We start from the raw sequence: 72,089 nt of genomic DNA on the forward strand, positions 1-72,089 counted from the left end.
TGGAGAACAGTGACTCAGACAATGGGACATATCGGACGGAGGTCGCATCATGGTAGGGCCGGATGGCACCCTACTAACGGAGAGGGAGGTGATCCCAACGCAGAATCAGTTTTCCCCATTGTGTCTTGTGCAGGAGACGCAGTCGGAGCAGGGGGATGCCGCCAGCCCAGCAGATGAGGAGTCATGAGACCTTGGCAGGCCAGCCAACAGACTGAAATGTGGGGGTACATGGTCATCGAAACTGTAAGTACGGGACTTGGCCCGGATGGGTCTGAACTTGGCCATGAGCTCCTTCTTAATGGGTTCCGAGTCCCAGGGACGATGGATTGGGCCAGAGGAGTTCTGGAAGGGAAGGGCACCATTCCACCACTCTACAGACTTAGACACTCCGACTGTGGTGCGCTGGGGCGGCCTCACTAGACCATTGGTCGGACGGGGAGGTGCAGTGCCAGACAGTTTGGTTATATATCTGTGAGTGGGAGGGTTACTTTTCTAGTGCAAGTTTTTTCCTTTTTTACTGGAACGTGTTAGTTGATTTGAGTTGGGGGGTGAGGTAAAGGGAGGGTGACAGCGATGGGGCGGAGTCCTGGGTTACTCAGACCACGGTTGGGTTCTGAGAATGCAGTGCTACTGCCTGAGGGAAGGGGGTGGAGGGGTTGGGAGTTTACATTGTAATGTTTCACAGTTTCATGCTGGGACTATGCTCTGTCATATCAATGCTTGGTCTCTGGGGTTACAGCACACAGGGTCTCACTTTGTTACAGACGGGATCCTCCTTACAAAAGACATGGGCCACCCTACCACCAGATACCACATTTATGCTAAGCGATAATCAGAAATATAAATTCATAACGTGGAATGTAAGTGGGCTTAATAACATGGTCAAATGGGTGAGAGTGGCGACCTATCTAAGAAGATACGGGATAAGTATAGCCTTTCTGCAGGAGACACACCTGTGGGGGGAGTGCCTTAAATATGTCCAACGCAGATGGGGAGGCCAGTTTTTTGCAACTTCCTATTCAGGGTTCGCTAGAGGAGAACTTATATGGATAGCGCCTGGAGTCCCTTTCAAGGCAGTGAACACCAGACTAGACCATGATGGGAGGTTTGTGGTGCTGACTGGGAGACTAGATGGATGACACATAAGCTTGGTGAATATCTATGCCACAAATAGTGATGATGGGGAGTTTCTTGGATGGTTCCTGGATCAGTTAGATCTAGATCCAGATGTAGACCTGATTATCGCAGGTGACTTTAATTTTGCCCTGGATAGAGAGCTGGACAGACACCCCCCAGACCAGACACCAAACCAAAAGCGAGAGAGACCATACACCAGATGCTTCACAGCTACCGCCTGTTAGACGTCTGGTGCTACCGTAATCCCCGGGGGCGCGTATACTCGTGCCACACACCTGCAGCCAACACATATAGTAAACTTGATTATTTTTGTATTCCGGAGACATCCGCTCCCCGGGTAGAGGAGACGCAGTATCTGGCACGCTATTTGTCTGACCACTCCCCTCTGATGATATCGTACACCCTAGGCCGGCCACGATCTAAAGTGCCGCTGTGGAGACTAAACACCGAAGCCTTGACGGACCTGACATAAAAAGATGCGATAGCGAAGGGGTTAGACGACTATTTTGATCTGAATTGGGGTACGATTGCCACTAGAGCGCTTAAATGGGATGCGATGAAGGTGGTGTTATGGGGGGTGTGTATGTCCACGGAGGTGGGGGTGAGGAGAGTGCTTGAATGGGATTTACGCCAACAAGAAGAGAGCTTGGCGGTTCTAGAAAGAGAGCTTCCCGCGGCTGAGGAAGGGCCGGCCTGGTAGGCGGAGCAACGACAGAATATTGGGGACATCTGGGATTCTCTGGGTAAATACAACAGAACTACAAGTAGACGTCGCTGGTACACAGAGGGGGATAATGCGGGACGCCTTTTGGTGCGCCTGATTAGAAGGGAGACACAGCCTCTCCCGATTTTATCGATCAAAACGGAGCAGGGCCAATTAGTATATACTTAGCACAAGATCAACAGGGTATTCGCCACCCATTTACAAAAGATATACTCAGAACCCAGGTCCCCCACAGCCCCCCAGGGGTATGCAGACAAAATATCGAAATTTTAATATCGATATACACTAATATCGAAGTTTTAATATCGAATGGACAAAATATAGAAGGTAAGTAATATCGATATATTTAATATCGATATTAGTAATATCGAAGTTAAAAATATCGATGTAAGTAATATCGATGTTTATAATTTCGATGTTACTAATATCGATTTTTTAAATATATTTTTGTATATTATAATGTATTTAATATGTTTTTAATCTAATTTTATGTAATTTAGTTACATTTTGTATTTTAGTGCTGTAGCGGGTTGTCGGTTTATAGGGGAATAGGGTGGGAAGTAATTTAATTATGTTAAATTAATTATTAACTAGTAGGAATAATAAAATAATATTTATTAATTGGTAATTAATTTTAATTAATTGGTAATTAATTTTAATTAATTGATTAATTGATAATTATGTTCTGTAGTGGGTTGTGGGTTTATAGGGGAATAGGGTGGGAAGTAATTTAAATGTAATTAAGTAATGTTCTTTAATTAATTGTTTTGTTAATTATCTAATTGTTAATTAATTAGTAATTGTTAATTAAATATTATTGAATGGTATTTTTATTAATTATTTTAATTACATATATTTTGCTCATCATGTTTTTAATAATTATGTATTGGTTTTTGTAAATGGTTTATATCTATTTAATTGATAATATTTTTATTATTTTAAATAAAACATTTATTCATAAGTATGTTATTTTTACTCCTACGCTATCCAACATTTTCCCTACTGTTGCACTCTCTGGAGTGGGAATAGTAATTTATACCCCTTCGCTATCCAACACTTTCCCTACTGTTGAACTCTCTGGAGTTCGGAATAGTAATTGTTACCCCTACGCTATTCAACACTTTCCCTACTGTTGCACTCTCTGGAGTGGGAATAGTAATTTTTACCCCTACGCTATCCAACACTTTCCCTACTGCTGCACTCTCTGGAGTGGGAATAGTAATTGTTACTTCTACGCTATCCAACACTTTCCCTACTGTTGCACTCTCTGGAGTGGGAATAGTAATTTTTACCCCTACGCTATCAAACACCTTCCCTACTGTTGCGCTCTTTGGAGTTGGAATAGTAATTATTACCCCTACGCTATCCAACACTTTCCCTACTGTTGCACTCTCTGGAGTGGGAATAGTAATTTATACCCCTACGCTATCCAACAGTTTCCCTACTGTTGCACTCTCTGGAGTTGGAATAGTAATTTATATCCCTACGCTATCCAACACTTTCCCTACTGTTGCACTCTATGGAGTGGAAATAGTAATTTATACACCTACGCTATCCAACACTTTCCCTACTTTTGCGCTCTCTGGAGTTGGAATAGTAATTGTTACCCCTACGCTATCAACACTTTCCCTACTGTTGCGCTCTCTGGAGTGGGAATAGTAATTTTTGCCCCTACGCTATCCAACACTTTCCCTACTGTTGCACTTTCTGGAGTTGGAATAGTAATTTATATCCCTACGCTATCCAACACTTTCCCTACTGTTGCACTCTATGGAGTGGGAATAGTAATTTATACCCCTACGCTATCCAACACTTTCCCTACTGTTGCACTCTCTGGAGTTGGAATAGTAATTGTTACCCCTACGCTATCCAACACTTTCCCTACTGTTGCGCTCTCTGGAGTGGGAATAGTAATTTTTACCCCTACGCTATCCAACACTTTCCCTACTGTTGCACTCTCTGGAGTGGGAATAGTAATTGTTACCCCTACGCTATCCAACACTTTCCCTACTGTTGCCCTCTCTGGAGTGGGAATAGTAATTATTACCCCTACGCTATCCAACACTTTCCCTACTGTTACACTCTCTGGAGTGGGAATAGTAATTGTTATCCCTACGCTATCCAACACTTTCCCTACTGTTGCACTCTCTGGAGTGGGAATAGTCCTTTTTACCTGTACGCTATCCAAAATGTAATAATTTCTTTTATTAGTTTTACATTGTTATTAATGGTTATTTATATTATTATTTTATGTATATAAATGTATTTGTAATTTATTATATTTTCATTTATTTATAATTTATTTAAATAATTATTTTAGAGTTAATATTAATTAAGTATATAATATGTATTATATTGTTATTATTCATATTATTTATTATAATTTTTATTAATTTGAAATATTAGAATATATTTTTAACTATGTTTATTATATTTATAAGTATTATTTTGTTAATATTACATTTTTTATTAATAAAAAAAATGATATTTTCTAAAAAAACGATATTTTTGACATCGATATATATTTTTCGATATTTTAGTACTTACCTAGTAAGAGATAGGATCCCGATATTATTGTCATCGATATTTTTGTTGCGATATTTTTGTACCTCGATATTTTTGTAGTCGATATTTTGTCATAGATTCCCCCCCAGGTGGTGGAGACCTACCTGGCCGAGCTGGAACTACCATGTCTTGACCCAGAGAGTAAGGAATCCCTGGGGGCCCCCTTTAGAGGTGAGGAGATTAGAGCGGCAATCGCCCACTTGTAGACTGCAAAGTCCCCTGGGATGGATGACCTGGTGGCTGAGCTCTCTAAAGAATATGGAGGAATCTTTATCCCTAAACTCCTAGAACTCACAGTGGAAGCAGGCGAGATTGGCTTGCTCCCAGACTCTATGCGCGAAGCACTGATTGTTATGATGCCCAAACCAAGGAAGGACCCCATGCTCCCCAGTTCGTATCGGCCAATATCGATGTTGAACGTGGATCTTAAAATTCTTAGCCATGTGCTGGCTAGCAGGCACCTTCCGTATCTTAGGCAGCTGGTTCACAATGACCAGTCTGGTTTTATGCCTGGCAGGAATGTGTTGAGGAACATCCGTCGTCTCGCTCACCTTATGCAGTCGATTGAGGGGATTGCCCATCAGCACACCCTAGTATTCCTTGACATCGAACAAGTGTTCGACTCGATCCGTTGGGAATACTTGTGGCAGGTACTTCTAAAGATGGCGTTGGGAGAGGGCTTTGTGAATTAGGTGAAATTACTATATGCTCCTCCGCTGGCGAGGGTCCGTACGGGTGGGTATGTGTCAGATACAACCACAATAGAAAGGGGGATGCGACAGGGGTGCCCGCTCTCCCCCTTGTTGTTTGCCCTGGCAATGGAGCCACTGGCTTGTCATCTCAATGGGGTAATTCTGGGGCAGGGCATCCGAGCGGGCGGAACGGAACATATTGTCTCATTGTACGCCGACGACACACTGGTGTACCTGCACCAACCGACCCAGTCTATGTCGCTGCTATTTGCAGTTTTGGAGCAATTTGCGTGGGCCTCCGGACTTCATATTAATAAATTGAAATTACAGCTATATGCGATCGGGCCGCCGGGCAAGAGAGAGGACGCCAAGCCCCCTGAGATGGGGCTCCCCTGGGTACCGGATACACTTCGATACCTCGGGATATGGATAGCAAGAGACAGAGCTGTCTTCTATCACCATAACATGGGGCAGATTATAGGGGGCCTTCGGGGCTGTATTACCTTCTGGAATACACTCAAGCTCACGCTGATGGGGAAGATTGCCTTGATAAAAATGGTGGTTTTGCCTAGATGCCTCTTTACAATGCAGGGGTCCTTCTTTGAACTTCCCCATTGGGTATTTAAGGAAATAGACGCACTACTTATACAGTTGCTATGGAATGGGAAATGGTGCCGGGTCACTCTGGAGGTCATGAAACGCAAGTGGGCAAAGATGGTTTAGAAATTCAAGACTTGGAACTTTACTATTTTGCATCGCAATTGCAGCATGCTATAGCATGGCTGGACACCGAATCTTCCTGGGAAACGGCCCTACTGGTGGGTACGTATGGTGGACGACAGTTGGGGGCACTCCTATGGCGGGCAGGCGGGTCTCAGGAGTCGTGTTCTTCACTAATTTGACTATTAGCACCGTTCTGGAATTGTGTGCATAGGAGACTTGTCAGAGAATGGCCGTTCGCCCCGGAGGCCGATCTCTGGCAGCTGCCGCCCTTTGCTCAAATTGAGCGGGTAATGTCGACTGACAAATGGAACGATGGGGGATGCCTAATGTTGTCTGACCTATACCCAGAAAATAGGTTCATTACATATCAGGAGGCTGTGACTAACTTTGACTTGGGACCCGGGCAATTTCTGCAGTATGCAAAGATTGCTGCCGCAGCACAGCAGCTAAGGCCCTCATTCCCCGAGGCCCCTGAGCCCACCCATATACTGGCTACGATGATAGCAATGCGGGAGAGAGGAAATTCGTCACCCATCTATACAGAGCGCTGTGGGAGGATAAAAAACTTGGACCCTTAAAAGTGGAAGAACAGTGGCAGCAGGTGTGTCCGCAGGAACTAACGCCCCGGGACTGGGAGAAAATCCATGAGAGCATACGCAAGGTATCGGTCTCTAACATATTCAAACAAATACAGTATAATATTGTACATATGGCCTACCTCTCGCCCAGGCGGCTCCATACCATCGATAGCTCTAGGGATCCAGCATTTCCCAGATGTCACCCTGTTCAGGCAGACTTTCCACATATGGTATGGACCTGCCCAATAATTCAGACTTACTGGACGGAGGTCCTAGGGGACCTGTAAAGAATAACTGGCTGGACGATTGACATGGAGGTGAGCTCATGTCTCCTTGGACTAATTCCCCGGGACCCTAAACGAAAGACGAGTAGACGGTTCCTAGTGCTGGGGCTTTTAGTAGCTAGGTGGTGGATAGCAATACACTGGCTGGCGCAGCAGCGGCCACAGCTAGCAAGCTGGAGAACGGACCTGAGAGAATGGGCACTGGCGGAGGAGGGGCATATGCGTGCCACCAGACGAGATGGCAAACTACCTGAGGTACTGATCGCGTGGGGAATGATGATACAGCAGATAGAGGGGCAGGCCTCGCAGTCCACACAGGTATCGCAGGATGGGACGCACACCACTTGGACAGAGACCCACAGTCAGGAGGGGAGCTAGATGGAGACCCTAGACGGCGCTTAAGATAATCGGATCCGAGGTGCATAGAACCGGCAAGGGGGGGTGTTGGGGGTGACGGGGGGAATTTGGGGAGGTTTAGTTAAAGTTTGTTTACTACACACCAAATCCTTGTCTAAAGTGCCACACAGTTCTCGAGGAGCGTACACGGATGTAATCCTGAGTACACAATTGGAATGTTCATGGTATCATTTGTCATGTGGGCGGAATGTATTCTATATGAACATGGTCTGTACCTTCCGAAGAATAAAATTAATAAAGAAATAAAAAATAAAAAACCGTCAATGATCAGTATTGATAGCCAGCATCTGGCAACATATTACATTCATATGTTTGAGGTACAAAGAAAATATGGCTTTCATATGTTTTCGATGTTCAATTCATGCTGCTACATACTGCTACGTTTGATTATTACAAACCGTACTTTTACGCAAACTAGTGCCCCAATCATTCTAGAGCCAAGGATCTCGGTGATGTGTGCGTATGCTAACAATACTGTATAACGTATTTATGTATAGTAGTGAGTGCAGACTAGTACTACATTTGCCGAATAGTTCCAAGTGAATTAACTGTGCTTATACGACCCTTGTTGGTAACAGTGGGTTATGCTATGAAGGTGGACTAGTGCCTGAGAGTCCTTTTTATTCCTGACCATAAAAAGAAACCTGATGGCCATTACGCATCATTTTGTGATTTCTGAATGACAGCTTGATGTAAGGGTTATCTTAACGCCAAGTGGCAATACAATCTAGCAAGTACTCTCATCTATACAAAAGTGACAACGAAACAAAACGACAAGATATATAACTTAATGTGATGGAGTGTACTTAAAAAATCTCTTATCTTATTGAAAGTGCAGATGTCGGTCCTGATGAAGGAAATGGTAGGGAAACTGTGATGTGCCTTGAAAAGTGATGGGTCCCTTCCTTTCCTCCAGTGAGAAAAACAAGACAAGAGAATTAATTAAAACCCTTTAAGCATGGGCGTAAAATCCGCTCCGCTCGCGGATTTTTCGGATTTTCGGCAAATCCGCAATCCGCGAACGCTCGCGAATTTGTCGAAAATCCGTGAATCCGCTCGCGGCGGATTTTTTGCTTGGTTGCGGCGCGCGGCGTGGTGCACGGCGTTCACTTTCCGTCATTTTAGCGTTTGCCGAGTTGTTTTTCTTTGCGAGTGACGCGCCATTTTAGATCTTGCTGCGTGTTCCCGCGGGAGTTTGTCGCCCGCGAATACGTACTCGCGGCTTGCCACCTTGCACAGCACACCTCGCGAGAGTTCGCAATTGCGAACATGTAGTTGCGGCGGAAAGGAACAATCTCGCACTTGCGAAATAGAGATTTTGCAATTTCGCACAAGAAAATCACCAGCAAACAGGATAAACCTTCAGAAAATTATGATTTTTATCAGAATCACTCCTCAGGTTGACATTTGCATGGCCTTTTTTTTTGCAAGGAGTCCATTTTGGGGGGGGGGGGGAGGAAGGAAGTGCCCCACAGTCTCCAACTTCCTGTTCCTGTCCAGCAGGCTCCTCCCAGTGCTTTGTCCATCTCCTGGTCACTTTCATTTGGATCTGGAGCTGGAAGGATTACTTTTTGTGGGTGCTGCTGGATATTTGGATTTGAGGCCTTTTTGACTGTCTTTGGATCACTTTTGGATTAGAAATCAACTTTCACAAGTAAGTTTGTTTGGGGCATTACAGTTGCTGCAAGTACAATTTTGGAACTTTTTCAGAAAATTAAATAAATTATATTGTGGGTAGCCACAGTATCCAGTAGGACCAGGGTTGGTTATGGGTGCATGATACAACTGTTTTGTTGAATTTAAACACCATTGAGGCCATGGATGGGCTGGGATTGTGCAGATTTTATTGTTTTTTGTCGTTTTTTTGGGCCTGCTGGTGTGGCCCTTTGCCCAGGGGTGGTGAGTGTTGCATGGGCCTAGTCTTTCTGTGGGGTGTCTTCTTGAATTTAAACATAATTGAGGCCATGGATGGGCTGGGATTGTGCTTATTTTATTGTTTTTTGTCGTTTTTGGGGGGCTGCTGGTGTGGCCTTTTGCTTGCCCAGGGGTGGTGGTGGTGCATGGACTGAGTGTGCCTGTGGTGTTGTCTCACTCTCTTTGATGTAAACATCATGGATGGCATTGGATTGTGGTGATTTCTGGCTGTTTTTCTGTTTTTTGGGGGTGTACTGTTGATGTGGTCTGGCCATGTGGGTGGTGGTGGTGGCCATCTTGAGTGCTGGCTGGTACAGGCAACATGTGCTTGGGGTGTAAGGGGGCCATTTTGAGGAGAGGCAGTGTCTGAGGCCTGCACTTATTTTGCCTACTTTTCATCCCTTATGCCCAGGGGTAGTGAGTGTTGCATGGGCCTAGTGTTTCTGTGGGGTGTCTTCTTGAATTTAAACATAATTGAGGCCATGGATGGGCTGGGATTGTGCTTATTTTATTGTTTTTTGTCGTTTTTGGGGGGCTGCTGGTGTGGCCTTTTGCTTGCCCAGGGGTGGTGGTGGTGCATGGACTGAGTGTGCCTGTGGTGTTGTCTCACTCTCTTTGATGTAAACATCATGGATGGCATTGGATTGTGGTGATTTCTGGCTGTTTTTCTGTTTTTTGGGGGTGTACTGTTGATGTGGTCTGGCCATGTGGGTGGTGGTGGTGGCCATCTTGAGTGCTGGCTGGTACAGGCAACATGTGCTTGGGGTGTAAGGGGGCCATTTTGAGGAGAGGCAGTGTCTGAGGCCTGCACTTATTTTGCCTACTTTTCATCCCTTATGCCCAGGGGTAGTGAGTGTTGCATGGGCCTAGTGTTTCTGAGGGGTGTCTTCTTGAATTTAAACACCATTGAGGCCATGGATGGGCTGGGATTGTGCAGATTTTATTGTTTTTTGTCGTTTTTTTGGGCCTGCTGGTGTGGCCCTTTGCCCAGGGGTGGTGAGTGTTGCATGGGCCTAGTCTTTCTGTGGGGTGTCTTCTTGAATTTAAACACCATTGAGGCCATGGATGGGCTGGGATTGTGCAGATTTTATTGTTTTTTGTCGTTTTTTTGGGCCTGCTGGTGTGGCCCTTTGCCCAGGGGTGGTGAGTGTTGCATGGGCCTAGTCTTTCTGTGGGGTGTCTTCTTGAATTTAAACACCATTGAGGCCATGGATGGGCTGGGATTGTGCAGATTTTATTGTTTTTTGTTGTTTTCTTGGGCCTGCTGGTGTGGCCCTTTGCCCAGGGGTGGTGAGTGTTGCATGGACTGAGTGTGCCTGTGGTGTTGTCTCACTCTTTTTGATGTAAACATCATGGATGGCATTGGATTGTGGTGATTTCTGGCTGTTTTTCTGTTTTTTGGGGGTGTACTGTTGATGTGGACTGGCCATGTGGGTGGTGGTGGTGGCCATCTTGAGTGCTGGCTGGTACAGGCAACATGTGCTTGGGGTGTAAGGGGGCCATTTTGAGGAGAGGCAGTGTCTGAGGCCTGCACTTATTTTGCCTACTTTTCATCCCTTATGCCCAGGGGTAGTGAGTGTTGCATGGGCCTAGTGTTTCTGAGGGGTGTCTTCTTGAATTTAAACACCATTGAGGTCATGGATGGACTGGGAATGTGCAAATTTTATTGGTTTTTGTCGTTTTTTTGGGCCTGCTGGTGTGGCCCTTTGCCCAGGGGTGGTGAGTGTTGCATGGGCCTAGTCTTTCTGTGGGGTGTCTTCTTGAATTTAAACACCATTGAGGCCATGGATGGGCTGGGATTGTGCAGATTTTATTGTTTTTTGTCGTTTTTTTGGGCCTGCTGGTGTGGCCCTTTGCCCAGGGGTGGTGAGTGTTGCATGGGCCTAGTCTTTCTGTGGGGTGTCTTCTTGAATTTAAACATAATTGAGGCCATGGATGGGCTGGGATTGTGCTTATTTTATTGTTTTTTGTCGTTTTTGGGGGGCTGCTGGTGTGGCCTTTTGCTTGCCCAGGGGTGGTGGTGGTGCATGGACTGAGTGTGCCTGTGGTGTTGTCTCACTCTCTTTGATGTAAACATCATGGATGGCATTGGATTGTGGTGATTTCTGGCTGTTTTTCTGTTTTTTGGGGGTGTACTGTTGATGTGGACGGGCCATGTGGGTGGTGGTGGTGGCCATCTTGAGTGCTGGCTGGTACAGGCAGCAACATGTGCTTGGGGTGTAAGGGGGCCATTTTGAGGAGAGGCAGTGTCTGAGGCCTGCACTTATTTTGCCTACTTTTCATCCCTTATGCCCAGGGGTAGTGAGTGTTGCATGGGCCTAGTGTTTCTGAGGGGTGTCTTCTTGAATTTAAACACCATTGAGGTCATGGATGGACTGGGAATGTGCAGATTTTATTGGTTTTTGTCGTTTTTTTGGGCCTGCTGGTGTGGCCCTTTGCCCAGGGGTGGTGAGTGTTGCATGGGCCTAGTCTTTCTGTGGGGTGTCTTCTTGAATTTAAACACCATTGAGGCCATGGATGGGCTGGGATTGTGCAGATTTTATTGTTTTTTGTCGTTTTTTTGGGCCTGCTGGTGTGGCCCTTTGCCCAGGGGTGGTGAGTGTTGCATGGGCCTAGTCTTTCTGTGGGGTGTCTTCTTGAATTTAAACATAATTGAGGCCATGGATGGGCTGGGATTGTGCTTATTTTATTGTTTTTTGTCGTTTTTGGGGGGCTGCTGGTGTGGCCTTTTGCTTGCCCAGGGGTGGTGGTGGTGCATGGACTGAGTGTGCCTGTGGTGTTGTCTCACTCTCTTTGATGTAAACATCATGGATGGCATTGGATTGTGGTGATTTCTGGCTGTTTTTCTGTTTTTTGGGGGTGTACTGTTGATGTGGACTGGCCATGTGGGTGGTGGTGGTGGCCATCTTGAGTGCTGGCTGGTACAGGCAGCAACATGTGCTTGGGGTGTAAGGGGGCCATTTTGAGGAGAGGCAGTGTCTGAGGCCTGCACTTATTTTGCCTACTTTTCATCCCTTATGCCCAGGGGTAGTGAGTGTTGCATACTTGCATGTCCCTAGTCTTTCTGTGGGGTGTCTTCAATGTAAACATCATGGATGGCATGGGATTGTGCTCATTTTTCTGTGTTTTGTCGATTTTTTGGGGTGTATAACTGAACTGATGTTCCTCTGTCTTCCATTGCTTTTAGGTGCACAAGAAGACTCAATAGAACCACCAGTGCCAGGAAGAAGTCCTGCAGCGGTGTGTGCAGCATAACGTCACGCGACGTCACGTCTGGACACAGAACCCTCTGCAACTCGTGCAACTGCTGCCTGCTGACCTGCTCTGAAGAAGATGGCCCCAAAAAAAGTAACCCGTAGCTCCTCTAGCAAGAAAGGTGCCAGTAAGGAGCAGAAGAAGCAAGTTACCAAGGACACTGGTGTGCCGCCCGCCCCTTTTTTTGTGAGTAAAAAAAAAAGTATGCCTGCAGCAGCTGCAGCGGGATCTGCTGGGGACCAAGCTGGCAGCAGCACCCCCGCTCCATTGGGCTCAGTGCCACCACCACCACCACGCCAACTTAAGTCCAAGCCCTTGAGTGCTGCAGAGGCAGCCAGTATACTTCTTCAATCACCATCGACCAGTGATGTTGGCTCATCGCAAGAAAGCAGCAGCAATGTCCCTCAATCAACACAGGTTGTTGTAGCTCATCTGACGAGTGTTGAACAACCACAGCGGCAACAACAATCACATGTGCAAGTACAAGCCCAAGTACATGTGGAAGGAGAGGCAGCGCAAGGAGATGCGCATGCAGAGGTGCATGGAGGGTCACAACAAGTGCCCACAATAGTTGTTCCTCCCGAAGTAGGGGCACATCAGGAAATCGACAATCAAGGCGAGGTATCATTTGAGGAAGCCACTCCTCCTGATGATCCTTCATTGTCTTCCACAACCCTAGCAAGGAAGAGATCAAGGGTGGTGTCTACATCCTCTTCAAGCACACCTCCTTCTGATGATACGGATCAAACTTGGGAACCAGCACCACAGCCGTCTGAGAGTGAGGCACACCATGATCCAACAAAGGTACTTAAGCGTAAAAGGAAGCTCGTCCAAAGTCTCAGACTTATGGAGTGTGATGAGGCTCAACAAGAAGTGGCGGATACTGCTGCTGATGAAGACTCTGCCAACGACGACCCAGTCATCATAAAGGTCACTGCAGCCCCAGCGGGCATGCAGCAAACAGACATTTTGACCCTAGCCCGAAGAGCTGCTGCGCGTGATGATGATGATGATGATGTTGTCGATGAGGAGGCAGTGGAAACACCACAATCATTGGAGTTAAGTAGTACACCAACTCGTCCCGCTTCCATATTTCTTTCTGGCAAGAAGAGACCTGCGTCAACCTCGACCTTAATTAGTGGCGGTGAAAGTGGAAAACGTACAAAAGTTGGCCAATCCAGATCCTCCACTTCATCTGGCATTAGCTTCATGACCACCACCACCACCAGTATCGCCGCCTCCTCCAGGTCCCACAGACACTTCAAGTCCCCAGTTTGGGACTTCTTTACTGTTTGTCCCAAAAATCCAAGGTTTGCCATTTGTACCCTTTGTAAGCTTGCAGTTAGTCGTGGTAAGCCAGGTAGCAACTATGGTACCGGCGGCCAGAGTGGTCATCTTGACAGAAAGCACGGTGTCCAATGGTTTGCGCACCTAGCTGCGATCAAGAAAGGCCAAAATCAAGGAAACGTTGATGTTTCATCTGATGTTGACGAGCAGGAAGAAGACGTGTCAAACACTTCCCTTACACCCAGTACCCCTCTCAGCAGCACACCCAATGTGAGGCACACTAAGAGTGTTGGAGCGAGTGAGACACCAACGCACAAAAGTTCACCAGCGAGCAAAATTGGGTCAACGAAGTCATTATCAGCCCGTAAATGCTTGGTCCAGGCCAACATTAGAACAATGCTTACTTCAGACGTGCCATATGAACGCAACCACCCACTGACGCGTCTGTATAACACTAAGCTGGCTAAAATGCTAGCTGTGGACCTTCTACCTTTTTCTTTTGTAGAAGCGGTAGGTTTTCTTGAATTAGTTGCAACGCTCTGCCCTAAATGGAAGGTTCCGAGCCGGTTCTATTTTGCCAGAGTTGCGGTTCCAGCACTACATGAAGATGTGCTGCAGGCGATTGGGGCAGCTTTGCAGAAGAGTGCTGTTCACACAATACATCTGACAACAGACATGTGGACCAGTGGCCCAGGCGATGATTACATGTGCATCACTGCACACTGGGTCTCTTTTTCAGGTGTTATAGCAAAGCTAAACGCAGGTGTTGACCCGGACCAAGTTTTCAAAGCTGCTCGGAAACATGCAACACTAGCCATGTTTGCCTTGGAGAAAAGTCACACAGCAGAAAACCTTTTGGAAGAGTTTGACAAAAAGGTGTTGTCAATGCTATCCCCCCTAAAACGCAAGATTGGTTATGTTTCCACGGATAATGGCGCCAATGTAGTTAAGGCCATGTCACAGGGTCACCATGTTAGAGTGCCGTGTTTGGCGCACTGTATCAACCTGGTAGTTCAAAAATTCTTGAGTGATAAAGAGAGTCCAGCGTTCGAGGTAATGGCCACCTGCCGCAAAATGTGCAACCATTTCAGCCATTCTTTTAAGGCCCGGAAGCATCTGCGGAGACTGCTACTTCAACGTGGAATGCCAGTGAAAGCACTCATCCAGGAGGTGGCAACACGTTGGAACTCAACCTTCTACATGCTTGAGCGTCTGCATGAGCAGTATACCGTACTCGATCACTATTTCTTGACAGAGGCTACATCTCAGAAGGAGGACCTGCGGATGAGTAAGGCGCAATGGGCCATAGTTAAAAGCCTGACAGACATGCTTCGTCCTTTTGAGTTCTTCACGCGTGCAGTCAGCCAGGAGGACTGTAATTTGGGAAAAGCTATCCCATTGTTGTGCATACTGGAGCACCAACTGATGGCGGTTTCTTCTGAGTTTGAAAAAGATGAAAAAAAAAAAAACCATTTCATTTTGTCTGAGAAATTATTACATCGCCTACGTGGTGATGAACGTCTTAAAAACATCAACTCAGATCAGCATTACATTTGTGCTACTATTCTGGATCCACGCTACAAAAAGGCGCTGGCAGACAACGCATTCTTTCCTTTCGCTGATGCAGATGTTCAAAAGTACAAACATTGGTTAGCCTGGTCAGCCAAGAGGTTTGAAAAAGAACGGCAGGTTATTGAAGGAGAAGCCAGTACATCAGCATCAGCATCAGCAGGCCATCCGCAGTCACAAGAATCCACTTCTGCACCTGTGGCTGGGGCACAAGTGACCTCTCAGCCGTTAAAGACACCGGCAACTGGATCATCTGCACCACACACAATGACAACACTAACAGTGGCTGGGGAGGAGGATTGGCTAAGTTTGATGGGGTATGGTTCTCTAAAAAATGTCACAGGCACAGCAAAAAGTAAGCAAAGTGGAGGAACAGTTGATGACCTTGAGTCGATGGTGCAGGACTATCTGAATGACTCAACAGTGGTCTTTCTTAATGAGGAGCCATTGCAGTATTGGCATGGCAAAAAACAATTGTGGCCACAGCTCTACAACCTGGCTATAAACTATTTGTCTTGCCCACTCGCAAGTGTGTCTTCTGAACGTGTTTTCAGTGCTGCTGGTGGCATTGTAACTGCCAAACGGAGCCGCCTATCGCCCAAAAATGTGGAGCGGCTGACAATGATCAAGATGAATCAGCACCTCATACCACCAGATTACAAAGTGCGAGAAAGCACGCCACATGAAGACGATGAGGACAGCAACGTAGATGAGGGGATTTTTTCTCTGTTCGGTGCCACTGACCTCATCCAGCCTGAATTCGCAGAGTATGATGACGAAATCTTGTTCTTATTCCCTGACACCGAGCCCTGAAAATGAGACAATCAATCAAGAACTTTCTTTTTCGTCCTTATTCACTTTTATTCCTGTGTGCTTTGTGTCTCTCTTTCTTTGTTTTGCACAGTTAATTTAATTCAAACTTTAATCACCTAATCCCAAAAAGAAGACCATCATCAGAACTGTCTTCACTTGTTTGCTTATTGATTTGAAGGTGCCGCAGTCTACATTCCTCAGGTTCACAAGTTCTGAAGAACATGCTCCTCTATCCTCCTCCTCCAGACTGCGATTTCCCTCCAAGCAGAGTGCTGGATTACGCACAATGAAGAAAGACTCAGCACTTGTGGGGGTGTTGTACTTCTTTGCGGGTGAGTTGACGGTTTTGGGCCCATTGCTGTGAAGCTCTAATAATGGACAAAAGTGTTTTGGACCAAATATGAGGTGAAAATTTCTTGCCGTTTTTGCTGACTTGCTTGCCTTTGAGGTGCTCTTTGGCGGGGTTCCGGGGGTTTGTGTGTAATTTTTGGTGTCTGTCGAAGCACTGCTGCGACAGTCTAATCTTGATTGCATTTGCTTTTCAGGAAATCCGTGGTGGAAAACAGGAGTTATGATGATTGATGATGACCTAGCTGCACAGCGCGTTACTTTGGACCGAAGGCCGAGAGATATTGTAAGTATGAGATTTAGCTTTTTCGCTGTTTGGGGGTGTTGTCGGGTGTTTTTTTGCGGGTGGGTTGGCGCCGGCGGGTCTTGCCTGGGGCATTCCTGGGAAGGTCTAATACCGGATACAAGTGTTTTGGACAAAATCCATAAGGAACAGCCTTTTTTTTGCCATTTCTTCAGACATCTTGCTCAATGTAGCTTTTGGGGGGCTTCCTGCTGTTCGTGGGTGGGTTGCGGCCGGGGTCTCTGTCGAAGCACTGCTGCGACAGTCTAATCTTGATTGCATTTGCTTTTCAGGAAATCCGTGGTGGAAAACAGGAGTTATGATGATTGATGATGATGACGACCTAGCTGCACAGCGCCGCGTTTGGACCGAAGGCCGAGAGACATTGTAAGTATGAGATTTAGCTTTTTCGCTGTTTGGTGGTGTTGTGTCGCGTGTTTTTTTGCGGGTGGGTTGGCGCCGGCGGGTCTTGCCTGGGGCTTTCCTGGGAAGGTCTAATACCGGATACAAGTGTTTTGGACAAAATCCATAAGGAACAGCCTTTTTTTTGCCATTTCTTCAGACATCTTGCTCAATGTAGCGTTTTGGGGGGCTTCCTGCTGTTCGTGGGTGGGTTGCGGCCGGGGTCTCTGTCGAAGCACTGCTGCGACAGTCTAATCTTGATTGCATTTGCTTTTCAGGAAATCCGTGGTGGAAAACAGGAGTTATGATGATTGATGATGATGATGACGACCTAGCTGCACAGCGCCGCGTTTGGACCGAAGGCCGAGAGACATTGTAAGTATGAGATTTAGCTTTTTCGCTGTTTGGTGGTGTTGTGTCGGGTGTTTTTTTGCGGGTGGGTTGGCGGGTCTTGCCTGGGGCATTCCTGGGAAGGTCTAATACCGGCTAGAAGTTAGTTGGACAAAATCCATAAGGAAACACCAGTTTTGGCACTTTGTAAGTTAGGGTTCGTTAGGGTTAGCCCTAGCAGCAGGATTGCATGTGTTTAGGGGGGTTCTATTGCAACGCGGTTCTGTTGTTGTAGAGCACTGTTGGAGCGATGCTGGCTATGGATACTTTTGCTTGCAGGCAAGTGGTTTGAATACAATCCACGGTCTGTATTTGGGTCTACTGTTACTTTCAAAGTACGTTTTGTAACCATTTTTCTGCTAGGCATCATCAAAGTGTGACTTTTTGAACCACACAGCGTACATACCTTTTATTTATTTATCAGTGGTATTGTAATAGCACTTCCTGTTTTCCGTTCAATAATTACAGGCCGGGTTTCAGTCAACATCCGCCAGGCAGGCAGTGGACAGGGTGTCTCTTCTGTCAGTGGTCACCACCACATTGATGGACGAAGCGTCAGCTGGAATGGAGGAGTGCCGCCAATAAGAGGAATTGTTTGCTGCATGCAACTTACTTACCAATTTCAACAGGACAACTCCAACAACATACGCAATACAGATACAGTATCCATTGTTGTCTTTTATTCTATGAGTGTGACTGCATGTGCTTACCTTTACTTTGTAACCAAAGATTGTCTGTAAACTCTGTATCTTCAATTATTGTTTGTCCATGCTCTGCTTTTTTTTTCTTCTCTCAACAAAACCTACCCAAAAAGAAACCCCCATTCCCATCCATTTTACAAACCCTAACCCTCTTCCCCCGGGCTGTGTTGTTTTGCTTGATGTCTGACTAAAATGACATCAATAATTCCACACACTTGCTGGGGAGGATAAGGTGATAGCAGCAACAGGCTGGTGAAGGAATACGAGGATATCTTCTAGACTTACTCAGCTTCAGTACTATATCTTCTAGTAGTAGTAGCCAATGTCAAATAAATTCAACGCAAGTACTAGTTATACTTGCAATACTTTACCATTTGTTAGGCTACATTATGGCACTGTTCTAGTGTACTGTCACCTGCTATTTTCTCGATCGTACCGTAACCGTTGTAATGCTACAGTAAGGAGTACAAACAAGGTTTCGTTTTCTTTTTTTCCATAGGCATGCAACTGCCACTGTGTCACACCACTAGTAACACCGCAATGAGGAAATGTCACCCGCCCAGGAATGACAACGTTAATCCCCATTTCACCTGGAGCCAGCCCTGGGCCTAGCCCTAATTTCTAACACAAATTACAGGTAAGATAAGCGTTTGGTGGGAGGTAGTATAATGGAGTATTATTTCGGAGTAGACAAGAGTTTGACGGTTGTACTACTAAAGTCCTACGACTGTTCAGGAAAACAAAGTTACTGTTACACCCCCGCCCCCCACCCACCAGACTGAAAAGCAGTAAAAAACAGGTATGGTCAGATAAAGTAGTTGAAAAATATATTTATTTATCCCTAACAAAATAATCTCCCTCACCCACCCTAACCCCAACGATTGTCTCTGAAACGTCCCAAAACGATCCCAACTCCCAAATCCCACCCCCCAAAAGTCTATAAAAAAAGGGCAAGGGACACTCCACTACTGGAGGGTGCTGGTGCTGGTGCATGATGCGGCATGGGCATCATACTCCTTGCGGAGGGTGGCAAGCTCGGAGCGGAGGCCCTTAACCAAGGTCTTATACCTCAGGACCTCCTGCTCCAGGTTGGACATGCGGACTCGTAGGCGGTGTTGGCGTTCCTTGCAGCTCCTGTGGGGGGCAGCTGGTGTTTCGGGTGCTTGGCGGTGGCGGTCGGCTTTCTTAGCCCGGCTCGGTCCCGCTGGTTTAGTCACGGAGGAGGATGCAGTCGAAGATGTTGCCCCGCTCGACTGCGTGTCCTCCTCCTCCTCCAGGGCCACCAGCCGCCGATACTCGGCGACTGTGGCCTCCAGCCTCCGTTGCCGGGCCAATCTAGCCTGCTCCCTCCTTGTTGTTGATTTGGAAGAAGGAGCAACTATATGAAGAAAGAAAGACATAGTCTGTAACCAATGCTCCTTATTAATAACACAAAGTGATTGAGCCGAAAGTTGGGTCACAGAGTACAAGTAGCAAATTGAAAGCACAGTACATAACTATTGAGGACAGTATCTATGTAACCCTCCCACTTCTGCATCCTTGCTCTAACAGTAGTGGTAGTTTAATGAACTAATTCTACGACCACTATGGACTTCCATTACAGTCGACTATGACAGTACACCAGTCTTATTCTTCTTCTTCTCTCTTGTTTAGGGAAATGGGTACGTTATCTTATGCAAGCCGGCAGAATGACATGGACACAGCACAGTGAAGTTGCACCCGAGAAAAAAAGTTGCACACCATGATGATGGAGACAGACTTGCGTTACTGTACCGGTCCAGTACATGCAGGTGGTGAAGCTATTACTTTTCTATTACGGGTGGCACTGAGAATACTCTGTTACAAGGGCTACTGCTTAATTAATTTACCTTTCACCCTACAGTGCAAATGAGTACTAGAAAAGGAAACTGAAGAAGCTAACTAATTTGATTATCTATCACTTAACATGGGACGTATTTAATGACAGATGAGATGACTTTAGGTGCTTTGCTTAATATTGAGTGAACACAGTGATACACCCACACATGAATGACGTACTACAAGTAAACTAAAGTTATTAAGAGAGGTACGGAGTGTCCACCGTAATAACCAGATATATGCTGTGAATGCAAACGCAATACAAAGTACTGCTACTATTCATGGAAGTATTGGACACATTTACAATTTCTTTTCCTTGCCTTCCCTGCACTGGGACGGACGTGCGGGTGCGGTGGTACATGCTCTTCAAGGTAACACTTACTTCACCTGGCGACCATCTACTCTCTCTAGATACACATTTGCTATGTAAGAGTCAGAGAATACCATGCTCCAGGCATCCATTCATTCAAAGTATACGCACACATACAGTTTCTGTTTCACCCACCCAGGCTGCTGTCCTTCCACCCATCCTTGCTTCATCATTGACCCAGCCATGCACCATACCATATTCTTTCCTTCCCAGCCACCTCTGGGTCCAAGCAAACACATATCGTTCTTCTTTGCCAGCCATCATACAAGTTCGCGTCCCACTTACTTACACCCTTCTTTCGCTTTTCGTTCATCCCATCCATCACGTTCGTCTAAGAACTTATTGGGATTCTTCTCACCAAAAACTTCACAGCTAAGTCGAAGTACATTTCGAGGAGGCTACTACCTGGTTGATTTGTAATTGTAATACACCCGTGCAGAAAGCACACTATGCAGTCTTCAATCTCAATAAGTAAGGAATATATAGCTTACCTGTTTCCGCCACCACCGTTTGATCCCCCACAGGAACGGCCACCAGCTCTTCTACCGCCGCATCCTCCCCAGAGGCCTCCGAGTCCAAGTCCAACACATCAGCCACCTCCGCGCTGGCCCCGTCACCAGATGTTACACCTACAAAGTACATTTAAGAAAGTTAGAATACACCACTCACTACTATATAATATTTGGTCTAGGAGAAATGTTAAAAAAACAGAATACAATGTAATAATTTGTGACTGTCTACTCCATAGTAAAAATGTCCCATTTTCCAGGGAAGGCTGTTGTCTTGCTGCACTTTTATGCACAACTGATGAATGCTTGCTTTTGATTTTTAACACGCACCACTTTTTCTCCTAACAGACAGAAGCTTGACTCCTGAGTCCTAAGAACACGACCAGGATCAAGTTCAAAGTAGGTGAGAGTTCGGCTCGACCACAAGAAATGTGTCCAATTAATCGTCAGCACTAACCACTTTTCCGTTTACAGTTAAATAGTTTTATGACAAAGTAGATTTCAATAAATGTGTTTACTTTTAATAAAGCTTTTACACTTAAATAGACTCTGTGGTTTTTGTTCCTCTAGACTAGAGTGGATGAGCTAAAGGTTTTGGAATTTTTGCAAGCATGAGTGCCTCTGACACTTCTTGACTGTGCTGTGACTCCGTACTACTCTCTTGTCCTGCGTACGATAATCTAGAGATCATTGGGGATCTATAATCGGTGACTTCGGGAGCTGAATGACTCTGCCACACTATCTAGTCAGTAAGGAGACAGTGCATAGAGGTATTGCTGAATATAATGGGAGTCCAATGGAATTGCCAAATGTCCAATCTTAGTTAGCTACACAGACAGACTAATAAGAATAGTCTAGTAATACCACAGGGAGTCATCATATTCGAGGCAGGATAAGAATTTATATCCAGTCTACAAGAAGATCAAAGACGATTTAGAAAAAATCGAATGAGGAACGCTAGGAAAAAATAGGTACTGTTTAGTAAAATGTAAACTTACTGGGGCCAGCAAAGGAGCCCTCGCCTGCCCGATCCTGGCCTGCATCCTCAGCACCCTCCTCCTGTGTCCTCTTGCCCTTGGGGGGAGCTGATGTACAACATGAAAGAAAGAAAAACCATAAAACATGGATGAGATTTTTCAACCAAATCAAACATTTCAAAAGAACAATAACAACATATTTTGGAAAAATAGCAAATAGATAGACAACTATTCCACGGGATCTATCTCATGTGGTATACTACGTTATTCGTATTGCCTGATTTGCGGAACGTTGACTTAGAAAGTTCCTATGTAACTCAATAAACAGACTACTAAAGAGGTTTGCCTAGGCCTGGCACTGCAGGCAGTAGTGCACAACACGTGACAGACAAAGTCCATCCTGCTTGCAGATCAGTGAATACTCAAACTATCAATCCACCCGCCACCACCGCCACTATTTCTTCTGATAGCCATGTGACTGTCTAAAGGAAGGACACTGGACTTCAGTCTGTTGGGGCTGATTTATAAGTCCCTTGCGGAAGTTGCGGCTGATTTTCCTCCATTGTTGCGTGCCTTTTCTGACGCAGCGGCAGAACAAAAGACTCGCCATGGTGTTGGTGCGGCGTATATATTAAAAAAAAAAACACATATGGGCATATGGGCGATGCATCACGTTGTAAAGCCCTGCGCCATCAGGGGGCGTTCCGGCGCAAGGGAGGGCGTACCTGCGCAGGAACGAATCCTAAAAGTGGCTGAGGGAAATCTACAAGATGTCAATCAGTCATTTTTATGACAATGATGCATGACTCAAACCCTGCGCGCTTGAAGCCGACGTACGGCTTGATGCAGCATTGGGGAGATAGGGTACCCCAGAGCATTGCTGGAGCTGCGCCATCGTTGGCACGCAACTCCAGCAATGCGCTGCCTTTACGGCACAGATGCGTAAGGCTTCTGTGACGTTTTGGGCCAATGGGTGGTGGTGGCATGGCACACAATTACTGCCGCATCCCTGCTACTTTGCAGGGATGCGCCGGTAATTGAAAATATGACCCTTACTGTCTAGCATTACGCAGTTCTTTTCTTTACAGTACACTGATACATAATTTCTCAGGCCAATGAAATGCTTCTGAACACAACATACAAAACAAAGAAGCATAGTAGCAAGCAAGGCTACTGAGAAGGAGAGCAGTGCACCTGAAAATGAAATGCATAGAAGATTTTGAAATATAATTTACCTCAATGTAATCGGCAGCATTATTGCTCTTGGTAAAGAACAAAGATTTGCAAATAACAGAGCAGGATAAAACAGAGTAGTAAATGTACTACTACTACTACTCACCAAGCCCGGGGACCTCTACGCCGAGCGCGTCCAGCAAGTCCCGCTCCCGGTCCATGACATCGGTCCAGCGGTGGGTGGCCTGGTTATATGTGCGCCGGACCCCAGAGATCTTGTACATGGCCCGGCACACCTTCTCCCACCGCTGGCGGCGCTCCCGGATGCCATAGCCGGTCGCGATCTTGCCGCCTCCCAGGATCGTCTTGGGGAGGCGGCGCTGGACATGGAAGATCAGTGCCGCCACTTCCTCCGCGCTAAAGATCTCCCTCGGGACCACTTGCTCCCCCCTTAAACGCCCGCACGGGAGCCGGGCACGGGGTGCGGGACCCTTCCCCTTCTCAGGGTGCTTCCCGGCTCCCTTTACCATGGTCTGGGCAGAAATAAACTTAAATGATAAAGAAGAAATAGAATAGTGAAGAAGAAAATAAAAGAGTTTAAAAAAGTAGTTTAAAAGTAACTAAAAGCTGCAGAAAACACAAAAATATAGAGCTAGAAAAATAGAGGGTTAGATAATAAGTAAAATTAGATCAAAAAAACTTCAAACAAGCAAAGGATGGCAGAGATTGAGAGAGGATAGAGAAAGCATGCCCAGAACCATAGCAATGAATGAGAAACAAGATGGCCGCGCCCGTTCACGACCGCGTGGGTAAGTTCGCGCGAGATTTTCCTTGCGAGTACGCGCGAACTTGTACTCGCGAGCAGCACACTTTGCGAGATTACACATAGCGGGCGGAAACGGAATTACGTCACGCCAACAAGATGGCCGCGCCCGTGTACGACCGATAGGGTAACTTGGCAAACGAATAGCTAGAAGCGCCTCGCGAACACGCGCAAGATCACGCGAACATACACGTCGCAACAAAAACAATTTTGTATTCGCACGTATTCGCGGCTTCCGAAATCGATCTCGCACGGATTCGCGCCCCAAATAACGCGCGAAATTGCAAAAAAAACGATTTTAGCTAAAATGAAAGCAATGAGCAGGTGCAAAAGTTCAAACTTAACATTAGTAACATTCAAGGTAGTGCTTCCTGATGGGCCCCTCCAGAGTTTGCAACAATTCTATGACCCTGCTATGACCCAAACAGCAGGCTCATAGAATAGCACCATAAAGGTCCTGTAAAAAAAAAATTTCACTGCAACAAAAAGCAAATTACAGATAAGGAAGGAAGCAGGTGCCAGCCAGACTGGAACTTTCAAAATTACTGACACATTAATGAAACACAAATTAATTGATGGCAGTTGAAGAAGGGCAGGTGTGCTAGCTTTTTTCAACCACCATAATCTACAGTAATAAATAAACCTAATAGGTGCCTGTGAGGATGTACTAGAGGGTGGCATGGGTGTCCCAGAGGGTGGCAGTGGTGAAACAGAGGGTGCTGTGAACCTGTGATGATAAACCAGACGTAGAAACAACATAGTCGCGGCCGTTGCAAGCCGAAAAGTAAGTTCGCAATTGCGAACTTGTCCCAAAATCGGCGCGAACACGCGCCAACACAAAAAACGGAAAAATCCGCAAGTCCGCTAGAGTTCGCGGATCTTCGCGGATTGCGAATCCGTAAATACGCAAGTTCGCGGATTGCCAATCCGCAAAATCCGCCCATGCTTAAAACCCTTATACAACTCAACCAGTAAGCAGTTATACATTACTGTAGGCAAAACTCTATGAGAAGTACATCAACAAAGTCAAATAAAGGAAGTACAACAATTCAGCCTTCGTGCAAATGAGTTACTAATTCCTCATCCAGGTTATACCCTCCCAGGAATCTAGTTTCAAGTTCAATTATCCATTTGACTCTTTTTCCCTTAGTGCTAGTTCCCTCTTGCCTCCCCTCTTACCCAGATTAACATGCTTAATGGCAAAAAAGCACAAAAGGGAGTTGTTGGATTGATGTTTCTCCTGAAAGTGTCGGGCGATCGGATAGTGTAGGTCCACATTGGTGATAGCTCTCAGATGTTTTTGGACACGTTTCTTAACCATAAAGGTTGTGCTTCCTACGTATCTGAGTCTACATGGACACTCAAGGACATAGATGACATAGTGCTGCATGTAAGGAACTGTGTAATGATCTTATTATTCTTTATCCCAGGTACCTAAAATTATTTAATCATGTGGCTAAATTTACGTGCTTTACAGTGTCTGCACAGATAAAAACCTTTAAGGTTATGTAAACTCCTGCTGCCGTTTTCTGTAATGTCACCTTTTACTAGGATATCTTTGAGACTTCTGCCTCTCCTGTAAGTCATCAATGGTCTGTCACTTATGCTGCAACCTATGATATTATCTGGTTTCAAGATCTTCCAATTGTCAGCTAAGACTTTATGAACATGTTAAGATTGGTGATTGAATGTGGTTACCACCCTAGTCAGTATTTCATCCCTGTCATCTTTCTCTGTGCACTCTAGAGTTTTTGACCTGCAGGTTTCCTTTATTTTGTCCATGGCTTTTTTGAGTACCCACCCCGGATACCCTCGCTCCCTGAATCTTTTTAACATGGTTTCTTGCTCTTGGATGTAAGTTTTATCTGCAGTTTCTTTGTGCCCTCAGTAGCTCTCCATATGAAATGCTCCCCTCAAGTGCTGCAGGATGGGCACTGAGGGCTTGAAGGAGACTGTTTCCTGCAGTTTCTTTGCGATGTAGACTCGTTTCTATGGTACCGTCTTGCACTGTGATTAAAGTGTCTAGGAATTCTATCCTTTTTCTGCTCATGCTAGATGTCAACTTAATATTGTACAAGTTGTTGTTCACTTTCTTAATGAAGTTCAGAAGGAATTGTTGAGGGGCAGCTACAGCTCAAACTGCTAAACGGAATTACCCCAAATTTGGAAAAAAGGTAGTGCTTGGTTCAGAAAGCTCCCTTTTATTTAAGTGTTGTAAATCCATTCAGTAGTTGCTGAGAGATTAAAAAAATAAGAGTAAAAAAAACATTTTTTTGGGCCAGGCCACGAGGGCATTGCGGACAAATATATGCGGGCCCATGCAGACCCCGCAGCCCTGGGGACCGCCACCCCCCCCGGCTTGCTTTAAATAAGGTGCGGAATGGCACTCAGCCGTACACAGCCTGGGGACTGCCACCCCTTGGGGCTTCCTTTTTAATGTGGGGGGTCTCCAAGGTCCAAGCTTTTAGTAATATTTGCAGGGGGCACACAGCCCCCCGTTGCCCCCGAGACCACCACCCTGGGGCTTTTCAGCTTAAATAAATGAACCCCTGTGGGGGGGGCACCTCCCCGAGGCACTAATTTGCGAATGCAAATGCGGGGGTTTATTACGGACCCCTGAGCCCCAGGGACAACCACCTCCCCGGGGCTGTGCACTAGGTGGGAGGGGGGTGCCTCCTGGAGCCCTTGGTGGCCCTGGGGACCCGTGCAGCCCCCACCCTGCCATAGCAAACTTGCTTTGGTTTTTGGAAGCAAGAGAAGGGAAACCTGCTCTTGCTTCCAAAATCCAAAGCCTATTGCTTTTCCACACGGGGAGCAGCATATCAGCAGCTCCCCATGTGGAAAAGCAATGCCGGCTCCCACAGGAGGTGGGGAGCAGGCAGGGCCGGTGGGGGCATTGGAGCTCCCCCCACGGTCCCCAACGAAGAGGCCAGGCCCTGGGGAATTGGATCCCAGGGGCCAGATGTGGCTTGGGAGGGGGGCCACACGGCCCACCTCTCATTTTTTAAAATTAATAATGAACATGTGGGCATGCCTCGGGGGATGGGGTCCCCAAGGCGAATGTAAATTAGCGAAAGTGGATGTTTAAAAAAAAAATGGAGTTGCTACCTTAGCACAGCTCTCAGCGTGGCCCTCTGTGTGAAAGCGATGGGTGTGCAGTTTTCAGCGCGGCCCCCTCATGTAAACGTGATGGGTGCGCTGCTTTAAGTCGCGACTCTAAGCAATATTTTTTTTTTTCAAAAACTGAATTATATGTTGAATTATTAGGTGGCTCTAAATAGAGCCCTTATGTTTATTGGGAAATTTTTGTAGCTACAAGCCATAGGTTGTCGAGAAGGACTCTGTTTCCCTTGTCTGTGAAATGTACACTATCACTCCTGTACATGCCATTGATATTGAAATGCAGATTGTTGTTGTATATGGAGCCCACTCTATGGTCTCTGAGATATGCAGAAAACTGCCTTATTGAATTTTTTTCTAGCGTTCTCAATCTGAGAACAAACTTGATTGGACCAGTTCCATTTCTGTCTTCGGCATATGTATACAAAGGCAGTTTGGGGGAAAAGCAACATCAATTCTGCAAAGGTGTCCTTCATTAGCATTTCCAGACCTACCCTATTCAATGTGCCTATCATGAGGTCAGGGGGTTGGAGTTATAAAAAAGGTTTTAACCAAAGGCATCAATTGGTGCCACTTTAATATTTTCTGTCCAATCCATTTAATGTCCACATTTTGCAAATAACTCTCTGTTCAGCATACCTTTTGCGCCAGAAAACATAGCTGTGTCCCACAATCCATACTCTAAGCATCTTGAAGGGAAGTCTGGATGCACTGAAAAGATGTCTGTAGCTGAAGTAGGAAGTTGGTAGAATGAGAGGTATCTAAAATGGTGGACAAGATGCAGTTTAAAAAAAGAAGAGTATTGATTAGCTGTTTAAGAACATTATATAGCCAGAAATAGGGTGCATGTTTCAGTGTTTTAAAAGCATGTTTCTTATTGGTTAGTAAACATTTTTTGAAAGATACAGTAGATAGGATAAGCTCATATTTTGGAAAGTCAAGCACACTTGTTGTTTGCATTTACAACATTGTGTGCTGAACATGTGACCTGTGAGTTCAGTTGAGTGTTCCGTGCACTGCTGTTAAGGAAACAGGCATTAAGAAGAATAGGGGTAGGTTAGAAAGTTAACTGTGGCAATAAAATGTGAATTTGTTATAAATATTAAAGTAATATGTTTTTACAGTTAGATTTCCCAATTCCGTGCTGTCTTTAGAAGTAGTGCATTATTACAAAAAAAGTGGTAAAATTATTTGTAATATATTTTTCAACTCCTGTATGGTTTTGCGGTGCCATTGCTTACGGTGCACGGTGCAGGTGCGACTCCAGAAAATTCCAGAAGCATTTTGGGTTCAGTTAGAAGTCAGTTGGGAAGGGTTGATATGTGTAACCTATAGAAATGTGTTGTAGAGTTTGAAATAATCTGGGAAGCAATGTGATTTGTTATTTACATCTATATGTGTAGAGAAAGAGAGGGATAGTTTTCCAATACTGGTTTTGCTAAGAGCAGTGCATTATATTGATTGTGTGCATACGAAAATCTGGTGTGGGATTCTGATACTTCATAATCTACAAATCAATTTGAAAGGTGAGTTATTAATTTGTGAGGTGTACTATGTGGTGCCTTTGTTTTTGAAGATAAAATAAAAATCATGAAATTTGAAGTTTGAGATATATGTTGTAATGAAGAAATGTTTATTGCAGTTTTTTGTAATGTATTTAAATGTTGTTTAATATAAATTCTGTATAGTATTATGTGTGTTTTGAAATAGGGCTTGCTGATTATGGCAGTTCAATTCAGTGTGTGGATAAGTACATTAGTAGTATACTGCATAATTGTAGGTATTGATTTCAAATTGGAAGCGCATATGTTGAGTTAAGGTATTAGTGATGAGACTAATTTTTATAAGTCTCTAGAGGGGTACAGTTGAAATATGTCACATAATTTTTGGTGTTTGGTTTAAATTTGAAGTTTCTTCCGTGAATTTATGAGGTGTAGATACTGTTGTGGTAGAGAGACATCCATTTATGTTTTTCAGTATTATGGTGAGACATAGCAGAGAAATGTGAATGGTTCCTGCATTGTATTTGGCTAGGAGTAACATTAAAAGTAGTTGTAAAATGGTGAAGTAGCAGCAGAGATTCATGTACTACTTCAAGCCCATAATCACTGTCCTTGCTGAGCAGCCATTGCCCTGTCAGTACTAATACACTCCTCCAATCACCCATCCAGCACCATACACTTATCCAATCAGTGCGTTAATACTCAAGCACATAAATTCCCCATTGTCGCTTTGCAGTACTGTAAAAAAATATGTCAGTACACTCGTACTCATGCAATGTTACAGGCACTAAGATATCCACAGCTACAAATACTCTGTGCAGTATCCGTGCACAACTCTAACCACCTACATACTAAAGATTAACTTGTGCAATTACCCAGGTAGTACCTATGCAGTCCAGTAATCCCCCTATCACTGCCCATGTACTTTTACAATGAGCCATCCAGCACTATGTACTTATGTAATCACTCTGTCAATAGACAAGCAGTTATAAAGTTACCATGCACTCTCTTTGCATTTCTTTAATTATGCAGTCGGTATCCACATACTCAATGTCCAAAGTACTAACTCATGAAGTGTTAACATTTCCTGAGGATCACTATTGCAGTGCAGCCATCACCCTGTCAGTACCCATGCACTCCAGCCAGGACCATGTACCTATCAAATTAGTCTGCCAAAACTGAGGCACTTATAAATACACCAGTGTAACCTGGGCTTGGGGTTCTGGGATGTCCACTATACCAGGCTGCGGGACAGGAACGAGAGGAAGACCGGGTCGAGAGGGTAAAGAAGGCTTTATTGGAATTAAACGTCTCTGGGGTAACATCAAAGTCTTCCTGGTTCTGAGCGTGAGTCTCTCCTTTGCAAACTGGCTGGGATCCGTTGTGGCGTTCGGGTGTTGGACGGGTCAGGTATGACGTCTCCGGTGACTGCACTCTCTCTGGTCTGGTCGGGCTGACGAATCTCTGTGCTCCGGGGACCCATGCAAGGAAAACCAACAGAGAGGGAGCCGTTAGTATTACCGTCTACTGGGGTATGCCCTTGGGACCATGTGCAGTGGCTGGAGGGGGTCACCGGTGAATATCTGTACAGCTATGCAGGGTGAAGAGTGACGAGTCTGGACAGAAAGTGAGGAATATACGCGGGGATAAGGAAACGAGAGGAGGGGGAGACGAGGGGGTCAAACATGGGGCTTTGTACACTATTCACACTCGCTTGCCCACCCACGCTGCCATACGCTCCCGTACCTGGGATAGCCACGCTCCTCCCCCGGGAGAGTGGCACGGCGGCTCACGGGGTCGTTGGCCTCCTGGCTCTCCGTGGGTCGCTTCTCCTTCTTCTCGCTGCACTTCTTCTTGGCTCGGTCATTCTCTCCTCCGCTCTCCGACAACCCTCCTCGCCTTCTCCTCCTGGGTGATGTCACACGCCACGTACATCACTTCCTGGTGTTTATCCAATCCGGCGTCCCTGACGTACAACGAAGGCGGGGCTTCCTCCTCCTTGTATTCCCAATTAAAGGCGCCGTGTTCTTCATCTTCGAGGTCGTCCTGTTCGGTGTACCAGGTGTCTGTCTGCAATGAAGGAGGTAGTACGGGGTCATTGCCGGGAGTCCACCACCCCACGTTGTCGCTCCGCCTTGCCCCGTTACAACCAGGTACTCTCCTAGCACTACTTTAATCATCGAGTCAGTATGTATGTACTCATAAAATTACCCAGGCAGTAAACATACATTTCAAAGTAAAAGTGCAGTCTGTCAAGTTTTAAAATGTGCATGGACATGTGTGTGAAGTATGTCTGTACTTGCATATGTTGAGTTAAGTTATTTCTGGTGAGACTAGCTTTTATAAGTCTCTAGAGATGTACAGTTGAAATATGCCACATAATTGTGGGAGTTTGGTTTAACATTGCTGTCCCTAACCACCATCACAGTACTGATTCACGTCTCCAATTACCCAGGTACTACCCATGCAGTGTAGGATTCCTCTGTCAGTCCCATGCATTTCTCCAATCACCCATCCAGCACAATCTACTTATCTTATCATTCTGCCAATACGTAGGCACTTATAAATTCACAGTTGTCTCTGTTTGCAGCACTGAAATGAAATGAAATAGGGATTTATAAAGCGCATGACTGCCCTTAAGCGTCCCAGCGCTAATGACAAGGTAGTGGCAGAAGAGGAAAGATCAGGGAAAGAACCAAGTTTTCAGACCCTTGAGGAACGTGACATGGTTGGGCTCCGCTCGCAGGGTAAGGGGGAGAGAGTTCCATAGTTTGGGAGCGAGGAAGGAGAAAAGACGACCTCCCGAGCGGGCCTTTGTAATCATTCCAGTTACTAGTCATGTACTTATGCAATGGCCTAGGCACTAACAGAAGTACAGCTACAATATTCTGTGCACTATCCTTGCAGACCTGTAACCGGCTACATACTATTTATACATTTCTCTAATTACCCAGTTAGTACCTATGCAGTATAGGAATCCTCCTGTCTGTCCCACGCACTTCTCCAATCACCCATCCAGCACTATCTACTTATCCTATCACTTTGCCAATACCTAAGCACTTATAAATTCCCAATGCACTCTGTTTGCAGCACTGTAATTATTCCATTTACTAGTCATGTATTTATGCAATGGCCTAGGCACTGACAGAAGTACAGGTACAATAATCAGTGCACTATCCATGCAGACCGCTAACCAGCTACATACTATTGATACACTCCTCTAATTACCTAGTTAGTATCCATGCAGTCTAGGAATCCTCTTGTCAGTCCCATGCACTTTTCTAATCACCCATCCAGCACTATCTACTTATCCTATCACACCGCCAATACCTAAGCACTTATAAATTCGCCAGTGTCTCTGTTTGCAGCTCTGTAATCATTCCAGTTACTAGTCATGTACTTATGCAATGGCCTACGCACTAACAGAAATACAACAACACAATTCTGTGCACTATCCATGCAGACCTCTAACCAGCTACATACTATTAACACACTCCTCTAATTGCCCAGTTAGTATCCATGCAGTCTAGGAATCCTCCTGCCAGTCCCAAGCACTTATCCAATCACCCATCCAGCATGATCTACTTATCCTATCACTCTGCCAATACCTGTCCACGTATAAATTCACCATGCACTCTGTTTGCAGCACTGTAATTATTCTAGTTACTAGTCATGTACATATAGAATGGCCTAGCCAGTAACACAAGTACAGCTACAATATTCTGTGCACTATGCATGCAAACCTCTAACTAGCTACATACTATTGATACACTCCTCTAAATACCCAGTTACTACCCATGCAGTCCAGCAATCACCCTGTAACTCCCCATGCACTCCTCCAATCACCTAGCCAGTACCATACACTAATGCAACTTCTCCGTCAATACCCAAGCACTTATAAATTCACCATACACTCTCTTTGCAGCACTCTAATCATCCAGTCACTAACCATGTACTCATGCAATGACCCACGCACTAGCACATGCACTGCTACTATAACATGTTCACTATCCATGCAATCCTCAATCCACCTATACGCTACTCATTCACACCTTTATTTTCCCAGGTACTACCTATGCAGTCCAGCAAACACACTGTCACTCCACATGCACATCTCCAATCACCCAGCCAGTACCATATAGTAATCCAACCAGTCCGTCAATATCCAAACACTTATAAATTCACCATACACTCTCCTTGCATTACTCTAATCATCTACTCACTACCCATGTATTCATGCAATGACTCAGACACTAGCACATGCAGTGCTACCATTACATATGCACTGTCCATGCAATCCTGTAACCGCCTGCACGCTACTCATTCACACCTTCATTTTCCCAGCTACTACTCATGCAGTTCAGCAATCACCCTGTCACTACGCATGCACTCCTCCAATCTCCTAGCCAGTACCATATAATAATCCAACCTCTCCGCCAATACCCAAGCACTTATAAATTCACTATACACTCTCCTTAAAGTACTCTAATCATCCAGTCACTACTCATGTACTCATACAATGACCCATGCACTAACACATGCACTGCTACTATAACATGTGCACTAACCATGCAATCCTCTAACCACCCATACGCTACTCATTCACACCTTCATTTTCCCTGCTACTACACATGTAGTCCAGCAATCACCCTGTCACTTCCTATGCACACCTCCAATCACCTAGCCAGTACCATATACTAATCCAACCTCTCTGTCAATAGAGAAGCACTTATAAATTCAACATACACTCTCCTTGCAGTACTCAAAATCATCCAGTCACTACCCACGTCTTCATGCAATGACTCATGCACTCACACATGCACTGCTACTATAACATGTGCACTATCCATGCAATCCCCTAACCATCTATATGCTACTCATTCACACCTTCATTTTCCCAGCTACTACCCATGGAGTCCAGCAAACACACTGTCACTCCAATAGCATGTCTCCAATCACGCAGCCAGTACCATATACTAATCTAACCTGTCCGACAATACCCAAGCACTTATAAATTAACCATACACTCTCCTTGCAGTATTCTAATCACTACCCATGTATTCAGGAAATGACTCAGACACTAACACATGCAGAGCGACAATTACATGTGCACTATCCATGTAGTCCACTAACCATCTACCCGTTACTCATTCACACCATCATTTTCTCAGGTACTACCATTGGAGTCTAGGAATCACCCCGTCACTACCCATGCACACCTCCAATCACCCATCCAGCACCATGTAGTTATTCAATTTCTCTGCCAATACCGAAACACTTATAAATTTACCATGAACTCTGATTACAACACTGTAATAATCCAATCAGTAGCCATATACTCATGCAATGACTGAGGTAATAACTCTACACTACTACAATTGCATTTGCACTACACACTGACTCATCTAATCACTTATACAATACTCATGCACTGCTCCAATTAACCTGCTATTATCCGTTGCCAGTTATAAACATACGTAAAATAACCAAGCACTACACTTGGATTTTTCCAATCACCCACGTACTGTACATACTCTCATGCAATCATTCTGATAATTGTTCTTTTTTTAAGCAGTAGTTGTGGTTCCGTAAGAACCATTTTTTGGGGGGTGGGGGGGGGGGTGGGGGGGGTTTAGAACAATTGTTGTTGTTGTATTTTTCTAATCTTTTTTACTTTTTTATGTGTTTTTATTTTAAAATCAACTATGAAAAACGAACAATAAAATATGGTTTCTTGAAGAAAAACAAAAGCATGTTATATAAAAAAAAAAAAATTAACATTTGTGCGCTTTCAGAGCAGCAGAGATCACGTCTGTACATTGATCACCAAAGCAGAGCTCAGTGGCACACTTAATGCAGCTGACAGATGCGTTTAAAACTCAGGCATAATATGAGGCTTTCCTGCAGATGGAGTTGCAGAAGTCAAAGGTGTACCGGGGTCCTGTTCACTATCAGCCTCCAACTTTCTCTTCATTTCCTCTATTGCGAGGTGCACTGGATGGATGGTTTCCATGTGTTTTTCATGCTGCTTGTTCCACAAGAGTACTTCTTGTCAGACCCTCTGGACAGCACTCTTTGGCAAATGATGCATGTAACTTTTTTTGCATTGACTTTCTTGTCTCCCTGTTGAACACTAAAAAAAAAAACATCTCTCTCATCTCTTCTTCTTCTGCTGCAGTCTCTGTTCCTCCCCCTTAGGCACTGGAAGTGCGCCCACTTCTGCAAAATTTGAAGCCATAGTAGATTCAAAATTAACAAACACACTAAGAAAACATTATTTTCCAGAGAATAGACAAACAAGGCTTGTCTCTATGAAGTTCAAAGAATAAGGGATATATCAGAATAATGAATCCTCCCTCTGTCATATTGTAATTGATTTAAACCAATCAGATTCCTTTTTTGTTTTGCTGACATGAAGTAGCGTAGAATGCGCCTTACCCGTCATGCACCCTTTGCGCACCTGTGAAAATCATATACATTATTATATACCATAAATGGAAATTTGATTAATCCTTTAATCAGTATATTAGCAAAATTGTTCATAGTAATATTATATTTTAACTTTGTGTAGTCATTTTTTCCTCTTTTAAAAAACTTCGGCGCAATGTCATCGTGACCCGGGAAATACGAGCGAGGAGACGTTGCTCACAGGAAGCGGCAAAACCGCGTATTTCGTAACTGTCCTTTCGTCTAAATTATATAAAAAAGAATACTTAATAAATCTAGACAAACATAGGAAAACTTTTATTTATAATTATTTTAAACATATTTCATACTTTACAAATTATGTCAAAGTCGCAACCCCAGTGCGACTTTTCAAAATGGCTACCGGAATGCATGCAGCCATCGTTTAGGGTGCAACTTCTGTATATTATTTTAAAAAAAAAAGAATAAATATAGTTTTCCTAACTAAAAAATATTTACAATTTTTTAAAGTGTATATATATGTATATGAATATATAGAGAAAATAAAAAAACATAAGATTCAGACACATTAGTCATACAAATTTTCTTTTAAAAAATCTTTTAAATTTACTTAAAAAACCATAGGTTTCAGGCACGTTATACTTACAAATTAGCGTTTAAAAAAACCTTGAAAATTCACTGAAAAAACCATAGGTTTCAGGGACGTTGTAGTTCGAAATTAGCATTTTAAAAACCTTTGAAATTCACTGAAAAAGCCATAGGTTTCAGGCACGTTATACTTACAAATTAGCGTTTAAAAAAACTTGAAAATTCACTGAAAAAACCATAGGTTTCAGGCACGTTATACTTACAAATTAGCGTTTAAAAAAACCTTGAGAATTCACTGATAAAACCATAGGTTTTTAGGGACGTTATAGTTATTTGGACATTTCGTTTGCACAAAACCATAGAAATTCTGACGCTATAGTTAAGTCAGCTAACTATAACTTGCGCCCCCGCAATGCACTGCTATTGACATCATTTATTACATCATTCATGACATGGTCAGTGACATCACTGATGACATGATATCTCTGATTGGATCGCTGATGACATCATCCTCATGAAGAATAAATCACACTCCCATTTACTCACCTATACAATTATACACACACCAACTCACTTATTCATACAGAAACTAATCCATACTTATTCTCTTCTACAATCACTCATACAAGTACAGATTCATCCATGAAGCCACTCTCACAATCACTTACTCTCACTTATAGTTATTCAAATACACCATAACTAACATGTACTGTCTTTTACATATGCAGTTACCCGCACATTTACCACTAAGACATCCATCCATTTTCTAAAATGTAATGCGGAGGTGCCACACAGCCTCCCGCAGCCCCGGGGACCACCACCTCCCCAGGGCAAAATTAAACAAGGGTGGGGGGCGGCATTGCCCCTCCTGGAGCCATAGATGGCCCTGGGGACTGCCACCATCCCCCAGGCTCCTGCTATGTATCGGGGTGCCATGTCTTGGTAGGAGCTTTACCAGTCCTGCCAATCCATAGCAAACAGTGCTCTGCTTGGCTTGCATAAAGAGGAGCACAATTCCTTTAATGCACAGGAAGCTGCATGTTAGCAGATCCCTATGTGTAAAAGCAATGCTGGCTTCCCGCAGGAGGCCAGCAGGGACGGCAAGGGTCTTCAGACTGGCCCCCGTGGTCCCCATCTTTGGTGAGTGACCAGGGCACCCAGGTTAGAGGCTGGGCCCCAGGAGATGGGGTCCCCAGGGCTTTTTAAAAGGCCGGGACCTAGGGTCCCTGTGGCTAAAATAGGCCCAGGGCAGGGGGCTCCTCCGCCCTCCTCCCATAAAAAATACCTAAAAATGTAAAAAATGCAAGAACGGCAAGTTATCAGAGGCTCTGTCCCCTTTCTCCACACTCTGCAAACGCGCATCCTGGTTCACTACTGGTTGGGGAATGAAGTCCCTGTGGGTCCTTGGAAACCAGGAACAATTTCAGTTACCTCCAGTTAGGGTTGCTGATAGGTTTTTGGAGGCCATTCCCCCTTTCTCTATCGCTCTGCAAATGTGTCTCCTGGAGCACTACTTCTTGGGGGGTGAAGTCCCCTTGCCTCCTGAGGGCCCTTGGGAGCCAGAAGCCTTCTTGTTACCTCCAGTATATCCTACACAGCAGGTTTGCTGAGATGTCTTTGGAGGCCATGCCCCCGTTCTCCACCATTTTGTAAACACACATCCTGGTAAACTGGTGGTTGGGGATAAAGTCCTCTTGGAAGCTGAGGGTCCTTAGGGCCAAGAAGCCCTCCTGTTACCTCTAATAAGTGTGAACCAGGGGAATCCGTGAGATCTTGTTGGAGGCCCAGCCCCCTTTCTCTACCACTCTACAAATATGACTGCTAATTAAAAATCCAAAGAAATTCACTGACAAAAACAAATGTTACAGGTATGTTATAGTCAGACTGACCTTTCATTTATGCAAAACCAGCAGAAAATCATTTTCGGAACTCCAATGATGTTTTTATCAAAAAAATGATCTACTTTGGCAAACGAAAGTTATACTTTTTTTCAAACTGCCTTTTCAATCATGAAGTATTTCACAACTTAAGGTCACTTATTTTTTAACATATCAATAGAAATGAAAACAGACCCAACCAACTTTTCTCCTTAGCCTCAAACAAACATAAAAATGTAATTCATTGTGTATGACAGAGGATTCTAACCCTAATCCTTTGCTGTCAAAGGTAAAGTGCTTTCCAGTGTGCTAATCAGCGGATGTTAGCATGCTCCATCAATTCGAGGTGTACATTTCTAGTAATATTGTTCCAAATAGTCATTGCGAAGGCATTCACAGTATTGTGTTATTATTACATCAACATCAATAAAATGACATGATAATAAGTACCTTTAAAATCATATACTCAAAAAGGGGTGGATCCAAGTGGGAAACGTCATCCTCCTCATTATTAATTAAACAACAAAACATTAGGCATGATTATGTTCAAAATATAGATGTATGTACCAAAGCAGAAATGCCTCTCCCTGTGTGCAGATTGCTACCCTTGGCACCAGAAAGAAACAAAGTAGTAAAACAAATCATTAACAAATAGCTCATAAACCCTCTAAATTGCTCATTAAAAACATGTAAACAATACATCCAATATATTACACAGATGTTATACTGATGTGGATATTTAATAAAACAGTACTATCGCCTCTCATTTTAGGTGGGTAATTAAATCTCCACCCATATTTAAACTTTCACCCCAGGTATCCAAGTTGATAGCATACCTTGACTCCTGCTGTCACCCGGTCCACTATCATTGTTCCTCTGAGTTTGTTTGTCACAAGATCAGTAAAATATAACAGTGTCTCACAATTGCTATTGTGTCTTTCCTGAAAATGTTTAGCCACAGGTTATGATCAATCGTTATTCATAATTGTCCTACGATTATACCGGATCATCTATTTAACAGAAAAATATATGCTCCCAGTATACCACATACCAAAAGGGGACTCCAGGATGTAAACTACCTATGGTCTAAGGCATCTAATAAATGTATTCATTCTTTTTTTTGTTGTCTAGTATCGGAAACTGTGTGACTATCCGTGTCTAACCCATTATGACAAGCCTTGCCATTTCAGCATCTTATGAAATCCATTTTTTCCAAAATTAGATTCCCTGTTTTCTCTGGTAGCAGATAATTTTTCACTAGTTCATATTTTAAGGTTCTAGCAGTTTTGAAAGTCACAGACGGTGATTTTCCAATAATATTTGTGGGAGTCAATACCTCATCCCTCTTGGCCTTTCTTACTTTCTTTTTAGCCTCCAGAAAGACCTGCTCTGGATACTCTCTCTCTACATCTGGCTATGACTGTTTCTGGAAATCCTCATCGTTGCTGCCATTTTGTTGAATTCTGAACAGTTCCCCATTTGGAATACTGCATTTAATACACAACGGACATATTTACAACTAAAGTGGCGGAGCCTGGCATTAAGCCAAGAAGGCTAACACTGGGCTCAGTCACATTAGAAACACAGCGCTGCACCATATTTACGCAATTCGGTGCAGTCCTGCATTTCTTCCTGTGCTGGTTGCAAAATGTAGCTGCCTAGCGCTAATGTAGGATCCCTCGCACCATAGTGCAAGGGTGCACATGTGGGAAATGATTATTTATGTGCAGAAAGGTGTCCCTTCCTGCACACAAACAATTATGAAGGCAATTTGTAACTTCTATGTGTGCTGGAGCACACATAGAAGTTGCAACTCATCATTTTTAAAGGGTTGTTTATGTGCAGGAAGGGACACCTTCCTGCACATAAACAGTCATACATGGTGTTTTGCTGTTTCAATGTGTGCTGCACAGTACAGCAAACATAGAAACAGCAAAAATTAGATAAAAATAAAACATTTCTCCTTGTTTCGCCTGTTTAAGACCAAGTTTTCCCTGGTCTTAATTTTGGTGCAGTCCCATATTCTCGCCACACTTGTAAATATGGGGCAGCATCACAATTAATGAGTGTTGCTGCGGAAAGCCCAACGCAACACCTATTGCCCACCCCTTTCAAGCTAAGTATAGTGTGAGAGGGTGCCTTATTCACAAGGTGGTGTTAAGCCAAGTTAAGTGGTTTACCACCGGCTTGTGAGTAAGGCGAAGCCCCTATCACCACAGGAATTTTGATAAAAGTGACATTCCTGTGGCGATAGGAGCTTGTAAATATGCTCCAAGGGGCGACAACTGCGGGTGTGTAGCTGGCTGCTGCCTGCCATTGGTCTATGGAATAAGCTGCCTCCCTCTGCCGTTACTGAAACATACACATAATTTACACACTTATTAATCTCAAATTGGTGTTGTGGATTCAAGCTGTTGTTGTTCCGTGGCAATACCAATTGTTTCACTTTTAGTCATGCCTCAATCTGAGATCACAAAACATGCCATCAATATAGTTAAGCCACAACATATTTAAGCCACAATATATTGAAATTCTAAAATATAGCTAATGGGCATCAAGTGTAAAAAAGATTCTGAGGAAACATTAATTCAGGCACTAAACTATCAGATATCATTGGTACATCACCATTGGTGACTTTCAAAAGGCCTAAAGCTCTAAAAGGCACTCTAGTTAAAAGCTCTGTTCATCCAAAAAACACAGGGAAATCACATTTTAAAATAAAGGGTTTCAGAAGATGGTGAAACTGCAGTGTGTTAAAATGTGCATGAGTAAGCGAAATGTCATAAAAAATGTGCTTAATTACACAAAATTGAAATCTGTTGTTTAGAGCTATAAAATAATCCCTGCATCTGTGTTTGACACAAGAATGAATTACGCACAAAAAAGTGAAAATAAACAAAAGCACTATGAGTAACAGCCACTCGTGTTCTGTTGTTCCAGAGTACTTGTGGTAACTTTTTACCAAAAGTTATGCATAATTTTAAAAACGAATAAAATAAGTTTTGTCATTTCTGTAATAAGTAATGTGTAATTCTCCAAATTATGCAAATTGCGCTGGCATATTTACATTTTTTCCAGGCCTTTTCAGGATGCGTTCACACATATGTGTCAAAACGGGAGTGCCAATGCAAACAAGCATTGGGAAGGCCGTTAGGTAGGCATTTGTCTTCTAAAGGCAGGACCTACTTGCTTTGCCAATGTATGTTTTTAAATGATGTTAGCATGGAAAGATCCAACATCGAGGCCACTGTTCTGCACTGACGAACTATCGGCTCTTTTGAGATAGTACCCTCCTATTTTCATTTCCTCCAATATTTCTAGATGCTTCATTGATGTCCTTCCTTCACTATAATCACATTAAATGCCTTTTGTATTCCAATTGTCACAGCACTGTATTCAGATATATTTAAAGTTCTTTTTTGTTTGCAAAGCACTATCTACCAAACTTCTCGTTCCCACAGAAGTTCATAAGAGGCGAGTTCAATAAATGTACTTCTTTATGTTGCTCAATGTTCAAATGTGAAAATGATTTTTTGTCCCTAAATGTAAACATGCTTTCTTTTTGCTTTTCTACGTAGTATCTTCCATTACAATTCACTCTTGAAGTGAAAGATAACATTTAACTTTTCAAGTTTTTAACTGTTGGCTTTGTCTCGGCTGCTGTCCTATATGTGAGGCCATTACAACAGCAACAACACTTCCAGTGGATCTACCATTCCAACGGATCAATTCAATTCAAATGTGGGTAACTGTAAGTAGTTGGGTGGTTGAGGGGGTGGAAGCAGCAATCAGGCAACAACCACAGTCCTGGTCAGGGTCAGCCACAAAAGTAACAAAATTATCCTGTGCCTAACCCTCTGGATGCTGGGCACAAGAGCAGTCAACCTAGAGACAATATGTAAAGTTGTTTATGCAGAACACAAAAAGTAATAAAGTGAAAGCTCAACACAAGAAAAAAAATCCCAAAGCAATTTAGAAAAATAGAGTGCAATGTAATCCATAAAATGATACAATAATGGCAAAAATCCAATCAATGGAACTCAGATTATTCAATTTGAAGTATTAAGTTACAATAGCACCAGGCAGGGTCTAGCACCAGGTGGCACCTTATGGGGATCAGGTCTCACTATAGCAGAGGCCAGCAGCAGAGCTCAGTAAGGTTCGGTTGCGGATGATCAGCCAGCCAGTTGCAAAGAAGCCTATGTAATTTGTTGTGACCCTGTAGCTCACACCAGAGAGTAGCAATCTGACCCCTGGATTCCCTCTGGATACCCTGGAATCAAGGCAAGCAGGGCCAGTCTTCTTTCTTCAGACAGCAAGGCAGTCCTTCAAGCAGCATTGCAGTCTTCTGGCAGCAGGGAAATCCATGTTCTGAATCTTCCACAGGTCCAGGAGTGTTGGGATGAGTGACTGTGGAGGTCCAATATTTATCCCTGATGTTGAAAATGACCCTTTCAGCAGGGTTCCCCTCAAAACTGTCAGATTCCTTCTCCCCTTTTGCTGACTTTGTTTTTGTTCACCTTAGGACTCTGTGCACTTTAGCACTGCTAACATGTGTAATTAGTGCTACTGTGCTTGTGCTCTCTCCCCTAAAGATGGTTTGATTGGATTATCCATGGCTGCCATATTTAATGTACCTCTAGGCCACTAGTAAAGTTTACTACGTGTGCCCAGGACTTGTAAATTAAATTATACTATATGCTTTGTGGTACAAAATATTCTATACAGAAATATATGCACAAATGTGCACCAATATATCAACACTAGTGCCACCGCAAGATCCCTCAACAGAAAATACAAGTATGCATTCATTGCAGGGATATTAGGAAGCACAAAATCCTCCTAACAGAATAGATTGATAAATCCACAATCCCAGAAGTTAAATCCTTATATTTCAACTTAAGTTGCTGATTTTGATGTAGCATGGACCTGAGTCTGTCCGACATCGATCTGGAACTGGGACCGACAGCCCTCCTGTCAGCGCTCACAAACCAGCAATTAGCATGCCACCAAACACTGCTCAGTCGCACTTCAATTCTTTACAATGGGAGCAAGCATCCTGACCGGAATGCATGCTCTCATTGTAAACAGCTGGGGTGCAGTTCATTACTGCACCCCGTGGCAGACACCTCAAGGTGCCTTCCACGTGTTGCAGGGATCAATAGGGGGGCACCCTAGGTGCCCCTTTGGCCGCCATGTGGAGGCCTCTTTCCCATGGGGGTCCTACTGGGGGCCTCCAAAGTCCACTTCCCACAGCCCCTTTGTGTCAGAAAGGCCAGCACAGAGAGGCTGTCGAAAATCATCATTGTAATTCCTCATGTGGAAAGAGCCAGCCCTTGGGATTACAGGATACTTTCTCGATGGCAGACAAGATCTCCGAGCCCATCACAAGCTATTCCGAAATTCTGTTTGGATTAATTTCCGACCTTTTCCATAAAATGGGTCGGTCGGAAATGAATCTAAACAGGAGATTACGATGCCGTAGGAAAGGCTCCGACCGAGGGTCGGAGCCATTTCCTACGGCATCTTAATCGGCCCATTAGTCGAAAAGGACCACAAGGTGTAATCAATGATGTTAAAGAAGATCAGTTGTTTACCTTTCAGTCTCAGGTTTCCATAAAGGTCCACAAGACCATTATAAGAACTCATTGTTGGGAGGAATCAACCCTGCAGATACGTACATGAACCACACAAAAATACTAATGAGAAACAAAAATAACAATACACCAAACCATTAGGTGCATCACTTGCCCACTATCAGAATACCACAACGTCCCTTAGAAAATGAAAAACCAAAACCAAATGCACCAACCCTAACTAATGAAATTTAAAAACACCTCATTATCATTAAGTAAAAATGATAACTAATGGGGTACCCAAAGCACACACCGTGTCTGAACAGCAATCATGTGTGTAGAATAGTCAATCTTGTAGTAGATTCCTTGTCTCCAAAGTGTTATTTGCCAGCACACAGGTACAGCCAAAATATGTTATGTCACAAGCAAATCATGATAGAAGTCAAGCACATATATTCTTTAAATACTCTGGTTCAAGCTACACAACACCCTAAGTCACCCAATCATGTAAATTCTCCTACCCAAAAATAACTCAAAGACAGGTCAATCAATCTGAAAGATAAATGACAAACAACACAATGTCTACGGATATGACCAGAAACATTCTGGGTGTGGAAAACACTTCAAATTGAACTCACATGGCAAATCACTTACCAAAACTCTGTCCCAACAACTGTTGCTGCTGTGAGGATGAAATGCATTGCTTTTCCATCGACGCCGACGCATGGCAGCAGATGCAAGGATTGAGTGCATCGCATTGCCATGGTTAACACTGCACAACTCAGAGCAGGCAAAGTGCCTCCATCCTAAGGATCGATGACAACCCATCGTCTCCTCTGTTCCTTGCATCACCTTGGCAGTAGATCAAGGATGGCCCCTGCATTCGACCTATGCTCCATCACTGTCAGTCTGAACTTATGTATTTGACCCGGTCTTGCGCGATCAGTTTGCCCCGGTTGGTGCTTAATGCTTTTAGGCAGTGTAATTCAGTTTATACTTAAACAATTCATAACTCCAGTCATACTTTTTGGATTTTTGTCTTGTTTTATTCATAACATATTTCTCATGTTTTCTAACCTGGTGTGGAGTCTTTTTGTGGTGTATTTACTGTGCTACTGTTTGAAGTGTTGCACAAATACTTTACACATCATCTCTTAAGTTAAGTCTGAATGCTCTGCCACAAACTACAAGGGGGTGAGCCTAGACTAATTTAGGGTGTGTTGTTTGTTTCTGACTTACCCTGACTGGGATTGTGGTTCCTGATAGGACAGGGTGCCTACTTCTTTCAACCAGAAATCTAATTTCTAACACCTGGTGTCAGCCATTGTGTGGGTGTTTCCCTGTCCTACTCCGAACATTGGACCTGGAAAGTTCTACGCATTCCCCTGGTCAAGGTTCCAAAGTGTCTGGGGTGAAAAAAGGCAATGCAGGTCAGGTGTTATATTCCGTTGTGTGTCCTCTTTTCAAAGCCCTTTGAAGCATAAGTAGGGCTGGGTACAGCCCGTCCCTACTTATCCTGCCAGATTGGCCAATCCTGTCCATACTTAAGCCCCCTGCATGTCATTGTCCGGAAGTAATACACAAACCCCAACAGCTGTGCTGTTCACAATCACATGACCCAGGACACTGGCAGAAGGCACAGTTGGTTGGAACAATAAAATGGAAACATATAACTTAAAATCTGACTCCACTATTAAAAAGGATTTAAAATCACAAATAATTTGTGTGTACACAGCATATTTCTATCAGCTCCCATTCTATATTCAGCATGTATTAAATGTAAAGAGATCACTTTGTGTTAGTCAATGGGAGAGACAGGCCTTACAACAGTGAAAAACAATGTCAGCTATTTTTCACTGTCAGTACATGTAAACCGTAAGCACACATATCTTACTTTTTAAATACCAAGCACTCTGTCCAATGAGCCTTTAGGGCCTATCTTATTGGTGACTTATCAGTATTGAAAAGAAACCTTTAGGCCTGGCAAAAGGTTTATTTTGCCAGGCCAAAATGGCAGTTTAAAAGTGAACCTACAGGATGCCGCAGCAGACCTGAGACATGGTTTACAATTGGTTACAATTAGTTGGTGGCACAATGAGTGCTGCGGCCCACTAGTAGACAATAATTTACAGGACTTGGGTACTGGTAGTGCCTGTTGCTAGGGACATACAGGTAAATTAGGTGTGCCAATTGGGTGTAGTCCAATTTTATCAGGTTTGAAGGCGAGAGCTTATCACTTTAGCACTGGTTAGCAGTGGTAAATTGCAGTCTCAAAGTCAACAAAACACATTTATCAAACAGAAGGGGTGAAGGCGAGCGTTTTGGGGAAATTTCACAACAAGGATGTCAGGTATAATAGTTACGTTACTATGGATGTATGCATTCTGGGGGATATTCTCAAGAACGTTAATGCAATCATTCATATCGCGGGAAAATAACTGTGTCAAAGTTTTATTTTCAACACGGCGTGTAACATGCAATAGTTTCCCGACAACGCGTCAAATATCCGAGATAAACGTCCCTGGGCGGCGATAAAAATCTAAACCTCAACATGAAAAAACTTGCAATGGGCAAAACTGCGATAAAAAATCCAGCGAGAAGCAGCGCCAGCCTGCAAGTCCCACAAGTCAGGTGGCCAAAATCACTATAAAAGCGGCAACCAAAAACATAAACAAGACCTAAACAACTGCAAAGCACCATGGAGGTAGCCGGAGCAGGTACAGAGGACAACCAGAACCCCACAAGCCCCACGGAGGACAAGCCTGGAACCATAATTGGGAAGACAATGGCAGGAGTTGGGGGACCGGAACCTCCACAACATGACCTGAGCCAACAGCAACAGGGTGAGTAGCAGCCAGGGACTGGGGGGATGGGGGAGATGGGCACAATGGCACACATACACAACTAAGTAGAGTACATCTGCGGACAAACCATGCCCAAGAGTCACAACTCCGACCAAGAGCCCAATTTACGCAAGTCTGCAACATCTCAATACTGTATAAGCACAGTAGTGAAAGGCACACCGCCTAAAAGGGATAAGGGCCAGCCAAATCAGAGCCGAAGGGGCAACTCACTCACAATGCAACACACACACATGAGATGCAGTGCACCCCAACATTGACAACAATGTGGTACAAACTGCAACACGTTCACAACAGAACAGAGGAAACAACTGATACTGCTTGTGTGTAGAAAATGGCCGTTCACATTTGGCATAGCAGGAAACTGTGAGATGACAATGTACAAATACAACCTCACATCCCTGATGGTGTAGAAATGCCAAGTGTCCCGCTTCAAATAGGCATCTCCTCATCAACAGTCACAATGTACATTGCCATGCAGTCTGACAGTAAACTTGTACAATGCGTGAACCTACATGTGAACGCAATGTCAATCTGCATTTCCCCTTCACATTTTAGAGGGAGAATCAACACCTCCTGCAGAGCAGATCCAACAACTCAGCACTGACAACGAAGAGGACCTCCCCAACATCTACACCAACGCACTCCAATAGCTCAGGAACAGCACCGGCACCCCACCTCCAGGAGAAGGGCAGCCCAGCTGCATCCATGAGACCCCAACCCCTGCACAGACCACACAGCAGGAAGCACCCAACACCACGGCTGTCTCCGAGGACCCCCACGACCAACACATGGCCTTCCAAAGCCATGTGTTAGGATGCCAATAGGAGATAACTGACAAGCTGCGGGTGGGGTTCGACCTCATGGCAGCCACACTAGATGCCATATGTGGGTGTCTAAGTCCCGTCAGGGACCACTCACAGTCCCTAACAGACACCCACTGTCCGCTCCTTGCTCTACAACAAGCCATGGCTGACATTGCTGGAGTCATGACTCTGAGCCAAGAACAACAATCTTGTCAGTGTGGCCCCAGCGATGTCATCCGTGAGTTGGGACACATAAGGAGAATGATGGATAGCTTGGAGAGGATGCAGGCGAAAAGAATGTTTGCCACGGCTGCACACCAGCAAGATGTAGCTGTAATCTTCCATGCCCTGCAGATCCTCGTCATGGCATTGCCACCACAAGGCCTGGCATGTATGGATGCTGGTGCTACTACTATATCCACATCTCCTCCCCTGAAGTGTCAGTGCACACAGTGTGGCAGATTTCCCACCTCCGTCCTCTAATGTGTCACTGCCACACAGTGATGCAGACAAAACACCACCACCTGCATGTGAGGCACCTGACACCTCAGAGGATGAAGATGATGATGAATCAGGCTTTGTGGCAAGAATGAAGTGGTAGCATTCATCTCCGCCATATGGCCGCGTTCAGCTTGGTTCTGCCCTCTGCATCATGACCTGGATTAACACCTCCCACTGTCCCACTATACACTGAGTGACACTCACCTTGGACCTCAACATGGACTGCCATATTTGGTTTGGGTACAAATGATACAGCAATCACACTGCAGACTATAGTCTTCCACTCCCTAGAACTTGTCAATCCTGAAAGGACTCAGGCTGGCCCTCCATGGGCCAACAATGTAAAGTGGGGTTTGCATGGCCCTGTACTTGTTCAGCTTCAAGACTCCACTGAATTTGAATAAAACATTCCAATTCACACAGATGTGTCATGGCCATGATCAATCAAGAAGGAAAGTATGGATGAAGGTAGGGACAGTGATTCCACAAAAAGGTACTCCCTGGGTAATGCTATCAATTTGCATTTATGGCCACGACCCAGATAGGCATTGAGACACACATTGTCATTCAAATCAACACCCATCACAGTGTATACAAGCGAAGGTGCATAGACTTTATTAGCATATGCATGTCAGTCGGGCAAGATAAGTGCCACAACATGCAGACCAATGCATCAGTATGTCAGAATGAAGAATGTTGCCAAGCGCTGCTGTCCACTCCGGGGGAGTGCCTCACCTTTCACAGGTGTGTGTTAAGCCGCGTTGTTGTCTGCTCTTGTATTCGGAGTCCAGGTGAATGCAGACATGTCCACTGTTGTTGTGGGATATGTGACCAGATCTCCAAGATACAACAAGGTGTTGGGACATGTGCAATGTGTTCCAATCTGTTGTGGCTGCAGGTACGTAGTTACTCATCCATGAAAGCGATTGCAGCTTCGTGGGCTAACATTTCCAACACGAGGTAGTTGTTGATTTCATCAAACAGGACAGTGAGGCGATCCATTAGTAGGTCCGGACAGGTGTGCTGTGTCCACCCCCTTACACCAATTTGCACTACAGCCCAATAGGGAAGCAGTTCAATGTGGTCACTCCACATGAGGATTTGTGCAATCTCCCAGGTCCAGCTGCCAGCATGTATGTCAAGTATCAAGGCATCCCATAAATGGCTATCACTGTGACACTCCTGGATGTGGGCTAACAGCAGGTGCACACACATGTCAAAATCCAGTTCAGCTACCATCCTGTTGGATAGGCAGACATCTATGAAACACTCTAATATGCACGATCAACAATGCAACACAGGTTGAACGCAGGTGACGTTGGCAAGGCGGAAGCTTAACCGGTAACTGATCGGCAGCCCCCAGTAAATGCAGCATTCGTGCACGGTACAGTTCCACATGACAGGGGTGGTGCATGTGTCCGGGATTTCCGGCCATTGCATCAGTGGCTCTTGTTGAAGCAGCAATATTCTGACCTGTGCCAGTTCTGTGGATGAAATGCCACACCTCGGATCGATTAGTTGTTCTAGTGTGCACCGGTTGTACGCCTGGGATGTTGTGGGAGTAAGTGTCAAGGCCATTCCATACAAGATAAGTTTGAGCAAGACTCTGGTGTGTGGGGTGTGTATAGGTTGGTATCTTGTCAGGCTGTGCATAGGGTGGGAGTCGGCATCAGCTGCCATAGTATCTGTCAGGGGTTGCCGGGCACATGCAATTCCGAGGTCAGAGGTGCAGATGTGCTTCCGCCTGATAGTTCAGACGTAGGAGCTTTCATCCCTAGTGCAAGTTTGTAATCTGTTTGCATTCATGAAATGTGAAGTGGCTTGTTGGGGGTGGGGTGGGATGAGTGTGACTTTTGGATTAATTTGTGACATATCTTGCATGTGCCATATGCGCGGCATCACTGTGTGTTACGTTGCCTCATAGCTGCTCCTCCCTCCCCCTGAACCTATTTACTTATGTGCGCTGCGCAATAGCATCACTTGCACTCCTACGGCACAGTATTGTCAAGCCTGTCTGCGCATGTCCACAAGCCTAACAACAACACTATGATGTTGGCTGTTGAAGGTGGTGGGCCACATGAGTGTAGGCCTATGGCACGTATAGGGCGGACACAGATGTAGAGTACATGTCTAGCTGAACTTGCACTGCTAATGTGGCTAGGCATTTGGCTCATGCTGTGGCAATAAAGATACACACAACACTTGGCATGTATGATCCTGGACCCCGAGTGGTCTTGCGCTCCTTCATTACTCCGTTCATGCGAGCCCGCCCTCCGGGTGCATGCTACTTTGCAACATTGTTGCTTACAGGGTTGGACGACATAGCTACATTTCCAAGCTCTTACCCACTGCCTGAGGTGACATGGTTGCGTCCGCTGTCCACAGCACAATGTAATGTGGTAAGGCCACCATTCATACATAATGACCACACTGCCACACTTAGATAGGTAGTGGAACTGGCTATGGACACGTGTGCCCGGACCCTTTTTATTACCAGGGTCACATATCCAGTGACGCCTGTGCTGGTTGGGTGTGGGGTGAGTGTGAGCCAGCCCTCAGGGAATGGTTGGTGCTTGCAAGAACTTGAACAGTGATCACTATTAAAGCGGGAACAGAAAGCCCCAACATAACACAAACAACTGCGTAGCCGAAGCAAGTACAGAGGTCACCCAATATTCAATCAGAAGGGGCCATGACTTGTGGTGCACTGAGGTAGGGGCACCAGAGCTGAGCGCACTCATGTGAAGAAATTATCAATTATTGTTTCCCTTTGGGATATTCCTGCTGCAGCTGCAGTGGGGTGTGTTACACCTGCCTCATCTTCATCATCATTGTCCCAGGTCTTCCACACTGCCTAAGGTGACATTGTTGCATCCGCATGAGGTATCGGGTTCTGTCAGGCCTACATACTCTGCAAAAACTCTCGAACACCATATAATGGAAATTGGCACGGAAACTGGAAATGCAAAAGACAAGTTTATTAGGACCCCATGGGGTGGTGGTACATTCCTACAGCACCCTTCGGCAATGCAAGAAGTATCACACCGAACATCGGTGCGCGACCTCTTTTATACAGTTTAACAGCAATAAAAAGTAGGTGGTATACATTTGGACAGTTTTAGGTACATATAAGGACATTTTTGGAACATAGCCAGCATTGCGGAGGGGTTTAATACCACTGGTCAGTTTGGGGAACATTCCCAAGGAGTGACCACTCGTTGTCCAGAGATCAGATGTACGCATGCGCGAGACTGACCATTGTAAAAAATAGCCTGTTGCTGGGCAGGGTAAAGGTTCATTGGCATGGAGGAAGGACGAAAGGGCACGCTGACCACGAGGCCGCATGTTCATACAAAATGGAAGTCACCAAATACAAAATGCCCCCCGAACATTTGGTCAAGTTAACAGTAAGAGCTCGTGTAGCTGAGCTAAACGCTAACTCAGGTACTGCCAAATTACGACAGACGGCCCTTTTAGCGTTTAGCTGAAGCTACCTCATAATGGAAGTAATCCGGATGTTCATCGTCAATATCAATCATCATAATTTTCATTACTTCGGCATTACTCATTTGTACATTTTTAGCAATAGCTCGTTTGGATGGGATACAGGCTGCAATACATACGGAGCATAAAGTAGGACCACATTGAATACATAAACAACAGAAGAAGAATATCCCAATAATCACGCATAGAACCGTTAACAGTTTCCAACCCCATGTACTGAGCAGAGTCCAAAACCAACCAGAAAAGGTCCAAGTACCATTGTCAGGGTGAATTTCAGCAGCTATTTTGTGTAACTTAGAAATGGCATCATACACAGATGGCGAATTATCAGGGACATAAACACAACAACTACTTCCGATCATGCGGCATGCACCCCCACGATCAGCTAACACTACGTCCAGAACCATTCGGTTCTGAAGCATAACTATTCTCGTAATCTGGAGTTCTTCAGTTATATTCCCTAAAGCCAAGGCAGTTTCATTAGCAACTGCTTCCACAACACGTGTTAGCCGCCTTATTTTCCTGCTGTTTAAAGCAGCACCAACAAAAGAGAACAGGCCTAAATTAAAATCCACATATTGTTGTAATGAGGTATCAGTTTGGTCAACGTTATCAATGTCCAATGTTCTCTTAACTCTATTCAATAAGAAATCGTGATACAATACAAAATCATTATGGTACATAGGCGGGGCAATAAACACAGGGGGTAATACAAAAGATATATAACATGTGCCTAACCATCCAAGAAGAGGACGATGATAACCTTTATTACCGCAAATAAAATAAGTGTTTCGTGAGGCCACAAAAGAAATACCATTGGGTGTATCAAATGTGAGAGTAGTATTGCATTCACTCCTCCCTACCGGAATTGTTCCTTTATTTCTAATGCAAAGATCTGCTTTTGTATCAATAACTGTAATCACATGTAAACTAGACATATTTGTAAGTCTCTGATTAGTAAAGATACGAGGTGTAGATACATTGTCCGGTCGATATTGTTCCCACTCGAATTTAGTTCCTTCTGCTTGTGGATAGCCATCTCGATCGTTGTAACAGACCTTGTTCAATCGGAAAAGTAGTCCACCTTTTGTTGGCCATCTTAAGGTAAAGAGAAAAGTGTACCAAGCATTACACGAACCATTGTGAGAAAAAAGAAGAGGAATAAGCGCAGTTCCTCCTTTCTTCTGATGTCCAGGCAACATCCCACATACCCAACAGTTGGAGGTATTTGTCATATTATGTGTATGGTGTAAAATTTGAATGAAACTGTTATTCAAGTAAGTCTGTCTATGTCTTTCTTCATGATAGGGCAAAGTAAAATGGAAATGTTCGGATGGAATTGGAGTGGTAGGCAGTAAATATTCCCGTGCGGGAAACAGTCTTTCTATAGTCCAAGCTATTACTGCGATTACCACTATTGTCGTAGCAAAAAGAACTGCACCCAAAATTCTTCTATTTCTCAATGTCATAGGTGCCATAGTACAAAGAACAAAGTCTCAAAAAACAAAAAATAAAAAATAAAAATATAGTGCTGAGAACCGAGGCTGCCGCTGGTTTCTTCTCCGAGATTCAAGACGGGTGTCGCTACACTAGGCAGAACTGACCCCCTTCCCCCTTGATATTCCCGGCTTCCGTTTTCACAAACCTCGGAACGGTTACTAACCAGTCACGAAAAATACAAAAAATATTATTTCCTTGGCCGCAGATTGTACTTCACTCCACCAGAAACAGTGTGGTCCGGGAAGGCTCCCTCCGACTCATAAGACGTAACAGCTGGGCTCCTCTCCGCGTCCAAGATGTCTCGGTAGTCAGACAACACAGTAGGGTTCACCAGATCCGGAGAGAAACGTCGGCAGTGCATTGAATGTATCCACCGCTTCTTATTCGTAACGCGCACAGCCGTTCGCGTTGCCAGCAGTACCTGTTCAGGACCACGCCACCTTGGCTCCAAACTGCTGGATCTCTCAAACACTCGGATCATGACATGATCGCCAGGACGAAGATTGTGAGCCTCTCCAATGGAATTGTCGGGGAGCGCTTCTCGAACCTGTTGATGAATAGAAAGTAAATCATGTGTTAATCGTGCCAAATAATCGTTCATCATTATACAAGGCACATCATGTATCAAACGAGGCTTTGGAACTCCCCAAATATTCATGGGCCTTCCGAACACCACTTCATAGGGTGTGAGGCCAGATCGGGAATGTGGCACTGATCTAATAGACAGCAATGCCAAGGGCAAAGCGTCCGGCCATTTCAAAGACGTGGATGCCACGATCTTCGCTAACTTCAGCTTCAGAATCGCATTATACCTCTCTACCAGTCCTGCTGACTGCGGATGGAATACAGCATGAAATTTTTGCTTAATTCCCAATCCTTTCAGAACATGCTCCACTACCTTCCCAACGAAATGAGGACCATTATCATTCCATAAAAATTTACAGACACCATAACGCGGGAAGTACTCTTTGAGTAACACCTTAGCCGTTGTCAATGATGTATTATCCTTCGTAGGGTAGGCCTCAATCCATTTACTGAAGGCACACACCACCACTAGGACATATTTGAGGTTATTACAGCGCTCAAGCTGGATGTAATCCATCTGCAGTACTTCAAATGGTGCAGTAGGTGGAACGAACCCTCCTTTAGGAGTATAGGTCCCTTTAGCAGGATTGTACTGTAGGCATATCAGACAGGTCTGCACTATTCTCCTAGCCGTGCTGGCAATCTCAGGATGCTCCCAAACTCGTGTAAGCAATTTAGTAATTGCAAGAGCTCCAACATGTGCCAGCCCATGTGTCATTTGAACCATTGCTTGCAAGTAAGCAGCAGGCAATTTCCATTTCTCCATGTCTTTGCTTCTCCAACAACCCTCATCATCCAGTACCCCTTCTGTTGCCTAGTTTGCGAGTTCTGCTTCAGATGCGGACTTCTGTATGTCTAGAATTTCTTCTCTAGCATCATGCCATCGCTCAGATTGTGATCTCACCACATACATAGGAGAGTCATTTAGCAACATGGCAGTCTCTCTCGCTATGCGGTCTGAAAAAGCATTTCCTTGCCCTATTTTGTCTGTCACTTTCTTATGTGCACTACATTTGATTATCGCAACCTTCTTTGGACATAATAGTGCATTCAGAAGGTCACATACCAACTCTCCATGCATGATATGTGTTCCGTGTGAGGTCATAAACCCTCGTTCCTTCCAGAGTAGGCCAAAATCGAGCACTACTCCAAAAGCGTAACGGCTATCTGTATAGATATTCACACTTAGACCAGCACTTAACTCACATGCTTTCATTAAGGCTATCAGTTCAGCTGCTTGGGCCGTTTTTTGCGGTATTCGTGCTGTTTCTACCACTGTTTTACGTATCGTGATCGCATAGGCTGCGGAAGCCGTACCATCTGGCAATATCACACACGATCCATCAACCCACAGTTCCCCGTCTACATTTGGAAGTGGCGTGTCCTGTAAATCAACACGACCCTTTGTTTGTTCGTCAGTCAGAAAAACACAGTCATGTTGTTCTTCCTCCTGGGTCTCAGTAACAGGATATGGCAATAAAGTAGCAGGGTTCAGAGTGGCGCACCTCTTCAATGTAATGTGTGGCGCCAACAGTGTTAACTCGTATCCCGTTAAACGGGCACTGGTTAGATGCTGCGTTTTCGTTTGGTTCAATAGCGCATCTACCGCATGGGGAACTAGCACCAACAATTTGTGCGACAAGACTATTCCCTCACTCTGCCGTATAGCTACTGCTGTTGCTGCAACTGCTCGAAAGCATCCAGGCAGTCCTTGAGCCACGGGATCGAGTACCGCTGAAAAGTATGCGCAATGCCTCTGTTTGTCTCCGTGTAACTGTACTAAGACTGACAATGCACACCCATCCTTCTCATATACATACAGTGTAAAGAGCTTTGTATAATCTGTTGTACCTAACACTGGTGCAGAACAAAGAGCTTGTCTCAATTGCTCAAAAGCATTCTGACATTCATCCGTCCATTCAAGGGGGATTGGTGTATCTAAAATTGCTTGAATTCGATCTGATGTCAATGCACGTCCCTCCTTAGACAAAAGATGACCGAGGTAGGTCACCTTTGGTCTACAATATTGTAACTTTTTTCGTGAAACCTTGTGATTGTGTTTAGCAAGAAAAGAAAGTAAGGAGAGTGTACTCTCCTCGCATTGCTCCGGTGTGCCTGCCGCGAGCAAAATGTCGTCGACATATTGGATAAGAGCCACCCCAGACTGCAAATCAAAAGAATCAAGCTGTCTTTTCAAAGCCTGGCTGTAAATGCTAGGACTTTCTGTGTAACCTTGAGGAACTCGACAAAATCTATAAGATTTATTATTCAGTGTAAAACCGAACAAGTATCGACTGTCAGGATGAATGGGGATCGAAAAGAAAGCATTTTTCAAATCGATCACCGTAAATGTAGTAGATGTGGGTGGGACCAAAGTAAGTAAGGTGGTAATGTCAGACACTACAGGATACTGGGGTACAACTATCTTATTAATTTCCCTTAAATCAATAATGAAACGATAGATCCTAGTATCTGTATCTTTCTTTAGGATCGGAAGAATTGGACTGTTGCAAACATTGTAGGGAACTTCCTCTACCACCCCTGCCATTATCAAATCATTCACAATGTGTGTTAAAGCTATTTCGCCTTCTCTGAAGATCTTGTACTGAGGAACACGGGGCAAAGTCGCTCCCTCCTTTACAGTAATGCGTACAGGAGGAATAATCATTTGACCCACATCAGTATCAGAAGTAGCCCATAAAGTGCTAGGAAGGGAAGCTAATGCATCGGCCTCCTGCATGAGACACAATCTCTCAATTTCTGGGTAGTTCTCATTCAAAATAACCCGCACCCCTTCAGGGGCACAGCGTATTGTTGCACGAAAATGCTTTAGCATATCAAGTCCCATAATATTATCTGGTGTATTTGGAGATAATAAAAACGGACATGGGGCAATGAATTTATCAACGTGAAATGTAAGGTGTTGAGACAATGGGCTTAGGGAAGGTGTTCCATCGAACCCTATTGCAGTAATTGTTTCGCCAGACAGGGGAGCCCTTGGAACCAAGTGTTTGGACGGAGCGCTACGAGTAGCTCCTGTGTCAACCAGAAACTGATCAGTAGAACCCAAAACATGTGCTGATATATATGGACCCCTTTGATCGACTGGTACTTCAACCGATTCCACACCCCATCCTACGCAATCCTATGCATATCTATTATCCTGAGACTCAGTATTCTCTCCTTCAGCTATCTGATATTGATTTCGTCGATCAAAAGTATTATGTTCAACCTGACCACGACCCCTCTCTTCAAACCTACCACGATCATTCGCTCCACCTCTCGGTCCTGAATAACTATTCCGTGACCTTCCACTTCCTCGACCCCTCTGACTACACTGTTCACGAAGTACCGGACAATCTGCAACCCAATGTCCAAACTGCATACAATATGCACACTGATTCTCAGAAATGTCAGAACGAGGGGGAGACGCAACATACGATCCTCATCTACCCCTATCATTCCCTCTCGATTGCGTAGCATAAACCTGAGCCAACATCACCTTCGTCTTTAAGTCCTTCGCTTTCTTATCACTACTTTCTTTAGCCTCCAATTCCTGTCGTTCATAATACTGAGCCATAGTTAATAAAGAAGCGGGCGTTGCAGTGGTCCATGAACTTTCACTAGCTTTTAACCGTTTTGCAATCTCCTGTATGAGATTAGCCACATACTTGTATACGAACAAGTGCCTGCCCGTGTCCTCTGTTAATAATTGACCACTGTAATCATGGAATGCTTCCTCAAAACGGGAAAAGAAATCAGAGACCGATTCGTCCGACTTCTGTTTACAAGACGCCAATACTGTCCAATCAATTTTCTTAGGGGGGGACAAGCGTTTTTAATTTATTTAATATAGCTATCGGCAAATCTAAAATCAATTGACACGGCTTGCATGCAGGTTCCCTATCTAAATCAGCTCTAGCTATGTCCTTCCACTCTGCACCTAAAATCGCTCGATCATCAAACTTACGAATCGCCCTCCACATGTCAGGAGGCAATATCAATCCAAAGAAAAGGTAAATATCGACTAACGTCATAATGCACGAAGAAATAGCGCCCCCCACACTTTCATAGAAAGCTGCTGGATTTTTACGGGGGTCAGGCAAAGCATTCTTAAGTGCCATAACATCTGCTCTATTCCATGCCGTATAAACCCAATTATATATAAAATAGCCCTTTGCATCTTTAGACATCTTATCATCATCCGTACCATCCCCATTAGGAGGGACATACAAAGGCGCAGCTTCCCGCATAGGCATACCATTAACCGCAACACTCTTATCTGATCCATAGATAGGGCACTCTCTGGAATTTTCCGTCGATCCAGACGCTGATGGATCCGATGCCTTTTTCGCCGCTCGCAATCGTGTCGCCTCATCCCGTAGCAGAATCAACCGCCGGAAAAATTCATCCGCCTCTGAAAGAACAAAAATACCTTTACGAAAATTCTCACGACCAACTGATATATCTTTTTAGGTTCCAACTCAGGAAATTGCTTCCTAAACCGCTCAACAACTTCACCTGCAAAATGATCTAAAAAATATGATTGTTCCTTATCAGACCACTTACTCATAAGATCATCAACCCCTGAAACAGTTATAGCATTGACATTAAGTTTACGGACAACCGAACGCAATTCCATCATACGCTCGGTAGGTAACCTGGTACGCTGTTTATCCTGATTATCCTCGTCCGATTCCTCATCCGGAGCCGTAGGCTGAACATACGGAGGCGGGCAACGATCTAACAATGAAAAATCATCTAATTCATTAGTAAGGACAGGATAAAGAAGACGTCGAATAGGGAACTGACCATTAACTTGTAAATTACGTTCTCGACTCTTTTTCTCTTTCTGTTCCTGCAATTCCTTCTCCTGCAGCTGTAAAGCTTTATCCCGAGCAGCCTTTCGCTGCTCTTTGTCTGCCAAGGCTTCTTCACGCTTCATTCGTTCACGCACCGCTTTCTCCCACATACGCACACAATCGAACATATCCTGTCTAGACCTGCGCTGAAACAAACATTGTTCCACATACTGAACTTTTCGTGGGTCAAATGACCCATGTAGTGGCCATTGCAATTCACGATCAGTTTTGGTATATGTGTGCCATAATGTGCTATACATAATGGGAGGAAGGCCAAATTTAATGTACATTTCGCGATTAGGAGTTCCCTCTGGGGGAGCCGGCTGAGATTCATTTAATCGATAATTGGTACCATTTCCAAAGCAGCACATTCCTCGGAGTGTGCTGAGAACAGGCATGTTCAAAATATCACGGAAACGCGATATTACCACAAATGGCACTTAAATGTACTTTACGCAAATCCAAAATCAGAGAAATATCCCTACATGCCTGCCTATGTGAGGTGCACTCCACATATAATTCAAATCATAGGCCCAAACGTTAGCTAACTCATACAAATTCAAATTCAAATTCAAATTCAAAAAGCCACAGTAAGTGTCAATAGACTACCTTACCAAACATAAGCTTACCAAATATTTTCAAAAGTGTCCAGATTCCAACTGCCAAGTTCCGTAACCGAATCAGCCAAACGGGCACTACACGACAAGCCAAACGATCAGGATCTCAGTCGAAGACCGGCGCCACCTGGAAGGTCAGATCAGAAGGAAAGGAAAAAACACCGTGGGTGCCAAGACTCGGGTCACTCAGTGGCAGCGTACGCGTCCATAGCGAGTTTCCAATCCTTCATCGTGACCTCTCCTTCGGGCATCCGAGTCGCCGATGAGTCCCTTTGTGGTCGCCAATTGAGGTATCGGGTTCTGTCAGGCCTACATACTCTGCAAAAACTCTCGAACACCATATAATGGAAATTGGCACGGAAACTGGAAATGCAAAAGACAAGTTTATTAGGACCCCATGGGGTGGTGGTACATTCCTACAGCACCCTTCGGCAATGCAAGAAGTATCACACCGAACATCGGTGCGCGACCTCTTTTATACAGTTTAACAGCAATAAAAAGTAGGCGGTATACATTTGGACAGTTTTAGGTACATATAAGGACATTTTTGGAACATAGCCAGCATGTGGGAGGGGCTTAATACCACTGGTCAGTTTGGGGAACATTCCCAAGGAGTGACCACTCGTTGTCCAGAGATCAGATGTACGCATGCGCGAGACTGAGCAAATATTTAACAAGGACCCCCTGAATATATGGAAATGCAGTTCCTAGACCAGGGAAAACAAATGAATGATATGTATCAATCTAGGCAACAAACATAATACAAATAGGAAGGGACTGAGCTACAACCTTAGTTTTTTGTTAAAAAAGGGTACAATTTTATTCAAAGTTTATCAAGACACATAGTTTCAAGTTACAAATTCAATATCTACAGTTAGCAAACATGACACAATAAGATAAAAAAAACACAATGCATCAATAAAAAAGAAAAATCCAATTTGTATATATGGATGTACATAAAATAGAAACAGGGTAAAAGAAGAATGTGGCAAATTATATACGTAACTCAGGTACTGCCAGATTACAACACGCAGTCCACAGCACGTAACTCAATCATAAAGGGTCCATGAGTTGTGGTGCACAGAGTTAGTGGCACCTGTGGTGCTCAGCGGGTGCGTAGCCTGCGATGATGCGTCGTCCCTGAAGGTCAGGAATGGATTTGATGTGTGTGAGCCCTGCTGACCACAGTGTAGGCTGGAGAAAGAGGTCAGAAGGGGCCCACAGCCATGTGGCATTGACTTGTGCTGCACAGAGTTAGTGGCACCTGAAGAGCCTAGGGGGCGCGCGACACTGGGAGAAATGTCTTTTTCCTGCTGAATTCTGCCTCAATAAGTCCATGTGGCATTGACTTGTGGTGCACAGAGTTAGCGGCACCTGTGGCTCTCAGCATGTGCGCAGCCTGCTATGATGCATGGTCCGGGCAGGCCGCACTGGTAGCAATGTCTGTTGCCGACTGAACTGCATCATCGGCAATTGCGACTCGATCTGATTTGTGAGCCCTGCTGACCGCAGTGTAGGCCGAAGGCAGTAGTTGGCACAGACATAACTTTGTGGTGTTGTGCCACTGGGTACACTGGGAGCCTGTGTCGCAGATGCCAGCGATCGGCTGAGGAGGCCAACGATGACAGAGGCAGCCTCACGGCAGGGTGAGGGGCGCCACCCTGGCAGACGCATTGGCCATTCCGGAGTGAACCACGCCCAGAGCCCCAGCCTATTTATTCACACTCCTACGCTGGAATGGAATACGCCGGACCAACCCACTCCGCTTACGCTTACGGGGGGGTGACACAGCTACATGACCAAGGTCTTCCCCACTGCCTGAGGTAACATGGCTGCATCCACTGTCCACAACACTACAAACACCACCAGTATATGTCCACATGGACAGGTCTGTGCTCTGTATACTGATATCTGTCCAGCACATCACCACCACACTTGGTATTGTGTGCATTCTTTTTTTAAAATATTTTATTTGCTTTTAAACATTGACAACAATAAAATCTTGACTGCATGAGATCATGGAATTGGCAGATATTGGCAATCGATAAGAGACAGAGAATAATACAACATTTCCCCTAGAAGGGAGCACAATCTGAGTTTGAAATGATATACATATACTTATAATAAGGGTCACATCAGAGGCAGTCATCATTTTCCACAATATGTCAAGTATTGCATGTTTCAAGATTCACTTCCTGGTTCTCCCAGTACTGGGTCAAAGTCATCCCTGTCTGATCCTAGCTCCAACCCATAATGTTTTAACCATTAAGTCCAAATCTTTCAAAATTTTCGAGGACACCCCCTTGCTACATACGTCACTTTTTCCGCCACCATGTAGAGGTTCAAACAGTTTCTTCATTCCTCTAATGTGGAGAGTTTGGGTACACCCCAGTAATGCGCTATATCCCTTTTGGCAACCACTAGTCTCAAGATAGCTAACAGCAACTTGTGTCATCACAGATCTATCTCAGTGGGGATTCCCAGCAAGAGGTATCTCAGTTCCATCTCAAGTTGAGCCCCCAGCATAGTATTTAATTTGTGCACGACCTCATTCCAACATGTTTAAATTCTATGGCATTTCCAGAGGGTATATATAAATGTATCACGTTCCGTCTGGCATCCGAGGCACTCTGGGTTATCCGCCCCATCCATGGGGTCCTATGTAGAATTCTGTATTGTATAAGCCGGAGTCGCAACTTAATTGCCACTTCACGTGGGTGCATGAGAGCGGACTCCCACTCAGGGTCCTCTAACAAGGCCCATAGTGCGTTCCCATTTGGTTCTAAGTGGGCCTAGACTATCAGGCATATTATTCATTTGTGTCTTGTATGTTAAAGAAATAGCTTGACTCGGGATCTCCTCCTGGAGTAGTCTGCCTTCTAAGGGGGCATATTCCGGCAGTGTCTCTACATCCAATCCTTCATCTCGCCAGGCATGTTGCAGCCGAAGATAAGCATTGGATTGAGTCTGGTGAAGTTTATAGGTGGCTTGAAGTGAGGTGAACTGGGCCAATGTGCCTCTTTCTAGAACACCGACCACCTTGGAAATTCCTATTACATTGGCAGAAGTCGGTGTTTGCATTTTTGTTTATTACAATGGCTTTGGTCCGCTTATGTGTTACTTCTGAATGCATAAGCCCAGACCCTCCAACATTTATTAACTGGCGCTCAAGGCTTTTGGCTATTTATAAACAAGAAGCTTCAATATATAAAGTAAGAGGGCGTAGGAAAAGGGCATTGGGCTCCCAAATATGGGCTCCAGTTACAAATTGGCTACAGGAAGGGTAGGAGGTTCTTTTCTATTTTTTAAGTTTTTAACACACCCTTTCTCTTGGTTCTATTGCTGTCTCAGAGAATTTTGTAGTCTATCATTACTGGACACCATGTATTTAAACCAACTGCATCCTTTGTTTTCTGTACTATGTATTTTCTTTTGTATGATGTATATGCCATGACCTGATTTATAGTTCAAACCCTCGGTAAAGATTGGGATAAAACCAATAAAATTAAAACAATTAAAAGAGGGAAATTCCTATTACATCCCATTGCCGAAACCCTCTCAGTTTTCCAATTTCCTTCAATCTAGTGCCCTCCCATTGGGGAGATTCCCTTGTGGGTTGCTTATCCCATTTTATTTGTTTCTCTGCTTGCTTCCACGCATCTACTATTCATTGGGTAGCTGGGAGGAGTTTGCTACAGCCTTTACCAACATAGTGGTAATGCAATTGTGTGCAATCCCTAAATTGTAGTCGCTCCAACATGTATGTGGGGTGATCCCTTGGTGCATGGTTCCATTTGTTGATTATAATGAGGTGAGTCGCCCTGTGATAGGCCTGAATGCCTGGTAAGGCAATCCCCCCATTATACGAGTTTAGTTGTAGTGCTTGTAGGGCTATACGTGGTTGGGCCCAATCCCATAAAAGTAGGCGGGGTTCATTATTAAGTGTTGTGAATACAGTCTCCGGGATTTTGCAATATGTGTTTTGCAAGATATACAGCAGTTGTGGGAGGGTGATCATTTTTTGTAAATAGCTGCCCGATCCATAATCGTTAGAGGATGTTTCCTCCACCTCTTGACATCTTCTTGAAAATTAAAAAGGATACGCTGGACCTTACGCTCTAAGTTAGCCACTGTGTTATTAGTAGAGAAGATACTATGCATACCACGCGGAATGATCTGTCGGGCCTTCTAGCCTCAATGAAGGAGGTGGCATGGAAGGATGACGTCACCGAAAATAGGGCCCGCAGGAACATTCTGAGATTTATTGGTTTCCCAGAGAACACGGAGGGGGCAGATCAGGGCCAGTTCCTTCTGACCTTAATAAGAGAAGCTTTGCCGACCACCCAGTTCTCGACCTGCTTCATTATAGAAAGGGTGCATCAGATGCCTAATGTTCGGCCACCGCCGAGGCCCCCCCCGGCCTATGATCGCTTGATTCTTGAACTTTCAGGATAGGGATCTGATCTTACACGAGCTGAGGAAGAAAGGTGAGGTGTGCTTCGAGAATTCTTGAGTAATGCTATTCCCGGATTACTCCTGTGACGTACAGAAACAAAGGTGAACATTTGACCAGGTTAAGGCAAAACTCAGCACGCTTGGGATCCAATACATGTTGTTGTTCCCGGTCAAACTTAAAGTCATCTTTCAGGGTTCCACAGTGTTCTTCCAAACTCCAGAGGAGGCATGGACATGGATTGAGGAACGCACCTATACTGAGACAAATGATGCCCCAGACACAGTGAACAGGTACAGAGAAGAGGATGAACTCCAGTCAGGAGCGACTTCTTGAGAAGCTGCAGAAGCGCACCCTGAAAGCTCAGAACGCCGCCAGGGAAATTCCAGGGAGATCCCTGAAACCCAGGGAAACCAAGTCCCAACGGTCGGACTCAGAGGAGGATACTGCTGGGGAGCTTGGGGCACAGCACCTACTAAGGTCAAGTGATAACATAAACACTGAACAGGCAGAGAATGACAAATCAGTTGATGCAGACAGCGAGCACCCACTGATTGAACAAATCCAGCGACTAGAGGCTTCCGGTCCCATCCTCCGTGAAGTTGGGATGCAGCCACCACAATCACCCAGTAATGGCGAGGAGGAACATGTTTTGGGGCCGGACGATAAATGAGAGACAGTAAGACGACCCTGAGGCCGGTTGGCCATTGTAAGAGCTTGGTCTAGTAGAGGGAAGTATAACTTGTACTGTCATTATTGTTGTAGTTATTCATATGGAGGGGACATGGAGGGTGACAGACCTCTTGGTGGATTACCTGTGCCAGTGTTGTCATGTTGACAAATTGGGGGATGGCACGGGAACTGGAAGAGTGTAGGGTGGGGGGATGCGAATTCTCAATACCTGTTCGGGAATGGGGTTATTGCAAGGGGGGATTGTTATGTTTTCCCTTTTTTCTTTGTTTCATTGTAAAAGTGCCAAGATTGGACAGGGATGGGGGATGGAGACACTCCTCGAGGAGGGGCAGGAGCTATGGTGACTCACTGGAAAGGGCATAATGGATGAGGAAAAGTTCACAACATTGAAGTGGAATGTCAATGGATTAGGCAATAAAATTAAACAGGCCTGGTTTCCACCCATCTTAAAAGACTCAAACCTGGCATAGTCTTCTTACCAGAGACACATCTGCTGGGCTCGAGCTGTTCTTTTCTGGGTAGAGGACACTGCAGAACCCTGGCACATGCAGGCTTCACCAAGGGTTCAAGAGGAGTGGCAATACTCATTAAAAAGTCTCCTCCATTTTGTGCCACTCAGCAATGGGTGGACCCAGAGGGCACCTACATAGCAGTGCAGGGCAGTTGAAAACATAAGCAGGTCTTCCTGGCAAGTGTCTACGCGCCTCCACGATTGCAGCAATGTACACTTGATAAATTGACAGACTCCTAGTACAATACGGGCCCGACATTTATGTAATAGGGGGAGATTTTAACAATGTACTTGACCACTCAAAAGATTGAACACAAGCAAGAGTGGGCCCTCTGGCCTCACGGCATTAGCACAGTTTCAAAGCAGTTTGGGGTTGACCGATTTGTGGCGTCAGCACCATCCAATGGGACAGGCCTATTCCTACTTCTCAGGGCTCACAGGGTGTTTTCAAGATTGAGCTACCTCTTTGCTCCAGCAGGGGAGGTCACAAGGGTGGAGATGATAGAATACCTGGCTTGGAGCATTTCTGATCTCTCACCACTTTTGTCGAAAGTGGGAGGGAGGAGGGGCAACCAGGTGGCAAGCTGGAGGTTGAGCCCTTGGGCCTTGAAAGACAAATGTTTTGAGGAGGAACTCAGGGTGGACACAGAGCTGTACTTTAAGGAGAACATCGGCTCTGTGCAATCAGCAGTTACTTTATGGGAGGCTTATAAGACAATCCTTAAGGACAGGGCACAAAATATTGTTGCTCATAAATAGAAACGGAAAACTCAAGAATTAGTGGCCCTCGATGGCACCCTGCTGCACTTAGAAAGGAAAGCTACTTCTACAACAGATAGCCACACAATATGCCAACTGGCAATAACCAGAAAAGAGTACCAGGCACTGACGTCTCGGGATTCCAAGCCCAGCAACTGGCAGTCCAACATAGGTTGTACAAAACTGGGGATAGGGCTGGAAAGCTCCTTGTGTGGTTGGGTAGGAAAGAAAGGGAGGCGAGATGGGTATTGTCTATCCAGGAACACCAGCATACATATACCACACAAGCAGACATTTCTGGTGCCTTATCTCGACATTTATGTAATAGGGGGAGATTTTAACAATGTACTTGACCACTCAAAAGATTGAACACAAGCAAGAAGTGTGGCTCAGGGGTTAGAGGCAGCAGACCCGGAAGCTGAGATTGGTCCTGGACCAGGGTTCAATTCCCCGCCTCGGCGGGTCTTGGGCTAAAAATTCCACGGACTCGATAATTCTCGCCCCGGGATACGGTGTTCTGCCTCAGTAACCCTTTCGGAGACTTTCCTCAAATCCTGGAGTAGCAATGTAACCTCTTAGCAGCCCTCCCCCAGCTTCCCCTCCAGAATCTCTCTTGATGTATGAATCGCTTGTAGGATAGCTGCGGTATCTGGAGGGGGGCCAGGACCACCCTGCGCCCCTCCGGTGCAGGGAGCAACTTGGCGAAGCGGTCGAGTTTCCCCTGTCTCGAGGCCATCGGTTCTTTGTCTTTTGCCATTGTACAGGTTCCGCTGGGACGGCACTGCCACTCTTTGTCTGCTGTCCCTGCGGCCTCTGGTTCCCTACTGGTTATCTCCTCTAGGCTGCACACCGGTGTCAAGGCGGCTAGTACAGCAAGGATGGCTATTGCCAACCCCAAAAAGTGGCGGATAAGCTCCAGGAAAGGAGGCAGAGCAAGCCGCCAGACCAGACCCTCAGTCGCTCCACAGGTAGCCACTGTTGCAGGGTAGCCCTCAGTGCGTTGTAGCGGTCCCTGCAGCCTCGACTGGCTCTCTTACAGGACCCACAAATAGCTCTTGCAGCCCCGCAATCCGGCATGTGCAGTCACTACAGATCCCCACTCCGCAGAGTCACCAGGACCGACCATGCCCACCAGGCGGATGGTGACAGAGGAGCGCGACAGGGTCCCTGACCCTCTCAGGCGCACCCATCAAGGATCCACAGCAGTCCAAGGAAACACCCCAGGAGAGCAGGGGAGGGAGGGAAAAGAAGAACCCAGTCATCATCCATCATCTGGCAGTCTCCAGTGCAATGCTCAAGTCGGTGTGCGCCGTCTCCTCCAGGCCGTCACACACCAAGCCTGTCCCCGGGATCTCACCACTTCGGTCTAGGCATGTAGGGAGGGCTCACTCTCCACTCTCAGCCTTCTCACAGGACGTTATGTCCATGCACACATGCCTCAAGTGCCATGCACACTCCTCTGTGTAGACTCCGGAGGGCGGAGGGGGCAGCGACCCTCAGTCACATCGGCAGTTCAGTTAGGGCAGACCTGAAACCAGAGTCAGCAACACGCCTCACCTCCTCAACTCCGCCCACGCTCACCTCCGTCTCAGGCCCAGTCAGGCGATCTCAGCGGGCTTCAGCAATCAGCTCAAAGCAGGGGCAGTACAGGAGCAGCCAACCTCACCCCAGGAAGCGTGAGGCAGCCACCCTTTCCCCAGTGTGCATCAGGTGCCGGCAGACCTCGACCCGCAGAGCCAACCACCTCTGTACTCCTTTGGCCTCAGCTTCCATCTGACCCAATCAGTTTCAATGTGCCTCTCGAGCCGGGTCTCATGGGGGGCAATGCAACTGCGGCCAGCTCCAGCTTATGGGCCGCGAGCTCGCTATGCACTCCCGCAGTCCACTGGGTAGCGGCGGGCTCTCGCCTGTGCAGCAAGCTGCCCCACAGTCCCCCGTCACTCAGCGTCCCCGCCTCTATCCACCACCGGCGAAGATCAGGGCAGCTACGTCGGGCGAGGCGCCATCTTGAACAGGGCCACTTGATTCCGCCCGTATCAGTGACAGACTTCCTCGTGGAAGCAACTGTATTAAAGGTCCTGCAGCTCACCACTTCGTCCAGAGCCCCTCCGGTAAGTGCAGCAGTGTTTGTGTGGCATCGAGGATCAGGATTACTCACAGGATTCAGGTGAGGCCGGCGGAAGTTGCAGCGAGCGCGGCTACTTGGCCATGTTGTTGGCCACACCCCCCATTGTGTGCATTCTTATTCATGGGTGACTTGCCTCCTTCACACATACTTGGTTCCCACCTCTCCCCACATTCTGCTATTTTGGGGCTGAGAGCCATGCCATTTTCTAAACGTCCGCTGTCCTGTTCTACGCTGCCTCGGTGGTAGTTCGGGGGGGTGTGGTTCTGGGGGCATAGGGGGGGTGGCGGTGGGTGTTGTAGACCTCTTGGGTCTCCGAGCTGCACGATCAGTAGCTACATGACATGTGTTGGTCTTCAGATGTGGCTCTGGGCTGGGCTCCCTTTTATACTGCAGGATGTCATCCTGCTTTACACCAGTAAAAGGCAGGTGTTGAATCCCTGCTGCTAAAGCACCTTATCGTCTGATTTCGGATTGCAGATCTGGCTGGTCGTTGAGAATATCGCGAAGTGGTGTTTTCATTGTTTTTGCACGGGAACGCCTACTCTGCATAACATTAGCGTTAGTTGTCGCTCTCATCAGTGGCGATGTTTTTTGCCGAAGCTATCGCTAGAAAACTGGTGATATCTGCAGTTTGAGAATGCTTGAGAATGGGCCGATAATTCTTTTGCCACTTTTGCTGCTGTAAAGTGTTGATAACTTGGCGATAAGACCTTGAGAATATGCCCCTCTATGTTTGCCTTTGAATTCATAACATTCGGTAGGGCTTTTTGATAGGTTTCTGTGGTGTCTTCTGAAGGGGAGCATCCTGGCTCTTCTCCTCAATAGACTTTGCAATCCTATTACTAGCCACAAAGATTTGTTTGTGATCTTCTCACAAAAAAGTATTTAAATAGTTCAGTACTCTATGCACTGAATTAATCTATAAACGTTGCACCTAGGTCGGGTTTAACATTTTTTGGCTCATACCCTAAACTAACCACAAGAAGAATTAGTATTATAATAAACTTAAGTCTCGTACACAAAATTTGTTGCCATGGGATAACCATATCTAACTTTTTTCCCCAGGCCTGATTCCGGGCTGGATTATGTCATGTACATGGAATTGGAGGGGGTGAGGGGATAGGCTGAAAACAAGAATCCTGGTTTAGGGCTCAGTGGACTGCCATGATCCAGCATCAGATGTTGGTAGGTGATGTATTTGAATAATTATGATGTAATATTCAAGATTTGGAACCATTTAGACCCATTTTTTAGGTCTGATGTTAGACAAGACCTTTTGATTTCACTAAAATTATACGTATAATATAATTACTTATAGCGGCTTTCAGCCAGCCCTATTTCATCCATTGGTCTATGAAAGTGACATTCAGATTTGAATTCTACCCACTACAGCATACAGGATCAAAGGGTCAGCTGTCTTCTGTAATTAGCTGAATACACTGTTACAGAATTCTGCCCTTTCATAAGAAGCATATCCTCACACGAAGTAGTTTCCATAAGTGCCAGAAGGTACAATTGCAACGTGTGCTATTTGAGTCAAAATAATTATTTTTCCTTTTAGATCATGTGTTTTTTAGATTTGGATGAGGGCCCAGCAGCTTCTTTAACAATAAGGTTTTATAAAAACTATGATAAAACTAAACCAACATCGACTAAGCCAAAAAGCTGGTGGCCAACAGCAAACCTGCTGTCTTTGCCCATGGCTGTTTCTTTTGGAGGAGAATCCTTCAACTTGCTGGACAAGATCAGGTTTGCCTGCCATGTGTGCTCGCACAGTGAACGTGAGGCTGGTTTGAACATGTTTGTCACTGCTGCTCTTGCTCCCAGTTCGGCCTCCTTGACCTGTTTGTGTCACAGTCATCTTTTGAAAGTATGTTCTTGTACTGAACGCAGAGCTAAAAAGCCCATCACAAATAAACTAGATTCTTTTGTGGAGAACACAGTTGAATAAAGTTCTAAGTTTAGCATTGGAAAAGACACGGATTACACAAATCTTATGTAACTACAATAGTACTGCAGACTATTTTTACAGCTACAGAAGGTTCAGTACTTGTTTTTCTTTTAATAGTGGGTGGTTGCCATCTTTGCAGCGCACAGTATGTTCTGCGATGCTTAAAGGGGCTTTTCAGTGAGCTGATCGCGTCAGGCCAACCCAATTACCTTCTTAGAATTCAATAGCGTCAACTGCAAGCAGCAACAATGCAGGCCCTGACTGTAAATATAAGTAATAACATACAGCAGAGGCCATTTTCTGAAACACACGGAAGCGGCGTGGATGCTAACACTGCTCAGAGCCAATGATCTGATGTTCGCAAGCAGAAACCACTCAGGGGAAATAAAGCGAAGGGTGGATCTTACTAGAGTGAATTCTGGGCACAGCAAATAATAAGCAAGTTACTTCATAGAAAATGCTGACTTTAGCTCTGAACTTGATTAGAAAGACAGATGGTGTCCCTAACATTCTCAGATTGGAGCTAGAACAACAGCATTGGTTTGTGCCATTGCATGAGTGTGCCTCGTTCTTAAATCTTTTCAAGAGTTTTACAATGGTGTATTCTTTGTAAGGACATACATGATAATCAAGGCTTTTGACCCCCATGGGGAAAGAGTGGTCAAAGATATATGCTGGAAAATATAGCAAGGGCCTATGTACCACAGCAGTTTTGACTATGCAAAGTATTACTCTTGTACATCCTAATCCCTGGCTTGTGGTGAACGCCTATCCTCCTGTGTATGGGGGACTCAGTACAAGGAAGCCACCTTAGTTGGTGTAAATGTGGGATGAGTAAGGGGAAGTGGCATTAAAAGGCACAATGACTACTAATTAATTTGAGGAGTAAAGGTCAAATTCAGGAGGGGCATAGCAAATCACGTGCAATTATTAAACACACCCTACAAAAAAGTTAGCCTTCTTGCAATTGACCAAAGTTACACCCATGTGTACTCCAGTAGTAATATTGACCAAATGGGCAAAATCTACTTCATCCAAGACTTAGAGTAAGGGACACACCACATTCGGCCAGTTGCTGGTACTGTAAACCACTCTCATAGAAATCATGGTAAGAAGGAAAAAACACTACCATAACTACCATAACATTGTGAAAAATAAAAAAATACACAGCAAAATCATTTTACGAGTCAAAAATGAATACAGTATCATGTAAAAAAAAGTTTGAAAAAATAAACACATCTACAAAAATAATGCTACATAAAGGCTCCTTTCACAATTGTAATCCTGCAACTGCAAGGAGAGTGAACTCCACAACACCGATCAATCATCAACAAGCCATACAAACAATGCCCACATAACAAGCCAAGTAAAGGGCATAAGCATTTTCTCACCATCTTCGTGAATTCTTTGTTGCCTTGGCCATCATTTTAATGAACAATTGCGCTAGGAGGAGCCAGATAATTTATAGGCAACAGATCAACAGCTTTGGGACGTCTAGAGAAACAGCCGTAGAAAGAAACCAATTCACTAGAGATGTGTTGTGATATGGTTGCAGACAAGGAGCAGGATAAAATATTGGGTGTACTCCACTTTCTAGAAACTGGATATTTTCAGACAGTGAATTGGAACACGGTGGCCATTTCACAAGCAAGCCAATGTATGGCTTGTGACAGGTGTTCAGATGCATCGCCAACCAAGTGCACATAATTACTGAAAAAATGGCAACAGGTGAGAAGTGATTCTATGCAATTTTCTACTTTCCTCAGGTAGTAGGTGCCGTTGATTGCACATAACACTTTAGCCACCACTCCAACTTGTAAGCTGCCTGTTATGCGAGAAGCTGCTTCACTGATGTGTAGGCTGCCATACTTGGGGGCAACTGACCGCTGCAGGTTCTAAAAGCCTGCTCGTTAGACCTGACATCCTTGTTGTGGATTCCCCAAACGTTTTGCCTTCACTTCGTTTGCTGAATTTTGATGAAATTAGGACGGGAAACATCCTTTACGACGCAACTTTTTCCACGCAGTGCCTTTACAACGCAGGATTTACAACGCAAGTCATTACAACTAATTGCGCTGGGGGGCGCTCTAGGATAGGTTATAGTTTAATTTACTATCCAACACCTTCCCTACTATCCACGGGGACTGGAGTTGGAATAGTAAATTAAACTATTCACTATCCAGCACCCCCCAACGCAAGTCGTTGTAACGACTTGCGTTGTAAATCCTGCGTTGTAAAGGCATGCGTAGTATGTGTAGTAACAACGTACATCCAATTAGGACTCTGTGAAAGCACTTGTGATCTCTCCCTAAACATGATAACATTGTCATACACCTGATTGGCACATTTAGGGCCAGATGTAGGAGCCCAAATACCGGTCGGTAACGGCCGATTTCGGCCGTTACCGACCGGTATTTAGGAATTGGCATGTAGGGGGCCAATTTTACCGAATCGGTAAATTTACCGAATCGGTAAAATACCGAATCGGTATTTTTACCGATTCGGTAACTTCTAGATGTAGGTGGGACTCTCCTGAGTCCCAAAGGCCTTTCAGATTCGGTATTTTACCACCCAATCCAATTGGGTGGTAAAATACCGAATCCAGGTGTGCATGCACATGTGTGCATGCACACCTATGCCATGTGACAGACAGACATGCCCTTAGGGCATTTCTGTGTGCCACATGGCACACATGCCTGTATTCGGGGTGCTAGAGGGTGTCAAAGTGACACCCCCTGCACCCTTGCTGGATTCGGTATTTACCGAATCGGTAAATACCGATTCGGTATTGCCCATTGATTCCTATGGGCTTCAAGGCCCATAGGAATCAATGGGCAATACCGAATCGGTATTTACCGATTCGGTAAATACCGATTTTTACAGATTCGGTAATTTAATTACCGATTTTACCTAAATCTCCCTCCTTCTATTTTACCGATTCAGAAATACCAAATCGGTAAAATTCGGTATTTATGAATCGGTAAAATAGAATTACCTACATCTGGCCCTTGATTTACTAATACGTACAGTATGGTACTATATATAGCTATGTACAAAATGGGTCGCACTCCGACTCCACCCACCAGCAGGTGTGCCCCAGGAGCATCATGGTCGATGCAGTCTTTAGATAGCGAGTGCGCTATATCGAAGAAAAGTGTGTCGTAGCAAGATTGCAGCACCAACTCTGGACACCGGTGTTTCGGAATAGTTGTTCCTCGTCAGCAGAGTGTAGGTTATTCGGGGTTAGCTGTGCAGGCTGCCAAATGTTCTCAGGTATGTACCTCTCACGGCGCGGGTGCGGGATCCGAGCTCGTCAGCCCAAGCTCGAGGGAGCCTATCAATGTACAAAATGGGTCGCACTCCGACTCCACCCACCAGCAGGTGTGCCCCAGGAGCATCATGGTCGATGCAGTCTTTAGATAGCGAGTGCGCTATATCGAAGAAAAGTGTGTCGTAGCAAGATTGCAGCACCAACTCT

At 44.9% G+C, this 72,089-nt stretch overlaps 1 long non-coding RNA gene across 1 annotated transcript; it reads left to right on the forward strand.

The window, feature by feature from the left end:
• The first annotated feature begins 16,523 nt into the window (after window positions 1–16,523).
• On the forward strand, window positions 16,524–17,370 carry LOC144753437 (uncharacterized). Its single transcript, XR_013594359.1, has 3 exons — window positions 16,524–16,592; window positions 16,883–16,976; window positions 17,270–17,370. It is a non-coding gene; the product is annotated as an uncharacterized LOC144753437 (long non-coding RNA).
• The last annotated feature ends 54,719 nt before the right edge of the window (window positions 17,371–72,089 follow it).

Source organism: Lissotriton helveticus, chromosome 5_1 (genome assembly GCF_964261635.1).
Source record: "Lissotriton helveticus chromosome 5_1, aLisHel1.1, whole genome shotgun sequence".
Lineage (NCBI taxonomy): Eukaryota > Metazoa > Chordata > Amphibia > Caudata > Salamandridae > Lissotriton > Lissotriton helveticus.